Raw genomic sequence first — 72,089 nt, 5'->3', positions numbered from 1 at the left:
CACAATACTTTACATTCCTTTAAAAGTTTCACGTTTTTAACAGAGACGTGTAACATTAGTTCCTGATTTTAAAACATTGGTTGGCTTCGTTTATTTCTGTTACTTGTTTTATGACCATCGGATCCTTGCATCCATGACGTAACGTTTTTCTATCATTGCTGATAATCAATTCGCTAGAATTACTATTTTCCGTGTTTTAATACGTTTGTGCTTATGAGGTGTATAATATATGATTACCTAGTAAAGCACTCGATTGTTCATGTTCATTAATTGCATTTCATTCAGTGTAGATATGCGATTTTTTTCCTTTGCTCAATCGGATGTACCCTTCCAACTTATTTGCTCTTTATCCACTTGCTTTATAAACTGGGATAAATTATATTATTTAATCAGTGCTTATTCACATGAACTTAACTTATTTATTGTGCCATTAAGAACACTTCATATCGTACACCTTACATTCATATAATTTGAAATGTTAGAATAAAAGAGTAGACGATTGGCTTCGTTATAATATTTTAACCTTTATCATTTTATCATTTTCTTTTCGTTCTTCATTGCATTGTAATGTAATACTTGCACAATGTTAATATGGACAAACGTCTGACTGATTTTAAAACTTTTGTATTTTCTTAGACAAGCATGCTTTCTGGATTATTTCACTTTGATATCCTAAGCTTGATTTCGTTTCTGCAACTATAATTGTAAATTTATCATTAATTGATAATTTTGTAATGTATCTTCTTTTGACCGTTTAATATTTTGTTAGGTATATTTTAATAATTTTTTGATAAGGACCTTTCGGAGGGATGCGAATACTCTGATTCCAAACAATTAAGGTTTTATCCATTTATATTACAATTTAGGTTCATCATCATCTATGTTTGAGAAACTACATAATTTTAGATATTTTAAAACAATTAAATATGAAACTTATACATAATTAATAATTAGAAAATAAATTTTGGATTCACGTTAAGTCAAGCCTTGCTATTTGACAGAAGCGGTAGCCCCAAATTACAGTGAAAACTGGAACTAATTTGAATATGGGATATCAACAAATATAGAAGACGAATGAAAGCTTTGTAAATGCTCGAGCTTCTGAAAGTTATATATCATTGTCAGATTTAGAAACAATCATTTAGACATAAATTATATAATTATTAATAGATTCTAGGATTAAAGCTGTTTTAAAACTGGAAAAGAAGATGAAACTTTTACTCGATTGGAAGTTCATTCTTCACTAATGTTCTTTTTAATCTTAATTTCCACCTATCTATATTGAGTTCTTGTTTACTGCATGGTATTGAAATGTTCTTTACAAGGTCAACTAAATATAATAAAATTGATAATATCCTGAAAAGTGTACAAAGTAAATGAAGCATGTAGCAGATGCCTTTTCATTATGCAGTTGCTCACATAATTACTATATGTGTCCTTGAATAAATGTTGTTTTTGATGTCTGTAGTACAGCGTAACTGATCAACCATTAGTCAGTGAGGACGTTATCTCTCCCAAACAAATTTTACATTTATAATGGTCTTTTTTACCCCGTCTTTAAGATAGCTTGTAATCTACATAAATGTGTTGGATTTATATCAGTTATAGGTTTTGTGGTTGACCAGTAAAACCTTTCGACTTTCAATATGAAATAATACAATAATGAATACAGCATGACATGGTCAAAGATGAATTACGTAATTACTAATACTTCCATGTTTTATATAGTTTAGTCATTATGGTATATGGTAGGATATTATGTAACTTTCCTGGTTTGAGATTTACTCTCAGTACATATAACAATCTGCGTCTTTATGTAATAACTCAGTTTAACTTTTTATCATTGTATTACATTTATGTTAAATTATCGTTATGTTGACCACTATCTACACTGTTCTAATTTTGATAGTTTTCTTTACCTTTGTTATTCCATAGTATTTTATACTCGATGCTTTTTAACTCGTTTGTACTTTTAATTGTGCATCATTTCAAATAAATTTGAAATCCAAATTCTTTCTTTTTTTCAAAATGAATTACGATTAGGTTTCGCAGCTCAAATTGCGTCTTATATATCATCTTTTAGACCACTTCCCATTGTTCTAGATCAACATAAACGTTTCCAGGTCAAAACGTTCTACTTAAATCAATGTCAGCAAGGAAACAAAGGAGATACATTCACAGGAACCGAATAACCAACACAGAGATAAACATGGAAAACCTGTATTTACACAAAGTAATCTACAAGAATACAGTGCGTCAGAAAGGTGGTGTATACAAACATTACCTATCGATTTATCTACAGTATTTACATAAGTAATGATACATAGTTGCAGCAGCCTGTCGACAATATAACTCAAAATGATTTGTTACAATCGCACTTAATGTGATGTATTTAGTGCTTATTTGTTCTTGGTGGTGGTAATGGTGTTTCTAAAACATATTGTAAGGTTCTAGAAAAAGTCTAGCATCAATTAAATATGATAATATTCAAAGGAGGCATCTGTGTCATACGAGGATATTTCTTGAATTACGAAAAATGGTAAAGATTAAGTCTACCAACCAAAGGAAGAGAGAATGAGACAGAGACAGAGAGAAAGACAGAGATAAGTTTTCGGTTTGTAGGTGTCTTAATTAAAGAAGAATAATGACTTAGATCAACTGTAAATATATACAATATTTAATTTGTCTCTTATTGATTCGTTATTTAGCTATGTCTTAGGTCATAATTAGTTCGCCGAGTTGTGAATGGCTGTGCGTTCCGTGTTTGTAGTGCTCAACTTTCTTCATTAAATACATATTTAATATTTAAATAATAACTCTGCTTGATATTGATTCATTTTGCACAAACAGTTCACTGAAGTATGTTATTGCCAGATCATATATGTGTGCATGTGTTTGTGTGTGTGTGTGTGGTGTGTGTATGTGTGTTTTTTGTGTGTGTATGTGCGTTTGTGTGTGTGTGTGTGTGTGTGTGTGTGTGTGTGTGTATCGTCAATGTGGCCGAAACTAGTACATGAGCCGACATACATCAGAAACCCAAGGACCACAACACTTATGCCTGTATCCATTCTCATCGTATAGGTTGGATGATGTCTATGAAATATCAATTTTTCTTGCTATTAAGATATAAATCTAACTATTATGTAAGATTATACGCCAGTAAATTCAGGAGGTCTGGACATTTTGCTCTGGCCATATGTCGATTTGCTTTTTATTAAGTAATATAAAGCCCCTGTAGTAGGCGGCTGATAGACAGCTGATGTACTTAGAAAAGCTATTGATTTATCCGTCTGGACTATTACATTAGATTCTTTGTTCTTAAATGCTGGATTCAGGACACCTTGCCTTGGGAAAATGTCGTCGTCGTTTTCAATTAAATTATGTATATGCCCCATAAACAGTTCTATTCAGTGGCAGTCAAATATGGTTGAGTTGTTTGATATCAAGTACGTAATATAGCAATACATTAAATACGTATGCCTGCTCTTATTATGTAACTCTTTTATTCAAAATGCATGACACATTTCCTTTTGAGTTTCTACAGAGAATAGTCTTGGAAGACGTCAAATGTACAAAGCAATTCAACAATTGCTTGGCCGGGAGATACTTTTAAAGAAAATATTTCCAATGATTCTTTCGAATACGTTGTGTTTATTTTTATATATTGTTATTTTATATGGCTATTATTCCATCTCCCTTTTTCATCAGGTACAATTTCTCCAGTTTGTTACGACCCTATGGGCACAAACCTATTAACAAAATGAAGGGAAACAAAACAGCTTTGTAAAACGTAGCAAATAATTTATTTATCAATGTTATGACAGGAAAATTTTCAAGGTACTTACATTATTAGTAACTTAGTCCACAAAACCATAAATAAGTTCTAAAAGAATAATATGCTCCTTGTAAACTTCAGATCCAAAACTATAGCGGTCGGCCAGCAGTCATGGCATGTATATATGGCTCCGTAGAGAAAGCCTTTCAATAATTTGCAAGAGTTCCATACTAGCAATATTGTCAAATGAGCATTTTCTTTCCCACTGAATAATCCAAACGATTGTTTTCAATAAATGTGCATGTGTATGTATGTGTGTGTGATTTGGATTTTTAACGCAACTTTAAAAATTTGCAGTCATATCGCTAATATGTCTCCATAGAGGCAGTTTATAGCGATGTCTAAGACTTGGACATCATGCCGCAAACATGTAACATTATGTCCCACCCAGCCTCATTATCATGAGACCAGGCCGACCAGTCCTAACACTAACATCTTAATGCTGAATGACTAGCGAGACAATTATTAGTTCTAGTTTTGTAAGTATGTGGTATGAATCGGCCGATGATCGAACCCACAACATCCCGCATCCGAGGCGGATGCTCTAACCATTATGCCACACGAAAAGATGGTATACTAGATAGCTGAGATGCAACATGCACCAAAGTGTCTAGCTTTGAGCCCATCATTATTACAGGAGCAATACAAGATAGATGTCATGTTTAATAAACTTGTCCTGTAATTTCATATTAAACACTCAATATCAACTATGAGTTTAAGGTAGAATTATGTGTGAAATCTCATGGTTGGAATTTATTACCAAGTTTTGGTGATTGATAACAATGGCCAAGATATAAACAAAATATATATTAGACATCCATTTTAGCTTCATAATGTCTTCTGCTAAAATGTCAGGTGAAGGTGAAATATGTACCGTCTTAGACCTAATACATTTTAATCATCGATGACTGGACAAACATTGTATTCAGTATCGCCTATTTATGTTATGATTATCCACTAGTTATTCTGGCTAACTGATCATTTAGAATAATAATGTTTTGTTCTATGGTAATTTGTTTCAATAAAATCAGCTGTCTCATGGATGCATGCATAAAAGTAGGGTTCATACACGCTGCATATACATCTGAAAAATCACACAAATATGATTTTATAAAGATAATAGCGGCCCACATGGGTTTAATGTTGCTCATTTAGGCATCTGACGAAAGTTAAGACCTCTCACTCATCCCATCTCTTTAGGAAATGGAATACATGTTGGGCTTACTTGAATTTAAAGTGTGCAAACTATTTCTTCACACAATCATGTAATTTCGATATTGCCAAGTTATGTTCAGATGCATTTCCTGACATATGCGTTAAGTAACACTATATGGTCTGTTGTCATTTGATATCCAGACAGAAAGTAAACAAGAAAGTAAATCAAAACGATGAGTGCACATGCTGTGGGAGCAAACAATAATATCCACGAGTCGCGTTTGAAACTTCAGTTTTATTTTAACCGCCGCATTTACCGTATGTATTTGGACACGATCAAATAATTATTCATGTCCTGTTGCAGAACTTAAGTTGAAACATATTCACCTAGGTAATGTGTTCCAAAAATTAAGAAACGAAATAAATTTATATAGAATTAGTGCCCCCATCAAGAAGGAACATTGCATTGTCATTTTTTAATCATAAGCTTTCAAGAATTTCCATATATAACGTAGGTCATTTCGAGAATTTGTATATGTAACGTTGGCCATTATACCGTTGCCTATATTGCTTATATTCACTAACACACGACACCTTGTTCATTGACACGAACAATGAGAAACCAATCGTATTTGGTTGTGTTCAAAGGTTTTGATATAATTCTAGTGTATTTTGATATCATTCCTGGACGGAGTGACGATAAGATGGGGGTAAAAAGCATGATAATTAGCATGACCTGTGCAGATTTGAATACAAATATGGTTTTAATTCTTCCAGTTTCCTAATCAGGCGATAATGTATGATGGTATGGGAAAGCTGAAACATTGCACCGAAAGAATGGATCGCTCGTGTGCAGTGGAAGGATTGTGTTCATGAGGCATTGGATTAAAGAGTTTTATTGCAGATACACATTTTTATAATTTTGAAAACAAAATGTCAGTTGGAGTTCATTTTCTGACATGTAATTCATGAATGATTTAAAAGGAGACCGACATCTCTCTCAGAAAATACATTGCACAAGCAAAATTAATTTATGGTTTCCCAACACATTATGGAAATTGCTTCATTCAAAACAAACGAAAGTTGTAAAATTACATATGAAAATAGACTAATGAAATAAGTGTTTGCTAAAGTATATGTGCCACAAAATGTACATGTAGCTCGAGTGGCAGACCACTGGCAGGCTTAAACAAGGGCAACACAACAAGGGAGGCCAGAGAGAACAATAGAAAGACACGCTGAATATATCACTGAACAACTTTGCCATTACCTGTGACACCTGGGAGCAGAGGTGGTAGTAGAATGCCCTGGACAAGTTTGTTTGCCACTCCTGCAGCCGTACAGATGCTGCAGTGTGCAAATGCAGGCAAGGAGGATTACCGTATTATAATAAAGGAGGCAGGCCAGAAATCCCTAGTCAATAACCCCAAGACCAACACAATGTCACAAAACATTCAGGGCGCACATCGGTCTCATTAGTCACCTATGCATACACAAACTATTCGTTCCAGCTTCCACAATGAATGAATAAAGAAGTCCTCATCGGCTTGATGGACTAACAAGCCACTAAGTTCAATATTATATCATTAATACCTAAATTGTACAGTACATACGACCAACAATGCTTTGATGTGTTTGGAATTTACCAAACTGTTTGTTTTTCTTTGACGATTGACTGGATGTAATTGCCAGGATAATGACATGGTCACCATTGGCTAGATGAGTTTGCTTTTTAATACCAGTTGAGAACTGTCTCCGTTCCATCACCCGACATCACTTTGTTCCCAATGACGAAAATGGAAAAACAGCTTATAGGAGCAATATATTTTTAAAAGATACCTCTTAATTTTATGACATCAAACTGTTTATCATTTTACCAAGTTAATAGATCCCAACAGTTTCTGAGTTACAGACATCAAACAAAATTAACATAAGGTACAACTAATTTTCATGGAAATATATAGCAGCTAAGCAATTACAGAAAAACAATAACCAAATCGAGAAAATTATACATATTCATCTTACTTTTAAAATCTAAGCTATATTTTATGAAGATAAAATAGTCTCTACAGGCAAAATTAGTGGGACTCCTTTTGGATGCCGCCCACTATCCCTACCCGCAGCCACCCACACTTTGCGGGCCTTGACAATGACGAGTTTGTGTTCAAAAGTACCCCTCAGTAAAAGCCACTCTTTAATGTTACCAGCGGACAGCATATTCGTGCAAAATATGTAAGAATAAGGTACATGTAATATAAGGTTAATACTATAGCACTAACACCGAGGTTTACAGGAAATGGGATCAACAATGATGGTATAGAGTTTTGAGTTCCACATAGTGGTGTAGTTGCTATTCTTTGATAATTACGACTGGATGTAATTTTGTACATCATAACATAGTCAGCAAGGGCTAAAAATAGAATCTGTCGAATAACATAGACAAATAACCTTGAATATAACAGCAATGGACGAAGACCAAAAAGTCAAAAAACAGTACAAGGATAAATTATGTTAAATACAACTCATTTTGTCGACTCTACAAAAGTAATGCCTGCATAATTAAGTTGCAGTCCTGAACAATTAGCAACGTAGTAATAAATCATTACACATTTTTAACATATTATTACAAAAATGGAGAATTAGTACTTCAGAACAAAAAGTAGATGTTGTTCAACTTGATGACAATTGGCAGAGTTCAAGGGTTCTTGCAGACAAATGTGTTGTTGAGAAGACTCAAAAATATATTTCGTAACAGAAATTGCTCATATTACGCTGAACTAGGTAAACTCAGTAAATGGAATAATAATCATTTAGAACGTCATACACTGTTTATATCGATATTTAATTGACGTTTATGAATGGTTGTCCTATGCGCGTTTCAACAACGATGATTTTAAGACAGAAAGAATCAATGAATTATTAATGCAACTATTAAAAGCTACTTTTAAAGAAAGATACTAAATTCTTAAAAGATATTTGTGGCTTTCTTACTACACAAAGATATTGGTCACAAATATAGTTCCCTTTGTAAAGTCCACCAATCTTTTCATGGCTAATTTCCTGGTGCAGAAGCGTTGACAGCATAAGTGGAGGACAACTGTTTAAATAATTTATATAAACGAAATTATGAAATGGTAGATACAATTTGGACATAATCTAGAAGTCATACAAATTGGCAAATGTGTTATGTGCCAATCAAAATGTTATCACATATACCTAAAGCTAGTGGCAAAAAAAAAATCTCTTTAAAGTCAACCCCTTCAGGTAACATAACGAAGTCTCTCAAGACAGCTGCTTGACCAGTTTTCAAAGAGGAAATTTACAAAGGAATAAAGACAATAATGGTACATGAAATTTTGTAATTTATTCTTGATGCAAAATTACATTAAAATATTTCATTCATCTTAGATAAATGTAGATATCAATATATGTATATATATATATATATATATATATATATATATATATATATATATATATATATATATATATATATATATATATATATATATATATCTGTGTGTTTAATATGACTAGATACGTCAGTAGTGTTTATCTGCTGTTTCTGGTTCATCATAGCAGTGTCTAAATGCATGTTTTCCCTTAAAATCACAGTTGTTGGTGATGACCTGGTAATGTTTCCTGAAAACAATTAAGTACACATATAATAATTTCAATCCATACATGACGATTGTAGGAATACAAACATTTTGTAGTCATGTACATTTATGAAAAGGCTGGCTTATTAAAGATAATCATACAACTAACATATTAATGAATTTATTTTCAATGTCAGATGCGTTTGCTTTCATACGTCAGCCTGAAAAAATAAAGAAAGGTAACAGGCCCAACACCTGCCTGGGCCAGCCCAAATTAGCTGCATTTGGCATCCACGTCCTAATTATGAGATAGACAATTTGAAGCTGTTTTTTTTTTCTTCATGGTTTTGTGATATCACATTCGAAAATGTGAATCTCACACACGGCTAGAAAAAGGAATTTGTTCTTAAACAAAACTGCTTCTTCAACTGGTTAAAATCTTAGATGACACAGTTAAATGAACATATACGAGCGTCATTAAAATCCAAACCATTCGGTACAATTAAAGAATACATTTTCCGATCTTTGATTATGAGGCTTCTTCAGTTGAATAGTGTTGTTGATAGTTTTCATAAAGAATTTACAATTTTCACATCTAACATGGCATCACCAGGAAAAATAGAATTGAAAAGAACTGGTTGTACTGTACATTTCACATAATTACACAGAATCAGTTACTTATAAGGCTGATTAAGAATCGTTTGAACTATATTGTGTTCCAAATTGTGTTTGATTATCTTCCAATTTAAATAAATACCAAATCAAGATTTAAGTCATAGTTTCCTGGACACTGCAGATAATATCGAGCATAAACATGCATGTCCATACAATACGCGCAATTGCTGTTTGTTACGTTATTCACCTCAATTGTACAATACAGTTATTCTAATTGTTTATTTTAAATACAGAATCTTTACAAATGAAAATGCCAAACATCAATAAAACAGGCCAAATCTACATCTTAATTTTTCCTTGAAAGTTAACATGACAGCAACAAAATACAGCAGATTGATGCATGAAAGGATATGTAGTCTATCAGTTAGAGAAAACATCTTTTATTTTAATCCCTGCAATTGCACTTAAGTCAGTTTTCTTTGTTTATTAGCAGTAGAACAACATTATATTATCTAGGGATCGCGTAATATAATTGTTTTCATTCTCCATTATATCTTTACTATTTAGAACCTACTTGGAAGTAAACCATAATGTCCTGTTCCATCTTCTTTTATGAACGGTTTGAATATATGAATTAAAATCGAGGTACCCTTTGCGGTCCATAAGTGTGTGCTGGAAAGGAAAAATATAGGCGAATTTTAATCAGCCCTTAAAGCGCTATAAAGTTTTTAGAAGTGCTATACAGTTATCAATTACAATAGAAATAAGAAATTGAGCTGTCATAATACCAGTTTCATGTGAATGACCTATTTGTTCCAATCCAGACAATTCCTCAAATTTAACTGTTTAATTTCAACAGCAGAGAGGATGAACAGACCTTTCGCTACAAAGTCATTTTTGAAACAATAAAGCTTCCTAAGAATATGTAAAAATAGGTTCAATCACGCCACACCGAAGCCTCTAACTTGCTGAGATTTTCTCTAATTGGGTTAGTTTGTTTTGTTCCATTAGTTTTGTCGTTCGTGTTTTTCTACATGTGGATGTGTTTTCGTTTAAACGCCGGACGTTTTGTTGAGGTCGCACCTTCTCTGCTGATATAATTACATCCGTCTTTTATAAACCAAATATTTTATCAAGACTAATACAATATCGTGATAGTGGGATGTGTAAATGTATTGTTATAAATCCATGCGTGGTACCCTCCGCTCCCGAAAAGAAGTTAGAACTAAACTGAATCATATCCATATATAATCCACACCAGGTTTGATGAATATTTCTTAGAGTATGTTTATCATCTTCGTTAAACACAACTAAAATAGTACAATTATCTATGGTCATTTTTGGTATGTGTGAGTATCGCTGGGTAACATATATAACATCAGTGTTTCTATGTCTGCCGCGAGAAAATATTCGTGCTGGATTTGTTTGTTTGTCAATCATTACGTCGTCGACTACTACGAGATTATTAAAAACCCATCAAGGTCGTCTACGGACGGTTCCTCCTTAATATTATAAAATTAATAATGCCATCGCCATCATCATTTAAACATTCTGCATGTTCACTAAATGCTTTAAGCACATATAACTCCGCTGACAAACTACAGACGTTACTACAAAATATAACTTATTTCACTTGAGCAATCTCAATAACAAATAATATAATATTTGCATTTTACCAGACCCAGATGGACCTATTATTATCATTCCAATATAATTCGCTAATGCTGATATATGTTTTACTGGCTCTTGTTTTCGTGTCGCTATTAAATCAATGACATCAGTCTTATAAAAATATTTTAAAAAAATATAGATATATATTGCTTTCGATGCCGAGCAACCAGGCGCATGCATGAATTAGCAACAGTTATAACCAAAAAAATAAAATAAAATAAAACTCGTTCCCTTAGAGGTAAATGTGCTAAACCTTGTGCAAGTAAATATACATGTATCTCGCTTGACAAGTCAATGCAAATTGGTGGTGATATCGCTGCTACATTAGGAAAATTACCAGGAACTCCATTAGTTAAATATCCAGGAGAACAAAAAATCTTCCCGGAAATAAATATTGCGTCCTTGAACCCGACCTAATATTCGGATTGTTGAGCAAGACAAAGCAAAACCTGGCGAATATCCCTTAAACGCGAATGTTAAAGAATATCACGTTCATGATGTAGCTTATAAAAGTAAAGATTTAGAAAAAGGACATATTTCAGACGTAAAATTAATTAATGCATTCAATTCTATATAAACCAATTTTTCTGTGAATCCTTGGCTAATGGCTTGATAAGATCTACAAAGAAAGGTCTATTGTTATTTGGAGCCTGTTCTTAGTCATCCTTTGTCAATAACATCGCTATCACCAGTATTTTCTGTGAAGTGAATGACTATTACCTGCAGATGAGATATTCTTCTGACTCGAGACACTGCGAGATAAACTAAGTTTGATCATTCGATACGATCATTGACGATCCAAACATTTGCGTCGGAAATAATTATTCCTTATGATGAATAAATGGTCATTGCGTTTCATAGCGTCCATGGAGATTTTGGCCATGGGTAACACACCATTCACGTAATTAAAACAACATTTTTTATTGCAACATTTTGTTTCTCTGACGATCCTGGTATATCAACGTCGACATTATGTCGTCGTATATCAGAATGTATGTTTTAAAACTTGTATTTATCTATCTGAAATTATTGTTGTTGAAGTGTTATCACGAGCTATCTTTGTACTTGCAACTATCAACTCAGTTTGTGTCCATACATTCTAAAAATTGCTGAAAGCAGTTTCCATAATTATTTCACGCATTATTTTCAATGAATTGTATTGGGCTGTAGTCGGATTAATTTCTAAGTGTGATATGATTATTGGTTATTTCTTCATGATAATAAACAATCCAACAAACGGCACTGGTTGAACATGATCGCCATACATTATTACAGTACTATGTTTATTCAATAACCAATCAATAAATAGTTTTAACATTTCAAATGAAACTGTGCATATATCATCAAAAACAATAATCATTCCACTTTATTTCTCGCTTTTCGTTCAAGAGCCAGTTCTGGTGTGGTAAAGTCATCATGCGTACACCAATGCTTTACGATTGCATTTGACGTCCTTTTGAAGATTTAAAGATACATTGATAAAAAATTATATGCTTCTACACGCAACACATTTGTCGCTGCCTTATGAAATCATATATATTGAAATATTTATTTTTAATGTCAATGATATATGAAAACTTGTTTTCCTCATTTTTAAGATGAATTAAAAAGAATTTGCAAGAAAACCGATCGGTTTCTACAATTATTATGTTCCGTGGGCCTTTACAATATGTGTGATATGCTGTTCTTCCTAATGACCTGTCAATCATTGTGGTCATTGTGGTCTTCGTGAAACATTTAATTGGCTTAATGTTTCTTTAACATTTCGTAACATTTTAATGTATGACTAAAATACCAAATTCCAATGGTTAAGAGTTTTATGTAACATACTTAACTAGAACGGTATGTTAATTATGCCTCTCTTTTTTATATCAGTGAAACCTATCAAACGTCTACAAACGATACTGCAAATCTCCTAAAATTATGTAACTTTTTTATTACGGGGCTCGAACGGGTCTGGTTTCATCAACTATTTTACTTTCATGGTCTGTCTGAAAAATGGATTCCAATAATCCGTAAGGTTGAAAGCAAACATATTTCATCCAGTTCTTTCATTCTTTACGTATGCTTAAAATTAACCAGGTGAATAAATAGCTTGTTTAAAGAAGTATTCATTTACCTTGCAGTTTAATTATTGTTTTCCATACAAATTGTTGCAAGTTCATTGATGCATATCTTTTTGGTGGTCAATAATTGTATAACATTAACTAAAAGCATATGTTAATCCGAAAGAATAACAACACATTCGCCGATGAATAAAAGATCTGGATGACATATGTCAAAAACACATTCTGATTATACTTTTATTGTACTCTGATGGTCAAAGTAGACGGTTACGGCAATGTCTGCTGACCTAGTTTATCATTGTAACTGGCAAACCTATTATACAGTACTTAAGGTTTACAGGTTTGATCAGAATTGAATCATAATGCCACAGTAGAAACGTTTAATCTACGTAAAAGCTAACCCATGCGTATATCATTGATTAACCCATATTGTTACAGTAAAACACCAACAAATACATATTATATCAGTTTGGAAGACAAAAAATACTTACTTTCAATTATTCGCACGCAACATGAAAGACTGACAAAGATTAGAAAATGAGTGCCGAATTTCTTTGTTAAAGGGAACGGTGATATATGATCGATGTACTTTCCACTGTGTTTTCAAGTGCAGATAGGCACATCAGTCGTATATGTCGTTAATACAATTAGGTTAGAATCATGCACCACGCTGTGTGCCCTAGTGTTCTTAAACCCAAGACTGTGATGCCATAATTGCTATTACTGAAAGATTATCTACGATCTTACCTGCAAGCAATAAACGAAAAACCAATTATCTGAGTGTAATGAATCGTTACAGACTGAATTTCGATCGTCATTCCCACAACAATATATAAGGAGTGATGTAATTCTTTGTGAAGCAGGACATTCAAAGTATCACGATGGGATTAATTTGGAATTAGCCAGGGATTTGGCATCCGACATTTCTGACCTTTAATGCTGATTACAACAAATCGCAAGATATATAAACGAGGGTTTTCGAAGCTTCTCTTTAGTAGCTTAAAACAGGATCGAATATACTTTCTCATGATGAAGGTCCCTGTCGCTTGGTTGATGTTTGTTATTTTGCTTGGTATTGACTGTCTAAAAGGTAAGTATTCAATCATTTTGTGAGGTTACATTCAATTTTATATACGATATAAAGGTACTTTACTTGTTGTTTATTATTCGAAATCACATAACCACCATTTCATAATTTCTTATCTTGTTGGTCTACCTTTGTTTTATAAAGTATCGTATAAAGGGTTAATTAGATTTTTTGTTAATAGCGATAATGTGAATGATGTTCGGTAAGTTTTGAAAGTTAAAATTTCGGAGATGAAGATAAGTTGGCCTTTCAAAGGGTTTACTATGTCTTTAATTTGTCAAAAATTTTTTTTCATTTTAATCAGGGTGGAATAATTATGATTGAGTAATGCGTCAGTTATGAAACCTAACGAAATATAACTGATTTACAGGGTGTGTTGCATTCAATCGAAATGAATTCTTTGTCTGGTTAAATAGGAAAAGGGCTTGTACATTGTATTATTAAGTAAATTTTGTTTGATTGAAAACTGTGAGACTGATTTGTACATTGTATTACTAAGTATATTTTGGTTGATTGAAAATTGTGAGACTGATTTAGCATATTGTTGATTTATATATCTGCCTACCAAGAATATAATGGCCACTACAATAAATATTATAAACAAATATAGGCACACAATGCGCAGTAATCATGAGTGAGAGAGAAACAAACTGGGTTGGATGGAAACCTTGAAACTGAACGTACACCAAGTAACCTAAAAGTATGTTTCATCGTAAAGGTATATTTACACTTCCCTTGGGATTTATACACTTTCTGGTCGTAATGCTATTGATGCGAAGTTTTAATAGCCTGTCGACACTATTCGTTATATATCTAGGTTAAGGGGCACGCATACATAAAGGTATATATTACAGTATTATTGTTGATTCCTAACCCTACTATAATGTTTTAAAATCGATTGTTATTGATTGAATCTAGAAATATCAAAACAGATATCTCTATCTCTCTCACTTTCTTTCTTTCTCTGTCTCTCTCTCTCTCTCTCTCTCTCGTAAGTTTAGGTAAAGCAAAAAACAAGCACTTAGATCAACTGTAATATATTTTAATTACCTCCAATCCATGCTACATTCCAGTTCGTAAATTGCAAAGGTGATTGTGATCAGCAATAAAATTCAAAGAACAACATTTTATGGAGGTCTCATCCGGCAGGAATGAGACTTGTTCATTCACTTTTCAAAACACAGAATTGTATCCTATCAATGGACAAATATACGCATTTGTAGGCGATATAAATATAGGTCATACAAGGTATGTACGCTGTATCAATTATATACCACTATTTGAATAAATTTAAATGTTTAATTGAACGCAAACTAGGCAAGCATCGGCTCATTTTAATTACATATGTATACACAGCAACTTCTCATGATTAGCGTAACACTAGTTTAAGCATCCAAATCACTATGCCACGGTAATGTATTGTCTTGCTAACGTTTGACATCCATGTTATTTTCCAGGCATAGACGGGGCCTACCTCTTCAAGCGGACAAGTGTATCTAGTACAGATGCCGAAGAAGAAGAGCTGAATGTAATACGTGAAGAGTTTGAACTTTATGACACAGACAAAGACGGGTATTTGAGTTTGGAAGAATTCAGGTTCGTGCTAAGCTAAATATATCATCAACATTACGAACGTTAATATATAGTATCCCTTCGATGTGATGACTACTTCATTTGTCATACTTTTTATCTATCAACTCGGTTTTCTCATAGATGCAAACCACTATTTAAAGTCAATCTGGATCAAAACGGACACGTGAGTCGTCGCATTAAGATGCTGGAGATTTATATCAAATATTATAATGAAAGAACCATAGAGTTTATGATATTTTCTTTTATATAGATACATGTCACGATAGGTTATTGCAATGAGTACCATTTGGATAGTAGTTCGTCCAACAAGTCGATGAGGACTACTTGAGTGTTTTGTGTGAACAAACGGTCTAGGGGTGATTAGGTGGTCGATGAGGCCAATGTACTCCCTGAATGTTATGTGGCATTGTGGACATGGGATGGAAGCAACGGTGATCGTGGGGTTACCGGCTTGAAATTTCCTGGCCTGCCTAAGTTGTTCTGCCGCGGATGTCCTTTCGGCTTTGCAAGATGAAGCACATTTAGTAATGAAAAGCGTCCTACGACCTGGTAATACGACCTTGTAATGGTCAGTCTGCTCCCCCGTGTCGTTACTAATGAGTAATTTCTTCAATGATTTATTCATGGTGTCCTTGTATCATTTTATCTAACCTCCATTGTCGCGTTTTCCTTGTTCAAGATAGCCATACAATATATATTTTATGAGCCGGTGGTCAGCCATGCGAGCGACAATGCCTGCCATCGCAACATTGATTGCACCAAGATGATGCAGCTACTGGGAAGGCAAACTCGGGCACAGACCTCGGGATTCAGTCTTTCTCATGTAATTTCGAATGATTCCAAAATTAAGGTGTGCAATAGAAGTGTTTTTATAGACAACAACACTATATAACAGTTGCACTTTCTGAATCAATTCCTTCGTTTGGGGTCTATAGGTTGCAGAGGTCATATGGAGTTTTTAGTTTCATGCTTAAGAAAGGCACCTATAACCATCATGCAAATATATTATATTCATTGTTCACGTACTCATCATAGCTTAGGTCAATATTTTGTCTGATATTACTGCTTGTAACTTGATGTTCTGCTCAGACCTTTCTTAGCTAATTAAGTTGCAATTATTAAAATTTGTCGTTTTGACACAGCCCTCTACGTTTCCGCGGTGTTTACATTTGATTTGACCATGACATTACTTGTCAAAAGTTGTTGTCATTGCTAAATCAAACCCCACACTGTTGTCTATATGATTCGTAATTTCCTTATATGGATTTAAGTATTTGTAATCTTCTACATGTAAACATGATTTTATAATTCAAAGTTTAACTGCCGGTCGGTAAATATAATTATTTATATGGAGAGAGATTGAAAGAGAGTTAGAATAAAGAGAGAGAGAGAGAGAGAATTACCAATATAAATCAAACATAATTTGTCATAACTAGATTATATAGAAGAATGCTTGATACTACTAGGCATTAATATTATTTAATATAAACAACACCATCATGCAATATATATATATCTATATATATATATATATATATATATATATATATATATATATATATATATATATATATATATATATATATATATATATATAGTGCAAGCATTGCTTAATTCACCTGGAAGCGTACCTATTGTCAGCATAATTCATACTAAACTACACGTTAATCATCTTTACGGCATACACAGATGATATTACCTAGCGAAAGCGTCAGCAGTATTTTATATTCCTCAACCCAATCCAAATATTATATTCTTGTGTCAATTTTATTTTTAAGTGCTCCTCTGGTGGGATATGAAGATCCGAGTCCAGAACTATTGTTTGACTTTACGGACCTTGATGGAAATAATCTAATAAGTTTTGAAGGTAATATCATAATAGCTGCAAGTTTTTGAAGCACGTCTTCTACTGCAACTACTACTACGTTTGGTTTTGTTTAGAATGGCAGTGTATTGTGAGATAACAATTTAAATGCATCCTCTAATCCGTTTCAGCTTTCACCAAACAAAATATCCGAATCAAGCCAAGGTTGTGGTTATACAGTATTACATTAAGCGAGTTTTCCAAAAAATATTTCATATCTCTTTACCCTAAAACTTAAATATTCCCTCATTAATTATGCTTAATACGCATCGAACTGATTCTTATAATAATTCATATATTTGAAATGGATTTTAAATTCCATATAGAGTCTTTGTAATCAGCTAGTACCATTATGAACTAAAATGTGTCGGCCACGAACCCATACAATTAGGATGTAAATATTTAAAAAAAACAACATACTTTAATGATAGTTCTCCTTATGCCATTTCTGATAGCTGACAAAGAACAATGAAGCAGTTCCTAGTTTTTAGGGTGAAGAAGAACTAGACAGATCCAACTTTGTTTCAGTACAGTTCCTTACGTGATTCCCGAAGAGGAAAGTTTGTCTCGGACTACTGTGCAAGTGGAATTAATTTGTTCTTTGTACATGAATAACTTATAAATGTCCTTCTGAATATATCATACCAGATAGCTAGCTTATGTCCTTGGTTGTGCATGAAATGTTGCTATACTATTTGTTACATTTAGTTTACTTTCTGTTCAGAACATTGGATTTTACTTTGTACATGTTGTTGTCTTCCTGAAGTTTGTCATGCTGATGTGATGCAAAATATATACAAATTTTACATGAGGTACTTGGAAGCTGCTTGTGTTTTTTTCCACGGCCGTCGCACATTTTTTCATCAGACCCAGCTTGATACCCAAGATTGATATCAAAATATTCCTTGATTCAAGAAGTGGTTGATGCTGAACACGTTTCCTCCAGGCTCAAACGACTGTATTAGTGGCCAATCTGTCATGATATAGTGTAAACGAATCACACGACCATCCCATTCGCAGAATAAACAGCACAACTTTCTGTACCCACTCCGCAGACCAAACAGGAGAGCAAGAACTTTCAACCAGCCACAACGGTGTCGCTGATGTTGGTTATGGTTTAAACACCTCAAAGTGTGTTTCATCGTTTGATGGGTCTCCGTTATGTGGATTGCATAGCCAACTGGAATGCATAGCACATTGCGATTGTGAAAGAAAACAAATTTAAGAATCGTCTTTGATAAATCAATCAACAGTATCCATTCATCTGGATCATGAACATTGTTCAGGGCTGCCATACCAACATTGATGTTAATGTAGTCTACAGTATCAACTTCCATGAAAACAATGGGACAAGATCCTATGGATGCTAACTTCAAACGGTGGCACTATTTGTGACGACAAAATAACATCTTAGCCTTATCTTTGGCTAGTTCCAAATCCCTGACAAGGTTATTCAGTTCACCTTGTGTTATGATGTGTTATGAGGCGTGGTTCAGATGAGGAGGATTGGCGATAATATGGGTCATGTAAAATTGAATGTTCAGGACTAGAAGTTTCATCCTTTTCCTCGTCTGACTCAAATCAAATGGTACTGGTGCATCATGAACCGATAGTCTTCCATGGGGTAATGGGCATACAGCTGACGGAATGTTTCGATAATTAATCGTCCACTTTTTCTTCCTTGACACACCGCTTCCTACTGGAGGCACCATGCAAAAGCAACAATTACTGATATGTTATGTTTGCTTTCGGGAATCAATGGCAATGCAAAGACATATATTTCTTTTTCCTGTTCAACCACTGCCAAAGATGTGTTGCACACGTGTTTCAGCATATGTGTGGCGCCCACCTCTTGTCCTGACCTCCAAGTTTGAAACCAACATAAATGTGATACACATTCTTAACCACAGTGATTTTCCTAACTTGTGTTATGCATATGTCATTTAACTACAATCATAGCAAATGTTTTCTTTATTGTTCACACAAGTACGTGTCATCTCTGCTCACACTGACTATACAGAAATGTATCCCTTTGCAAAACTGAAAACAGACAAGTAGCAGGGCACGACTCTGTATGATTTCCGAGCTGATATAGTGCAATTGTTCAGCCTAGTGATGTACACGTAATTACGATTGAATTATCCTTGACTTATATGTATAACACGATGCTCTTCATATTTATGACGCAATATCAGCTTGAGATTGCATCATTCATTGATCAGCCTAAAACACAACAACTGTCGAATCCCAGTCATAGATTTAATGATAGATACACGTTGATATAAATTAATTTCTGTTTTATTCAGAGATACGCAGAGTGCTTGAAACGGCAAAACAATTAACCTCATATATGGGCATCAAAGCTGAATGACCATACGAGCAAGTAAGTATAGACAAACTAACGATGACTTAAATGACTATTTTGTTTTCTCATACCTCTAACTTTATTAATTTATGAAAGGCGTATTTCAAAGAATCTTTACTGATGATCTATGAGCGACTTTGCTGGAATGAATTGACAGTCAAACTTATTCAACTTTGCAGATTCTATCAAATTATTTTATTCAGTCAAACTTATTCAACTTTGCAGATTCTATCAAATTATTTTATTCACCCAAAATAGACAGGGGACAATAAACGCTTGCAAGGCTTTTCGCGTCCCTGTCACGATATAGAAGGAATATAATTTGCCAAGGATACATTTAATCTCTTGAATATATCGCTGAATAAAATTACTCTCGGTTGCGTTTTTCCATCAAAATCGATATAATAATCTCGAGCGGTTGATTTGTTGCTCAAAATGTCATACCATCAAGATTCTCGATGACACACTTTAAAAAGTTCAAACGAAGTTGACCGTTGATAGAGAATCGTTCCATAACATTTCTGACTTGCTTATAACTCAATCGATAGGACGAACCCATAGATACCGTCTCAAAACCATGTGCAGGAACGACTTTATTTTGCCTTGAGAGTAAAGTCATGACTGTTAATATTTTTCACTAATTCTCACTTTGCCCTCAATCGAAAGTGCTAAGGATATACAAACAACAGTAGAGAACAGTAAAATCGCGGAACCAGCTAACTGGAACGAATGACAACCCGGGACCAATTGGTAAAATAGCAAAACTCACCAAGAATAGTATGAATATAACGCAGGCAACCCTAACGTCCTCTACACGCTACATGGTGGCGACCAAGAAAGTCAGATAATTAAATTAGGAAGACCACAAAAAGGATTTCCATCCAATCAATGCGCCAAATGCATACACCACTCCTGTACCAGTCTATAAGGCAACTATCCAAACACCATTACATTGAAAAAGTGTGTTAGTGGTTCTCTGAAGCTTCGATATAATCCCATATTTATATACAAATTTTTCAGACCAACGGACCAACACAATGTATGCAAAATTATGAAGTGATTATATAGGGCAGGGTTTGTGTTTAAGCAGGCTTCTAGGGCTTTGTTTCATTTTGCAGTGTAATACTAGCCATCGCTTGACCTAGATAAGTTACCTAATCGGACAAAATATTTTAAAAAAACTAACGCACTCAACAAAACATCCAGTTACACCCGGGTACTCAAACTATTTCTAAGAATGCGAACGGGAATAATAATGACTATAAAAGTATGCATCATATCCAACGGTAATTGTAAATGCTGTATAATAAATCATGGTATATGAACGCCTACCTAGACCGGTATAACTTCTTCACGCATAGAGAAAAATATCCTGTTCCACACAAACGAAGATCAGTTCATAAAGAGCAGAAAACGTATCAGAAGAAAATGAAGACAAATACATCCCTCCATCATATGAAGACGCATCTAAGTGATCACGAGAACGCGTATTGTAGCAACGGGACAGTGAGAGAGACAGAGTGATAGAAAGAGACGAATGTACACACTCACACACAAAGAGAAAGAAAGAGAGTCTCCCATTTCACAACATTGATTAGGGTGCAAATTCTCTTTAACGTTTACGGTATAGCTGTGAACAATTTTGATAACACTGTTTTTTGCTGTATGGTGAAAATATGTACCTACAAGCGACACTAACATAAATTGATATCTCTGTTTCAGGTATTATCCAAGATCAATGGATCACAATAACATGGCAAGAATCCTGATCCACAATGCACATCTCAAGTTTACTGTCCATGATGACATTACAGTTAAATAAAGTTAAGAATAACAAGAACATGTAATGGATTGTTTGGAGTTGTGATTTGAAATTTGTGATATGTATCATCAAAATCATTGAATAGATTCGGTAATTAGTTCAATGTCTTAATATATCGCTGGGTTATCTTACTAGATCATATAGCATTCTCGTTATCAATTATTTTGACACTGTTTTAAATCAAGAGCTGATCCATCGGAAGCAGAAAAGTTTATTTTTATAGTGACTTCATTTATTAATATAATTAGTGACATGTAAAATGTTGAATAAATTCTTAAAATAAGTGTATCTATCTGTTAACCTGTAGACACAACATTTACTCGAACTGCACAATATGGGCACAATGTTCTACCAAGACGTTAGTGCAAATACACGCCAACAGACTGTGGACACACCGTGATAGGGAAAAGTCCCTGTTTTGTAATGTAAGATGAATGGAATGCCAAGGCCTTATTTAATGATAGCATCCTTAAAATAAGCACATCAGTGCATATCCCTATTTATTGATATTTTGTAATAATTCGAACTTGTTATAAATATTATATCACAGTCAGAAAAATCCGTTAAATTGAAAATGACTAATTCTTCGACACGTTATCTACATAGGTCAAGTTTTTGAGATACATGGCACTCAGAATCATAAATATAAGGTGATACATTTTACGTTGACCGACAAAGAAATCAATGATTTTAAGGTAACAGTTTAGCAACACTACCAACACGTGTGCGGGATACAAATACACCTGGTACATGAACTTCAGGTACTGGACTGAACATTTACTAACACGGGTTCCTGAAGCGAGATCGGTGTTGAGGAAAAGCAATATTGAAGGAAACTAATCATTCCAAGTGGCAAACTAACTTGCAATTAAAAATATGACTCGTTTTCAGATAAATATGTTTGTCATACTATAAGTGTTATATCAGACAAACCTAGACACAGTAATAATTTCCGCTAACATTACCAATTGACACGCTAGCTTATGGTTTCAAATTGATTTTATGAAGAAACTAAGACTGATAATAATATAATAATACAAAATCTTCACGGAAGTTTTCACTTAGTTTCACCATTGAATATATTCCTAAAATACAAATTGTGTACGCGAAATACTGTTTTTAACATGAAATATGCTTAAAAGGCAATTATCTCAAATATAAGATTATTTTGTCAAAGATGTACAAAGCATTACTTAAATATTGCAAGAGTAGAATACTCAAGGATGCTTTTATGGTTTTAGTAAATATGAAAATAAAGTAACAAAGTATCAAAACCAAATGACAGATACACAGTGCTATTATAGCTATAAAACTGTTTGGTGTATGATCTAAGACTTTGGCCATAAATCAGGTAACAAAAGGAAACGAAACCAACAAGTGTTCTAAAACTTAACATATAACGAAATTATTAAAGTTAACGCAAAATATGTAATTGTAAGAGGAAACTACAGTATTATGAACTGAATGAAAAATATTTCTGACAAACGTTTGAATAATGTCCAGAGGAAGGAATATTCCATATAAATTTCAAATCCATGAATGCATAGGTCTGCCAACAGTATCACGTGTTAAACTTGTATGACTGTGAACTCCTTTATATAATTCACAATTGTTCCAAACATTACTAGTATAGTCCAATGAGTATGTTGCATTTCCACATACAAATGCAAACAATTGTTTTCTCTCCAGTAATATATCAACACAACATACATTATGTTAGAATACTTGATTGTACGACAAGAACAAAATCAATAAGAATGATAATATAGCTATAAGCAGACATAAAACTATTTGAGTGCATCGTTGTTACTACTGTTACCTTACGATATACCATGCTCCAACACCATAGAAGAACCAACTTGACTTAACCATCCAATGGGGAACTTAATTTTCTTCACACAGATTATACATTTTGACATATGGCAACAGTATGGATATTCACATATCACACTATGGACTCAATATTGACTTTCAGATGTATGGGCAAAATATCTGATTTCAGATTTATTGTCGTACTATGGCCTTTGAGCCATATGGACATACTGCGCAGTAAATGCTTCTTCTGATGTGGACCATTTATGTGTCCTATATATGGGAGTAGCTCCATTACAGTTTATGCAAAATGTGTGATTCTACTTGACCAACGGAGATGTAATATTACAAAGCTTATTTTGTGAGATTTGCTGACATGTGGTTAGAGAGTTGCAAGGTGGTAAGCCCTAAACTGGCAGAAGGGACACAATAATGCAAAAAAGTAAAATTTCAAAGGAATATAAACATGTAGTCCTCGATGACGTAGGTGGAATGTACATCAGATTTCGCATTGCTGTCAACCTCGTCAACGTAAGTCGACTCAGGCCTGCACCAAGATCTTTGAACATCTGATTAGAGAACGTCTCTCTGCAGATGATACGGAGCTTGCTGCTCACACTGTATGCGCCTTAAAGAGCGTAACATCCTGGTTTGCAGAAGCTCGCCAGCTCTTTGTACTTTAGGTCAGCCTTACGAAAACTGACGTACTTTACCAGCCTGCTCCCAAGTAATAGTTCCGGCTACCAATCATCATCATTGACTTGCTGAATTTAGTTCAGCAGTTCACCTGGACTCTTTAATATCCTGTGATGCCACGATCGACAGAACATACAACAGACTGACGAAGACAAACAGCGTGTATAGACGGGTTTGGTACAACCATAGCCTAAATGGAGTAAAGCGTCTACAGAACAGCCGTACTGATCATCCACCTACATGGGGCAGAATTTTGGATATCCTACAGTCGCGGCTTTCACTGGAGTGACTTCATCACAAACACGGAAGTCTTCAAACAATCAGGGATCACATGTGTTGAGGCCACGCAAATCAATATACAGATAAGCTGGGAAGAGCACCTGTACAGAATGGGAGATAATCGCCTGCAACAGATTGCTCTGTATGTTGAGCTGTCAACTTGCTGCCGTGATAGAGGGACACAACGAAATGGATATAAAGGCTCCTTGAAAAAGTCCTTCACCACCTGTAGCATCGATCACCACTAATGGACATCACAATCTGCTGATCGTGAAAGCTGGCGATGACAATTTCACTAGGCCACTGCCACTTTTGAACAAACAGAGGGACAAACGTTTAGAGAAAAACGAATGCGAAGACATAACCAGTAACCATCGACAGCACCCACCACAAGCCATATATTTCCATGCAGACTCTGAGGACGGACGTGCCTATTACATATTGGGCTCGTCAGCCACCCGCGCGCGTTAAATATATATGGACTACCCTTTCCTAAATTCCTAAATATTCACAAGCGAAGTGAAGTCAGCAAATTCTTGATCATTATTGCCAATATCGCGCCATACAGTAGAACGAATTAATTGGACAGTGGGTGCCCTTATATACATCCACGAGAAATATTAAACCTTGAACTTAAAGCAGATATATGTGGGGGATTATTTTAGATTAATAAATTACAGTTAGTGATCTGAAAACTCGTATAGGTCAAGTATACTATCACAGTTGCCTGTCCAAAGGAATGGAATTCTTTAATACTTTATACAAATCTTTGCGTTATAAGAATGATTGGTTGTGTGACATTCCCTATACCTACACAATTCTATACAATAGTCATTATCTCACTCTACGTGGACGAAACATCAGAAAATTACAATATTTTAACAGATGATCTAATTTGGCACATGTGTTCACGAACGAAAGATGCACACTATCAAAAGTACGCGAATGCGCAAAGGCAATCTTAGCCCACAAAACTGATTAATAGAAAAGATATAAAATCAGTTGGGATGACAAGGGTTGGCATACTTGTATTGCTTATCGTTTTGTAGCGGAGGTTCTCCTATGGCAAGATACAATAAATATGTGTGTATATATGCATATATATATATATATATATATATATATATATATATATATATATATATATATATATATATATATATTATGATATCGATATCAACATATACAAAAAGATTTAGGACCGTTTATGGTTTGATTCACAATACTTTACATTCCTTGAAAAGTTTCACGTTTTTAACAGAGACGTGTAACATTAGTTCCTGATTTTAAAACATTGGATGGTCTGGTTTATTTCTCTTACTTGGTTGATGACCATCGGATCCTTGCATCCATGACGTAACGTCTTTCTATCATTGCTGATAATCAATTCACTACAACTAATATTTTCCGTGCTTTAATAAGTTTGTGCTTATGAGGTGTATAACATATGATTAGCTAGTAAAGCACTCGATTGTTCGTGTTCATTAATTGCATTTCATTCAGTGTAGATATGCGATTTTTTTTTCCTTTGCTCAATCGGATGTACCCTTCCAACTTATTTGCTCTTTATCCACTTGCTTTATAAACTGGGATAAATTATGTTATTTAATCAGTACTTATTCACATGAACTTAACTTATTTATTGTGCCATTAAGAACACTTCATATAGTACACCTTACATTCACATAATGTTCAATGCTAGAATAAAAGAGTAGACGATTGGCTTCGTTATAATATTTTAACCTTTATCATTTTTTCATTTTCTTTTCGTTCTTCATTCCATTGTAATGTAATACTTGCACAGTGTTGATATGGATAAACGTCCGACTGATTTTAAAACTTTTGTATTTTATTAGACAAGCATGCTTTCTGGATTATTTCACTTTGATATTCTAAGCTTGATTTCGTTTCTACAACCACAATTATAAATTTATCATTAATTGATAGTTTTGTAATGTATCTGCTTTTAACTGTTTAATATTTTCTTAGGTATATTTTAATAATTTATATATAAGGACCTTTTGGAGGGATGCGAATACTCTGATTCCAAACAATTAAGGTGTTATCCATTTATATTTCAATTTAGGTTCATCATCATCTATGTTTGAGAAACTACATAATTTTAGATATTTTAACACAATTAAATATGAAACTTATACATAATTAACAATTAGAAAATAAACTTTGGATTCACATTAAGTCAAGCCTTGCTATTTGACAGAAACGGTAGCTCCATTTCACAGTGAAAACTGGAACCAATTTGAATATGGAGTATTAACAAATGTAGAAGGCAAATTAAATCTTTGTAAATGCTCGAGCGTCTGAAATTTATATATCATTGTCAGATTTAGAAACAATAATTTAGACATAAATTATATAATTATTAATATATTCTAGGATTAAAACTCTTTTAAAACTGGAAAGGAAGATGAAACCTTTACTCGATTGGAAGTTCAATTCTTCACTAATGTTCTTTTTAATCTTAATTTCCACCTATCTATATTGAGTTCTTGTTTATTTCATGGTATTGAAATGTTCTTTACAAGGTCAACTAAATATAATGCAATTGATAATATCCTGAAAAGTATACATACTAAATTAAACGTGTAGCAGATGCCTTTTTAGTATGCAGTTGCTCACATAATTACTTTGTGTCCTTGCATAAATGTTGTATTTGATGTAGTAGAGCATAAGTGATCAAACATTAGTCAGTGAGGACGTTATCTCTCCCAAACAAATGTTACATTTATAATGGTCTTTTTTTACCTCGTCTTCATAATAGTTTGTAATCTACATAAATGTTTTCGATTTATATCCCATATAGTGTTTGTGGTTGACCAGTAACATCTTTTGACTTTCAATATGAGATAATAAAATAATGAATACAACATGACATCGTCAAAGTTGAATTACGTAATTAATAATACTTCCATGATTTATATAGTTTGGTCGTTATGGTATATGGTAGGATATTATGTCACTTTCCTGGTTTGAGATTTGCTTTCAGTACATATAACAATCTGCGTCTTTATGTAATAACTCAATTGAACTTTTTATCATTGTATTACATTTATGTTAAATTATCGTTATGTTGACCACTGTCGACCCTCTTCTAATTTTGAAAGTTTTCTTTACCTTTGTTATTCCATTGCATTTTATACTCGAGGCTTTTTAGCTCGTTTGTACATTTAATTGTGCAGCATTTAACAAAGTTTGAAATCCAAATTCTTTCTTTTTTTCAAAATGAATTACAATTAGGTTTCGCAGCTCCAATTGCGACTTATATATCATCTTTTATATACCTTCCCATTGCTCTAGATCAACATAAACGTTTCCAGGTCAAAACGTTGGATTTAAATCAATATCATCAAGGAAACAAAGCATGACCTGTGCAGATTTGAATACAAATATGGCTTTAATTCTTGCAGTTTCCTAATCAGGCGATAATGTATGATGGTATGGGAAAGCTGAAACATTGCACCGAAAGAATGGATCGCTCGTGTGCAGTGGAAGGATTGTGTTCATGAGGCATTGGATTAAAGAGTTTTATCGCAGATACACATTTTTATAATTTTGAAAACAAAATGTCAGTTGGAGTTCATTTTCTGACATGTAATTCATGAATGATTTAAAAGGAGACCGACATCTCTCTCAGAAAATACATTGCACAAGCAAAATTAATTTATGGTTTCCCAACAAATTATGGAAATTGCTTCATTCAAAACAAACGAAAGTTGTAAAATTACATATGAAAATAGACTAATGAAATAAGTGTTTGCTAAAGTATATGTGCCACAAAATGTACATGTAGCTCGAGTGGCAGACCACTGGCAGGCTTAAACAAGGGCAACACAGCAAGGGAGGCCAGAGAGAACAATAGAAAGACACGCTGAATATATCACTGAACAACTTTGCCATTACCTATGACACCTGGGAGCAGAGGTGGTAGTAGAATGCCCTGGACAAGTTTGTTTGCCACTCCTGCAGCCGTACAGATGCTGCAGTGTGCAAATGCAGGCAAGGAGGATTACCGTATTATAATAAAGGAGGCAGGCCAGAAATCCCTAGTCAATAACCCCAAGACCAACACAATGTCACAAATTATTCAGGGCGCACATCGGTCTCATTAGTCACCTATGCATACACAAACTATTCGTTCCAGCTTCCACAATGAATGAATAAAGAAGTCCTCATCGGCTTGATGGACTAACAAGCCACTAAGTTCAATATTATATCATTAATACCTAAATTGTACAGTACATACGACCAACAATGCTTTGATGTGTTTGGAATTTACCAAACTGTTTGTTTTTCTTTGACGATTGACTGGATGGTCACCATTGGCTAGATGAGTTTGCTTTTTAATACCAGTTGAGAACTGTCTCCGTTCCATCACCCGACATCACTTTGTTCCCAATGACGAAAATGGAAAAACAGCTTATAGGAGCAATATATTTTTAAAAGATACCTCTTAATTTTATGACATCAAACTGTTTATCAATTTACCAAGTCAATAGATCACAACAGTTTCTGAGTTACAGACATCAAACAAAATTAACATAAGGTACAACTAATTTTCATGGAAATATATAGCAGCTAAGCAATTACAGAAAAACAATAACCAAATCGAGAAAATTATACATATTCATCTTACTTTTAAAATCTAAGCTATATTTTATGAAGATAAAATAGTCTCTACAGGTAAAATTAGTGGGACTCCTTTTGGATGCCGCCCACTACCCCTACCCGCAGCCACCCACACTTTGCGGCCCTTGACACTGACGAGTTTGTGTTCAAACGTACCCCTCAGTAAAAGCCACTCTTTAATGTTAACAGCGGACAGCACATTCGTGCAAAATATGAAAGAATAAGGTACATGTAATATAAGGTTAATACTATAGCACTAACACCGAGGTTTACAGGAAATGGGATCAACAATGATGATATAGAGTTTTGAGTTCCACATAGTGGTGTAGTTGCTATTCTTTGATAATTACGACTGGATGTAATTTTGTACATCATAACATAGTCAGCAAGGGCTAAAATAGAATTTGTCGAATAACATAGACAAATAACCTTGAATATAACAGCAATGGACGAAGACCAAAAAGTCAAGAATCAGTACAAGGATAAATTATGTTAAATACAACTCATTTTGTCGACTCTACAAAAGTAATGCCTGCAGAATTAAGTTGCAGTCCTGAACAATTAGCAACGTAGGAATAAATCATTACACAATTTTAACATATTATTACAAAAATGGAGAATTAGTACTTCAGAACAAAAAGTAGATGTTGTTCAACTTGATGACAATTGGTAGAGTTCAAGGGTTCTTGCAGACAAATGTGTTGTTGAGAAGACTCAAAAATATATTTCGTAACAGAAATTGCTCATATTACGCTGAACTAGGTAAACTCAGTAAATGGAATAACTGTTTATATCGATATTTAATTGACGTTTATGAATGGTTGTCCTATGCGCGTTTCAACAACGATGATTTTAAGACAGAAAGAATCAATGAATTATTAATGCAACTATTAAAAGCTACTTTTAAAGAAAGATACTAAATTCTTAAAAGATATTTGTGGCTTTCTTACTACACAAAGATATTGGTCACAAATATAGTTCCCTTTGTAAAGTCTACCAATCTCTTCATGGCTACTTTCCTGGTGCAGAAGCGCTGACAGCATAAGTGGAGGACAACTGTTTAAATAATTTATATAAACGAAATTATGAAATGGTAGATACAATTTGGACATAATCTAGAAGTCATACAAATTGGCAAATGTGTTATGTGCCAATCAAAATATTATCACATATACCTAAAGCTAGTGGCAAAAAAAAAATCTCTTTAAAGTCAACCCCTTCAGGTAACATAACGAAGTCTCTCAAGACAGCTGCTTGACCAGTTTTCAAAGAGGAAATTTACAAAGGAATAAAGACAATAATGGTACATGAAATTTTGTAATTTATTCTTCATGCAAAATTACATTAAAATATTTCATTCATCTTAGATAAATGTAGATATCAATATATATATATATATCTGTGTGTTTAATATGACTAGATACGTCAGTAGTGTTTATCTGCTGTTTCTGGTTCATCATAGCAGTGTCTAAATGCATGTTTTCCCTTAAAATCACAGTTGTTGGTGATGACCTGGTAATGTTTCCTGAAAACAATTAAGTACACATATAATAATTTCAATCCATACATGACGATTGTAGGAATACAAACATTTTGTAGTCATGTACATTTATGAAAAGGCTGGCTTATTAAAGATAATCATACAACTAACATATTGTTGAATTTATTTTCAATGTCAGATGCGTTTGCTTTCATACGTCAGCCTGAAAAAATAAAGAAAGGTCACAGGCCCAACACCTGCCTGGGCCAGCCCAAATTAGCTGCATTTGGCATCCACGTCCTAATTATGAGATAGACAATTTGAAGCTGTTTTTTTTAATCTTCATGGTTTTGTGATATCACATTCGAAAATGTGAATCTCACACACGGCTAGAAAAAGGAATTTGTTCTTAAACAAAACTGCTTCTTCAACTGGTTAAAATCTTAGATGACACAGTTAAATGAACATATACGAGCGTCATTAAAATCCAAACCATTCGGTACAATTAAAGAATACATTTTCCGATCTTTGATTACGAGGCTTCTTCAGTTGAATAGTGTTGTTGATAGTTTTCATAAAGAATTTACAATTTTCACATCTAACATGGCATCACCAGGAAAAATAGAATTGAAAAGAACTGGTTGTACTGTACATTTCACATAATTACACAGAATCAGTTACTTATAAGGCTGATTAAGAATCGTTTGAACTATATTGTGTTCCAAATTGTGTTTGATTATCTTCCAATTTAAATAAATACCAAATCAAGATTTAAGTCATAGTTTCCTGGACACTGCAGATAATATCGAGCATAAACATGCATGTCCATACAATACGCGCAATTGCTGTTTGTTACGTTATTCACCTCAATTGTACAATACAGTTATTCTAATTGTTTATTTTAAATACAGAATCTTTACAAATGAAAATGCCAAACATCAATAAAAAAGGCCAAATCCACATCTTAATTTTTCCTTGAAAGTTAACATGACAGCAACAAAATACAGCAGATTGATGCATGAAAGGATATGTAGTCTATCAGTTAGAGAAAACATCTTTTATTTTAATCCCTGCAATTGCACTTAAGTCAGTTTTCTTTGTTTATTAGCAGTAGAACAACATTATATTATCTAGGGATCGCGTAATATAATTATTTTCATTCTCCATTATATCTTTACTATTTAGAACCTACTTGGAAGTAAACCATAATTTCCTGTTCCATCTTCTTTTATGAACGGTTTGAATATATGAATTAAAATCGAGGTACCCTTTGCGGTCCATAAGTGTGTGCTGGACAGGAAAAATATAGGCGAATTTTAATCAGCCCTTAAAGCGCTATAAAGTTTTTAGAAGTGCTATACAGTTATTAATTACAATGGAAATAGGAAATTGAGCTGTCATAATACGAGTTTCATGTGAATGACCTATTTGTTCCAATCCAGACAATTCCTCAAATTTAACTGTTTAATTTCAACAGCAGAGAGGATGAACAGACCTTTCGCTACAAAGTCATTTTTGAAACAATAAAGCTTCCTAAGAATATGTAAAAATATTTTCAATCACGCCACACCGAAGCCTCTAACTTGCTGAGATTTTCTCTAATTGGGTTAGTTTGTTTTGTTCCATTAGTTTTGTCGTTCGTGTTTTTCTACATGTGGATGTGTTTTCGTTTAAACGCCGGACGTTTTGTTGAGGTCGCACCTTCTCTGCTGATATAATTACATCCGTCTTTTATAAACCAAATATTTTATCAAGACTAATACAATATCGTGATAGTGGGATGTGTAAATGTATTGTTATAAATCCATGCGTGGTACCCTCCGCTCCCGAAAAGAAGTTAGAACAAAACTGAATCATATCCATATATAATCCACACCAGGTTTGATGAATATTTCTTAGAGTATGTTTATCATCTTCGTTAAACACAACTAAAATAGTACAATTATCTATGGTCATTTTTGGTATGTGTGAGTATCGCTGGGTAACATATATAACATCAGTGTTTCTATGTCTGCCGCGAGAAAATATTCGTGCTGGATTTGTTTGTTTGTCAATCATTACGTCGTCGACTACTACGAGATTATTAAAAACCCATCAAGGTCGTCTACGGACGGTTCCTCCTTAATATTATAAAATTAATAATGCCATCGCCATCATCATTTAAACATTCTGCATGTTCACTAAATGCTTTAAGCACATGTAACTCCGCTGACAAACTACAGACGTTACTACAAAATATAACTTATTTCACTTGAGCAATCTCAATAACAAATAATATAATATTTGCATTTTACCAGACCCAGATGGACCTATTATTATCATTCCAATATAATTCGCTAATGCTGATATATGTTTACTGGCTCTTGTTTTCGTGTCGCTATTAAATCAATGACGTCAGTTTTATAAAAAATATTTAAAAAAAATATAGATATATATTGCTTTCGATGCCGAGCAACCAGGCGCATGCATGAATTAGCAACAGTTATAACCAAAAAAAAAAAAAAAATAAAACTCGTTCCCTTAGAGGTAAATGTGCTAAACCTTGTGCAAGTAAATATACATGTATCTCGCTTGACAAGTCAATGCAAATTGGTGGTGATATCGCTGCTACATTAGGAAAATTACCAGGAACTCCATTAGTTAAATATCCAGGAGAACAAAAAATCTTCCCGGAAATAAATATTGCGTCCTTGAACCCGACCTAATATTCGGATTGTTGAGCAAGACAAAGCAAAACCTGGCGAATATCCCTTAAACGCGAATGTTAAAGAATATCACGTTCATGATGTAGCTTATAAAAGTAAAGATTTAGAAAAAGGACATATTTCAGACGTAAAATTAATTAATGCATTCAATTCTATATAAACCAATTTTTCTGTGAATCCTTGGCTAATGGCTTGATAAGATCTACAAAGAAAGGTCTATTGTTATTTGGAGCCTGTTCTTAATCATCCTTTGTCAATAACATCGCTATCACCAGTATTTTCTGTGAAGTCAATGACTATTACCTGCAGATGAGATATTCTTCTGACTCGAGACACTGCGAGATAAACTAAGTTTGATCATTCGATACGATCATTGACGATCCAAACATTTGCGTCGGGAAATAATTATTCCTTATGATGAAAAAATGGTCATTGCGTTTCATAGCGTCCATGGAGATTTTGGCCATGGGTAACACACCATTCACGTAATTAAAACAACATTTTTTATTGCAACGTTTTGTTTCTCTGACGATCCTGGTATATCAACGTCGACATTATGTCGTCGTATATCAGAATGTATGTTTTAAAACTTGTATTTATCTATCTGAAATTATTGTTGTTGAAGTGTTATCACGAGCTATCTTTGTACTTGCAACTATCAACTCAGTTTGTGTCCATACATTCTAAAAATTGCTGAAAGCAGTTTCCATAATTATTTCACGCATTATTTTCAATGAATTGTATTGGGCTGTAGTCGGATTAATTTCTAAGTGCGATATGATTATTGGTTATTTCTTCATAATAATAAACAATCCAACAAACGGCACTGGTTGAGCATGATCGCCATACATTATTACAGTACTATGTTTATTCAATAACCAATCAATAAATAGTTTTAACATTTCAAATGAAACTGTGCATATATCATCAAAAACAATAATCATTCCACTTTATTTCTCGCTTTTCGTTCAAGAGCCAGTTCTGGTGTGGTAAAGTCATCATGCGTACACCAATGCTTTACGATTGCATTTGACGTCCTTTTGAAGATTTAAAGATACATTGATAAAAAATTATATGCTTCTACACGCAACACATTTGTCGCTGCCTTATGAAATCATATATATTGAAATATTTATTTTTAATGTCAATGATATATGAAAACTTGTTTTCCTCATTTTTAAGATGAATTAAAAAGAATTTGCAAGAAAACCGATCGGTTTCTACAATTATTATGTTCCGTGGGCCTTTACAATATGTGTGATATGCTGTTCTTCCTAATGACCTGTCAATCATTGTGGTCATTGTGGTCTTCGTGAAACATTTAATTGGCTTAATGTTTCTTTAACATTTCGTAACATTTTAATGTATGACTAAAATACCAAATTCCAATGGTTAAGAGTTTTATGTAACATACTTAACTAGAACGGTATGTTAATTATGCCTCTCTTTTTTATATCAGTGAAACCTATCAAACGTCTACAAACGATACTGCAAATCTCCTAAAATTATGTAACTTTTTTATTACGGGGCTCGAACGGGTCTGGTTTCATCAACTATTTTACTTTCATGGCCTGTCTGAAAAATGGATTCCAATAATCCGTAAGGTTGAAAGCAAACATATTTCATCCAGTTCTTTCATTCTTTACGTATGCTTAAAATTAACCAGGTGAATAAATAGCTTGTTTAAAGAAGTATTCATTTACCTTGCAGTTTAATTATTGTTTTCCATACAAATTGTTGCAAGTTCATTGATGCATATCTTTTTGGTGGTCAATAATTGTATAACATTAACTAAAAGCATATGTTAATCCGAAAGAATAACAACACATTCGCCGATGAATACAAGATCTGGATGACATATGTCAAAAACACATTCTGATTATACTTTTATTGTACTCTGATGGTCAAAGTAGACGGTTACGGCAATGTCTGCTGACCTAGTTTATCATTGTAACTGGCAAACCTATTATACAGTACTTAAGGTTTACAGGTTTGATCAGAATTGAATCATAATGCCACAGTAGAAACGTTTAATCTACGTAAAAGCTAACCCATGCGTATATCATTGATTAACCCATATTGTTACAGTAAAACACCAACAAATACATATTATATCAGTTTGGAAGACAAAAAATACTTACTTTCAATTATTCGCACGCAACATGAAAGACTGACAAAGATTAGAAAATGAGTGCCGAATTTCTTTGTTAAAGGGAACGGTGATATATGATCGATGTACTTTCCACTGTGTTTTCAAGTGCAGATAGGCACATCAGTCGTATATGTCGTTAATACAATTAGGTTAGAATCATGCACCACTCTGTGTGCCCTAGTGTTCTTAAACCCAAGACTGTGATGCCATAATTGCTATTACTGAAAGATTATCTACGATCTTACCTGCAAGCAATAAACGAAAAACCAATTATCTAACTGAGTGTAATGTATCGTTACAGACTGAATTTCGATCGTCATTCCCACAACAATATATAAGGAGTGATGTAGTTCTTTGTGAAGCAGGACATTCAAAGTATCACGATGGGATTAATTTGGAATTAGCCAGGGGTTTGGCATCCGACATTTCTGACCTTTAATGCTGATTACAACAAATCGCAAGATATATAAACGAGGGTTTTCGAAGCTTCTCTTTAGTAGCTTAAAACAGGATCGAATATACTTTCTCATGATGAAGGTCCCTGTCGCTTGGTTGATGTTTGTTATTTTGCTTGGTATCGACTTTCTAAGAGGTAAGTATTCAATCATTTTGTGAGGTTACATTCAATTTTATATACGATATAAAGGTACTTTACTTGTTGTTTATTATTCGAAATCACATAACCACCATTTCATAATTTCTTATCTTGTTGGTCTACCTTTGTTTTATAAAGTATCGTATAAAGGGTTAATTAGATTTTTTGTTAATAGCGATAATGTGAATGATGTTCGGTAAGTTTTGAAAGTTAAAATTTCGGAGATGAAGATAAGTTGGCCTTTCAAAGGGTTTACTATGTCTTTAATTTGTCAAATTTTTTTTTTCATTTTAATCAGGGTGGAATAATTATGATTGAGTAATGCGTCAGTTATGAACCCTAACGAAATATAACTGATTTACAGGATGTGTTGCATTCAATCGAAATGAATTCTTTGTCTGGTTAAATAGGAAAAGGGCTTGTACATTGTATTATTAAGTAAATTTTGTTTGATTGAAAACTGTGAGACTGATTTGTACATTGTATTACTAAGTATATTTTGGTTGATTGAAAATTGTGAGACTGATTTAGCATATTGTTGATTTATATATCTGCCTACCAAGAATATAATGGCCACTACAATAAATATTATAAACAAATATAGGGACACAATGCGCAGTAATCATGAGTGAGAGAGAAACAAACTGGGTTGGATGGAAACCTTGAAACTGAACGTACACCAAGTAACCTAAAAGTATGTTTCATCGTAAAGGTATATTTACACTTCCCTTGGGATTTATACACTTTCTGGTCGTAATGCCATTGATGCGAAGTTTTAATAGCCTGTCGACACTATTCGTTATATATCTAGGTTAAGGGGCACGCATACATAAAGGTATATATTAAAGTATTATTGTTGATTCCTAACCCTAGTATAATGTTTTAAAATCGATTGTTATTGATTGAATCTGGAAATATCAAAACAGATATCTCTATCTCTCTCACTTTCTTTCTTTCTCTGTCTCTCTCTCTCTCTCTCTCTCTCTCTCGTAAGTTTAGGTAAAGCAAAAAACAAGCACTTAGATCAACTGTAATGTATCTTAATTACCTCCAATTCATGCTACATTCCAGTTCGTAAATTGCAAAGGTGATTGTGATCAGCAATAAAATTCAAAGAACAACATTTTATGGAGGTCTCATCCGGCAGGAATGAGACTTGTTCATTCACTTTTCAAAACACAGAATTGTATCCTATCAATGGACAAATATGCGCATTTGTAGGCGATAAAAATATAGGTCATGCAAGGTATGTACGCTGTATCAATTATATACCACTATTTGAATAAATTTAAATGTTTAATTGAACGCAAACTAGGCAAGCATCGGCTCATTTTAATTACATATGTATACACAGCAACTTCTCATGATTAGCGTAACACTAGTTTAAGCATCCAAATCACTATGCCACGGTAATGTATTGTCTTGCTAACGTTTGACATCCATGTTATTTTCCAGGCATAGACGGGGCCTACCTCTTCAAGCGGACAAGTGTATCTAGTACAGATGCCGAAGAAGAAGAGCTGAATGTAATACGTGAAGAGTTTGAACTTTATGACACAGACAAAGACGGGTATTTGAGTTTGGAAGAATTCAGGTTCGTGCTAAGCTAAATATATCATCAACATTACGAACGTTAATATATAGTATCCCTTCGATGTGATGACTACTTCATTTGTCATACTTTTTATCTATCAACTCGGTTTTCTCATAGATGCAAACCACTATTTAAAGTCAATCTGGATCAAAACGGACACGTGAGTCGTCGCATTAAGATGCTGGAGATTTATATCAAATATTATAATAAAAGAACCATAGAGTTTATGATATTTTCTTTTATATAGATACATGTCACGATAGGTTATTGCAATGCGTACCATTTGGATAGTAGTTCGTCCAACAAGTCGATGAGGACCACTTGAGTGTTTTGTGTGAACAAACGGTCTAGGGGTGATTAGGTGGTCGATGAGGCCAATGTACTCCCTGAATGTTATGTGGCATTGTGGACATGGGATGGAAGCAACGGTGATCGTGGGGTTACCGGCTTGAAATTTCCTGGCCTGCCTAAGTTGTTCTGCCGCGGATGTCCTTTCGGCTTTGCAAGATGAAGCACATTTAGTAATGAAAAGCGTCCTACGACCTGGTAATACGACCTTGTAATGGTCAGTCTGCTCCCCCGTGTCGTTACTAATGAGTAATTTCTTCAATGATTTATTCATGGTGTCCTTGTATCATTTTATCTAACCTCCATTGTCGCGTTTTCCTTGTTCAAGATAGCCATACAATATATATATTTTGGGAGCCGGTGGTCAGCCATGCGAGCGACAATGCCTGCCATCGCAACATTGATTGCACCAAGATGATGCAGCTACTGGGAAGGCAAACTCGGGCACAGACCTCGGGATTCAGTCTTTCTCATGTAATTTCGAATGATTCCAAAATTAAGGTGTGCAATAGAAGTGTTTTTATAGACAACAACACTATATAACAGTTGCACTTTCTGAATCAATTCCTTCGTTTGGGGTGTATAGGTTGCAGAGCTCATATGGAGTTTTTAGTTTCATGCTTAAGAAAGGCACCTATAACCATCATGTAAATATATTATATTCATTGTTCACGTACTCATCATAGCTTAGGTCAATATTTTGTCTGATATTACTGCTTGTAACTTGATGTTCTGCTCAGACCTTTCTTAGCTAATTAAGTTGCAATTATTAAAATTTGTCGTTTTGACAAAGCCCTCTACGTTTCCGCGGTGTTTACATTTGATTTGACCATGACATTACTTGTCAAAAGTTATTGTCATTGCTAAATCAAACCCCACACTGTTGTCTATATGATTCGTAATTTCCTTATATGGATTTAAGTATTTGTAATCTTCTACATGTAAACATGATTTTATAATTCAAAGTTTAACTGCCGGTCGGTAAATATAATTATTTATATGGAGAGAGATTGAAAGAGAGTTAGAATAAAGAGAGAGAGAGAGAGAGAATTACCAATATAAATCAAACATAATTTGTCATAACTAGATTATATAGAAGAATGCTTGATACTACTAGGCATTAATATTATTTAATATAAACAACACCATCATGCAATATATATATATCTATATATATATATATATATATATATATATATATATATATATATATATATATATATATATATATATATATAGTGCAAGCATTGCTTAATTCACCTGGAAGCGTACCTATTGTCAGCATAATTCATACTAAACTACACGTTAATCATCTTTACGGCATACACAGATGATATTACCTAGCGAAAGCGTCAGCAGTATTTTATATTCCTCAACCCAATCCAAATATTATATTCTTGTGTCACTTTTATTTTTAAGTGCTCCTCTGGTGGGATATGAAGATCCGAGTCCAGAACTATTGTTTCACTTTACGGACCTTGATGGAAATAATCTAATAAGTTTTGAAGGTAATATCATAATAGCTGCAAGTTTTTGAAGCACGTCTTCTACTGCAACTACTACTACGTTTGATTTTGTTTAGAATGGCAGTGTATTGTGAGATAACAATTTAAATGCATCCTCTAATCCGTTTCAGCTTTCACCAAACAAAATATCCGAATCAAGCCAAGGTTGTGGTTATGCAGTATTACATTAAGCGAGTTTTCCAAAAAAATATTTAATATCTCTTTACCCTAAAACTTAAATATTCCCTCATTAATTATGCTTAATACGCATCGAACTGATTCTTATAATAATTCATATATTTGAAATGGATTTTAAATTCCATATAGAGTCTTTGTAATCAGCAAGTACCATTATGAACTAAAATGTGTCGGCCACGAACCCATACAATTAGGATGGAAATATTAAAAAAAAAACAACATACTTTAATGATAGTTCTCCTTATGCCATTTCTGATAGCTGACAAAGAACAATGAAGCAGTTCCTAGTTTTTAGGGTGAAGAAGAACTAGACATATCCAGCTTTGTTTCAGTACAGTTCCTTACGTGATTCCCGAAGAGGAAAGTTTGTCTCGGACTACTGTGCAAGTGGAATTAATTTGTTCTTTGTACATGAATAACTTATAAATGTCCTTCTGAATATATCATACCAGATAGCTAGCTTATGTCCTTGGTTGTGCATGAAATGTTGCTATACTATTTGTTACATTTAGTTTACTCTCAGTTCAGAACATTGGATTTTACTTTGTACATGTTGTTGTCTTCCTGAAGTTTGTCATGCTGATGTGATGCAAAATATATACAAATTTTGCATGAGGTACTTGGAAGCTGCTTGTGTTTTTTTCCACGGCCGTCGCACATTTTTTCATCAGACCCAGCTTGATACCCAAGACTGATATCAAAATATTCCTTGATTCAAGAAGTGGTTGATGCTGAACACGTTTCCTCCAGGCTCAAACGACTGTATTAGTGGCCAATCTGTCATGATATAGTGTAAACGAATCACACGACCATCCCATTCGCAGAATAAACAGCACAACTTTCTGTACCCACTCCGCAGACCAAACAGGAGAGCAAGAACTTTCAACCAGCCACAACGGTGTCGCTGATGTTGGTTATGGTTTAAACACCTCAAAGTGTGTTTCATCGTTTGATGGGTCTCCGTTATGTGGATTGCATAGCCAACTGGAATGCATAGCACATTGCGATTGTGAAAGAAAACAAATTTAAGAATCGTCTTTGATAAATTAATCAACAGTATCCATTCATCTGGATCATGAACATTGTTCAGGGCTGCCATACCAACATTGATGTTAATGTAGTCTACAGTATCAACTTCCATGAAAACAATGGGACAAGATCCTATGGATGCTAACTACAAACGGTGGCACTATTTGTGACGACAAAATAACATCTTAGCCTTATCTTTGGCTAGTTCCAAATCCCTGACAAGGTTATTCAGTTCACCTTGTGTTATGATGTGTTATGAGGCGTGGTTCAGATGAGGAGGATTGGCGATAATATGGGTCATGTGAAATTGAATGTTCAGGACTAGAAGTTTCATCCTTTTCCTCGTCTGACTCAAATCAAATGGTACTGGTGCATCATGAACCGATAGTCTTCCATGGGGTAATGGGCATACAGCTGACGGAATGTTTCGATAATTAATCGTCCACTTTTTCTTCCTTGACACACCGCTTCCTACTGGAGGCACCATGCAAAAGCAACAATTACTGATATGTTATGTTTGCTTTCGGGAATCAATGGCAATGCAAAGACATATATTTCTTTTTCCTGTTCAACCACTGCCAAAGATGTGTTGCACACGTGTTTCAGCATATGTGTGGCGCCCACCTCTTGTCCTGACCTCCAAGTTTGAAACCAACATAAATGTGATACACATTCTTAACCACAGTGATTTTCCTAACTTGTGTTATGCATATGTCATTTAACTACAATCATAGCAAATGTTTTCTTTATTGTTCACACAAGTACGTGTCATCTCTGCTCACACCGACTATACAGAAATGTATCCCTTTGCAAAACTGAAAACAGACAAGTAGCAGGGCACGACTCTGTATGATTTCCGAGCTGATATAGTGCAATTTGTTCAGCCTAGTGATGTACACGTAATTACGATTGAATTATCCTTGACTTACATGTATAACACGATGCTCTTCATATTTATGACGCAATATCAGCTTGAGATTGCATCATTCATTGATCAGCCTAAAACACAACAACTGTCGAATCCCAGTCATAGATTTAATGATAGATACACGTTGATATCAATTAATTTCTGTTTTATTCAGAGATACGCAGAGTGCTTGAAACGGCAAAACAATTAACCACATATAAGGGCATCAAAGCTGAATGACCATACGAGCAAGTAAGTATAGACAAACTAACGATGACTTAAATGACTATTTTGTTTTCTCATACCTCTAACTTTATTAATTTATGAAAGGCGTATTTCAAAGAATCTTTACTGATGATCTATGAGCGACTTTGCTGGAATGAATTGACAGTCAAACTTAGTCAACTTTGCAGATTCTATCAAATTATTTTATTCAGTCAAACTTATTCAACTTTGCAGATTCTATCAAATTATTTTATTCACCCAAAATAGACAGGGGACAATAAACGCTTGCAAGGCTTTTCGCGTCCCTGTCACGATATAGAAGGAATATAATTTGCCAAGGATACATTTAATCTCTTGAATATATCGCTGAATAAAATTACTCTCGGTTGCGTTTTTCCATCAAAATCGATATAATAATCTCGAGCGGTTGATTTGTTGCTCAAAATGTCATACCATCAAGATCCTCGATGACACACTTTAAAAAGTTCAAACGAAATTGACCGTTGATAGAGAATCGTTCCATAACATTTCTGACTTGCTTATAACTCAATCGATAGGACGAACCCATAGATACCGTCTCAAAACCATGTGCAGGAACGACTTTATTTTGCCTTGAGAGTAAAGTCATGACTGTTAATATTTTTCACTAATTCTCACTTTGCCCTCAATCGAAAGTGCTAAGGATATACAAACAACAGTAGAGAACAGTAAAATCGCGGAACCAGCTAACTGTAACGAATGACAACCCGGGACCAATTGGTAAAATAGCAAAACTCACCAAGAATAGTATGAATATAACGCAGGCAACCCTAACGTCCTCTACACGCTACATGGTGGCGACCAAGAAAGTCAGATAATTAAATTAGGAAGACCGCAAAAAGGATTTCCATCCAATCAATGCGCCAAATGCATACACCACTCCTGTACCAGTCTATAAGGCAACTATCCAAACACCATTACATTGAAAAAGTGTGTTAGTGGGTCTCTGAAGCTTCGATATAATCCCATATTTATATACAATTTTTTCAGACCAACGGACCAACACAATGTATGCAAAATTATGAAGTGATTATATAGGGCAGTGTTTGTGTTTAAGCAGGCTTCTAGGGCTTTGTTTCATTTTGCAGTGTAATACTAGCCATCGCTTGACCTAGATAAGTTACCTAATCGGACAAAATATTTTAAAAAAACTAACGCACTCAACAAAACATCCAGTTACACCCGGGTACTCAAACTATTTCTAAGAATGCGAACGGGAATAATAATAACTATAAAATTATGCATCATATCCAACGGTAATTGTAAATGCTGTATAATAAATCATGGTATATGAACGCCTACCTAGACCGGTATAACTTCTTCACGCATAGAGAAAAATATCCTGTTCCACACAAACGAAGATCAGTTCATAAAGAGCAGAAAACGTATCAGAAGAAAATGAAGACAAATACATCCCTCCATCATATGAAGACGCATCTAAGTGATCACGAGAACGCGTATTGTAGCAAGGGGACAGTGAGAGAGACAGAGTGATAGAAAGAGACGAATGTACACACTCACACACAAAGAGAAAGAAAGAGAGTCTCCCATTTCACAATATTGATTAGGGTGCAAATTCTCTTTAACGTTTACGGTATAGCTGTGAACAATTTTGATAACACTGTTTTTGGCTGTATGGTGAAAATATGTACCTACAAGCGACACTAACATAAATTGATATCTCTGTTTCAGGTATTATCCAAGATCAATGGATCACAATAACATGGCAAGAATCCTGATCCACAATGCACATCTCAAGTTTACTGTCCATGATGACATTACAGTTAAATAAAGTTAAGAATAACAAGAACATGTAATGGATTGTTTGGAGTTGTGATTTGAAATTTGTGATATGTATCATCAAAATCATTGAATAGATTCGGTAATTAGTTCAATGTCTTAATATATCGCTGGGTTATCTTACTAGATCATATAACATTCTCGTTATCAATTATTTTGACACTGTTTTAAATCAAGAGCTGATCCATCGGAAGCAGAAAAGTTTATTTTTATAGTGACTTCATTTATTAATATAATTAGTGACATGTAAAATGTTGAATAAATTCTTAAAATAAGTGTATCTATCTGTTAACCTGTAGACACAACATTTACTCGAACTGCACAGTATGGGCACAATGTTCTACCAAGACGTTAGTGCAAATACACGCCAACAGACTGTGGACACACCGTGATAGGGAAAAGTCCCTGTTTTGTAATGTAAGATGAATGGAATGCCAAGGCCTTATTTAATGATAGCATCCTTAAAATAAGCACATCAGTGCATATCCCTATTTATTGATATTTTGTAATAATTCGAACTTGTTATAAATATTATATCACAGTCAGAAAAATCCGTTAAATTGAAAATGACTAATTCTTCGACACGTTGTCTACATAGGTCAAGTTTTTGAGATACATATCACTCAGAATCATACATATAAGGTGATACATTTTACGTTGACCGACAAAGATATCAATGATTTTAAGGTAACAGTTTAGCAACACTACCAACACGTGTGCGGGATACAAATACACTTGGTACATGAACTTCAGGTACTGGACTGAACATTTACTAACACGGATTCCTGAAGCGAGTTCGGTGTTGAGGAAAAGCAATATTGAAGGAAACTAATCATTCCAAGTGGCAAACTAACTTGCAATTAAAAATATGACTCGTTTTCAGATAAATATGTTTGTCATACTATAAGTGTTATAACAGACAAACCTAGACACAGTAATAATTTCTGCTAACATTACCAATTGACACGCTAGCTTATGGTTTCAAATTGATTTTATGAAGAAACTAAGACTGATAATAATATAATAATACAAAATCTTCACGGAAGTTTTCACTTAGTTTCACCATTGAATATATTCCTAAAATACAAATTGTGTACGCGAAATACTGTTTTTAACATGAAATATGCTTAAAAGGCAATTATCTCAAATATAAGATTATTTTGTCAAAGATGTACAAAGCATTACTTAAATATTGCAAGAGTAGAATAATCAAGGATGCTTTTATGGTTTTAGTAAATATGAAAATAAAGTAACAAAGTATCAAAACCAAATGACAGATACACAGTGCTATTATAGCTATAAAACTGTTTGGTGTATGATCTAAGACTTTGGTCATAAATCAGGTAACAAAAGGAAACGAAACCAACAAGTGTTCTAAAACTTAACATATAACGAAATTATTAAAGTTAACGCAAAATATGTAATTGTAAGAGGAAACTACAGTATTATGAACTGAATGAAAAATATTTCTGACAAACGTTTGAATAATGTCCAGAGGAAGGAATATTCCATATAAATTTCAAATCCATGAATGCATAGGTCTGCCAACAGTATCACGTGTCAAACTTGTATGACTGTGAACTCCTTTATATAATTCACAATTGTTCCAAACATTACTAGTATAGTCCAATGAGTATGTTGCATTTCCACATACAAATGCAAACAATTGTTTTCTCTCCAGTAATATATCAACACAACATATATTATGTTAGAATACTTGATTGTACGACAAGAACAAAATCAATAAGAATGATAATATAGCTATAAGCAGACATAAAACTATTTGAGTGCATCGTTGTTACTACTGTTACCTTACGATATACCATGCTCCAACACCATAGAAGAACCAACTTGACTTAACCATCCAATGGGGAACTTAATTTTCTTCACACAGATTATACATTTTGACATATGGCAACAGTATGGATATTCACATATCACACTATGGACTCAATATTGACTTTCAGATGTATGGGCAAAATATCTGATTTCAGATTTATTGTCGTACTATGGCCTTTGAGCCATATGGACATACTGCGCAGTAAATGCTTCTTCTGATGTGGACCATTTATGTGTCCTATATATGGGAGTAGCTCCATTACAGTTTATGCAAAATGTGTGATTCTACTTGACCAACGGAGATGTAATATTACAAAGCTTATTTTGTGAGATTTGCTGACATGTGGTTAGAGAGTTGCAAGGTGGTAAGCCCTAAACTGGCAGGAGGGACACAATAATGCAAAAAAGTAAAATTTCAAAGGAATATAAACATGTAGTCCTCGATGACGTAGGTGGAATGTACATCAGATTTCGCATTGCTGTCAACCTCGTCAACGTAAGTCGACTCAGGCCTGCACCAAGATCTTTGAACATCTGATTAGAGAACGTCTCTCTGCAGATGATACGGAGCTTGCTGCTCACACTGTATGCGCCTTAAAGAGCGTAACATCCTGGTTTGCAGAAGCTCGCCAGCTCTTTGTACTTTAGGTCAGCCTTACGAAAACTGACGTACTTTACCAGCCTGCTCCCAAGTAAGAGTTCCGGCTACCAATCATCATCATTGACTTGCTGAATTTAGTTCAGCAGTTCACCTGGACTCTTTAATATCCTGTGATGCCACGATCGACAGAACATACAACAGACTGACGAAGACAAACAGCGCGTATAGACGGGTTTGGTACAACCATAGCCTAAATAGAGTAAAGCGTCTACAGAACAGCCGTACTGATCATCCACCTACATGGGGCAGAATTTTGGATATCCTACAGTCGCGGCTTTCACTGGAGTGACTTCATCACAAACACGGAAGTCTTCAAACAATCAGGGATCACATTTGTTGAGGCCACGCAAATCAATATGCAGATAAGCTGGGAAGAGCACCTGTACAGAATGGGAGATAATCGCCTGCAACAGATTGCTCTGTATGTTGAGCTGTCAACTTGCTGCCGTGATAGAGGGACACAACGAAAGGGATATAAAGGCTCCTTGAAAAAGTCCTTCACCACCTGTAGCATCGATCACCACTAATGGACATCACAATCTGCTGATCGTGAAAGCTGGCGATGACAATTTCACTAGGCCACTGCCACTTTTGAACAAACAGAGGGACAAACGTTTAGAGAAAAACGAATGCGAAGACATAACCAGTAACCATCGACAGCACCCACCACAAGCCATATATTTCCATGCAGACTCTGAGGACGGACGTGCCTATTACATATTGGGCTCGTCAGCCACCCGCGCGCGTTAAATATATATGGACTACCCTTTCCTAAATTCCTAAACATTCACAAGCGAAGTGAAGTCAGCAAATTCTTGATCATTATTGCCAATATCGCGCCATACAGTAGAACGAATTAATTGGACAGTGGGTGCCCTTATATACATCCACGAGAAATATTAAACCTTGAACTTAACGCAGATATATGTGGGGGATTATTTTAGATTAATAAATTACAGTTAGTGATCTGAAAACTCGTATAGGTCAAGTATACTATCACAGTTGCCTGTCCAAAGGAATGGAATTCTTTAATACTTTATACAAATCTTTGCGTTATAAGAATGATTGGTTGTGTGACATTCCCTATACCTACACAATTCTATACAATAGTCATTATCTCACTCTACGTGGACGAAACATCAGAAAATTACAATATTTTAACAGATGATCTAATTTGGCACATGTGTTCACGAACGAAAGATGCACACTATCAAAAGTACGCGAATGCGCAAAGGCAATCTTAGCCCACAAAACTGATTAATAGAAAAGATATAAAATCAGTTGGGATGACAAGGGTTGGCATACTTGTATTGCTTATCGTTTTGTAGCGGAGGTTCTCCTATGGCAAGATACAATACATATGTGTGTATATATGCATATATATATATATATATATATATATATATATATATATATATATATATATATATATATATATATATATATATATATATATATATATATATATATATATATATATATATATATATATATATATATATATATATATATATATATATATATATATATATATATATATATATATATATATATATATATATATATATATATATATATATTATGATATCGATATCAACATATACAAAATGATTTAGGACCGTTTATGGTTTGATTCACAATACTTTACATTCCTTGAAAAGTTTCACGTTTTTAACAGAGACGTGTAACATTAGTTCCTGATTGTAAAACATTGGATGGTTTGGTTTATTTCTCTTACTTGGTTTATGACCATCGGATCCTTGCATCCATGACGTAACGTCTTTCTATCATTGCTGATAATCAATTCACTACAACTAATATTTTCCGTGCTTTAATAAGTTTGTGCTTATGAGGTGTATAACATATGATTAGCTAGTAAAGCACTCGATTGTTCGTGTTCATTAATTGCATTTCATTCAGTGTAGATATGCGATTTTTTTTCCTTTGCTCAATCGGATGTACCCTTCCAACTTATTTGCTCTTTATCCACTTGCTTTATAAACTGGGATAAATTATGTTATTTAATCAGTACTTATTCACATGAACTTAACTTATTTATTGTGCCATTAAGAACACTTCATATCGTACACCTTACATTCACATAATGTTCAATGCTAGAATAAAAGAGTAGACGATTGGCTTCGTTATAATATTTTAACCTTTATCATTTTTTCATTTTCTTTTCGTTCTTCATTCCATTGTAATGTAATACTTGCACAGTGTTGATATGGATAAACGTCCGACTGATTTTAAAACTTTTGTATTTTCTTAGACAAGCATGCTTTCTGGATTATTTCACTTTGATATTCTAAGCTTGATTTCGTTTCTACAACCATAATTATAAATTTATCATTAATTGATAGTTTTGTAATGTATCTGCTTTTAACTGTTTAATATTTTCTTAGGTATATCTTAATAATTTATATATAAGGACCTTTTGGAGGGATGCGAATACTCTGATTCCAAACAATTAATGTGTTATCCATTTATATTTCAATTTAGGTTCATCATCATCTATGTTTGAGAAACTACATACTTTTAGATATTTTAACACAATTAAATATGAAACTTATACATAATTAACAATTAGAAAATAAACTTTGGATTCACATTAAGTCAAGCCTTGCTATTTGACAGAAACGGTAGCTCCATTTCACAGTGAAAACTGGAACCAATTTGAATATGGAGTATTAACAAATGTAGAAGGCAAATTAAATCTTTGTAAATGCTCGAGCGTCTGAAATTTATATATCATTGTCAGATTTAGAAACAATAATTTAGACATAAATTATATAATTATTAATATATTCTAGGATTAAAACTCTTTTAAAACTGGAAAGGAACATGAAACCTTTACTCGATTGGAAGTTCAATTCTTCACTAATGTTCTTTTTAATCTTAATTTCCACCTATCTATATTGAGTTCTTGTTTATTTCATGGTATTGTAATGTTCTTTACAAGGTCAACTAAATATAATACAATTGATAATATCCTGAAAAGTATACATACTAAATTAAACGTGTAGCAGATGCCTTTTTATTATGCAGTTGCTCACATAATTACTTTGTGTCCTTGCATAAATGTTGTATTTGATGTAGTAGAGCATAAGTGATCAAACATTAGTCAGTGAGGACGTTATCTCTCCCAAACAAATGTTACATTTATAATGGTCTTTTTTTTACCTCGTCTTCATAATAGTTTGTAATCTACATAAATGTTTTCGATTTATATCCCCTATAGTGTTTGTGGTTGACCAGTAACATCTTTTGACTTTCAATATGAGATAATAAAATAATGAATACAGCATGACATCGTCAAAGTTGAATTACGTAATTAATAATACTTCCATGATTTATATAGTTTGGTCGTTATGGTATATGGTAGGATATTATGTCACTTTCCTGGTTTGAGATTTGCTTTCAGTACATATAACAATCTGCGTCTTTATGTAATAACTCAATTGAACTTTTTATCATTGTATTACATTTATGTTAAATTATCGTTATCTTGACCACTGTCTACCCTCTTCTAATTTTGAAAGTTTTCTTTACCTTTGTTATTCCATTGCATTTTATACTCGAGGCTTTTTAGCTCGTTTGTACATTTAATTGTGCAGCATTTAAAAAAGTTTGAAATCCAAATTCTTTCTTTTTTTCAAAATGAATTACAATTAGGTTTCGCAGCTCCAATTGCGACTTATATATCATCTTTTATATACCTTCCCATTGTTCTAGATCAACATAAACGTTTCCAGGTCAAAACGTTGGATTTAAATCAATATCATCAAGGAAACAAAGCATGACCTGTGCAGATTTGAATACAAATATGGCTTTAATTCTTGCAGTTTCCTAATCAGGCGATAATGTATGATGGTATGGGAAAGCTGAAACATTGCACCGAAAGAATGGATCGCTCGTGTGCAGTGGAAGGATTGTGTTCATGAGGCATTGGATTAAAGAGTTTTATCGCAGATACACATTTTTATAATTTTGAAAACAAAATGTCAGTTGGAGTTCATTTTCTGACATGTAATTCATGAATGATTTAAAAGGAGACCGACATCTCTCTCAGAAAATACATTGCACAAGCAAAATTAATTTATGGTTTCCCAACAAATTATGGAAATTGCTTCATTCAAAACAAACGAAAGTTGTAAAATTACATATGAAAAGAGACTAATGAAATAAGTGTTTTCTAAAGTATATGTGCCACAAAATGTACATGTAGCTCGAGTGGCAGACCACTGGCAGGCTTAAAAAAGGGCAACACAACAAGGGAGGCCAGAGAGAACAATAGAAAGACACGCTGAATATATCACTGAACAACTTTGCCATTACCTAAGACACCTGGGAGCAGAGGTGGTAGTAGAATGCCCTGGACAAGTTTGTTTGGCACTCCTGCAGCCGTACAGATGCTGCAGTGTGCAAATGCAGGCAAGGAGGATTACCGTATTATAATAAAGGAGGCAGGCCAGAAATCCCTAGTCAATAACCCCAAGACCAACACAATGTCACAAAACATTCAGGGCGCACATCGGTCTCATTAGTCACCTATGCATACACAAAGTATTCGTTCCAACTTCCACAATGAATGAATAAAGAAGTCCTCATCGGCTTGATGAACTAACAAGCCACTAAGTTCAATATTATATCATTAATACCTAAATTGTACAGTACATACGACCAACAATGCTTTGATGTGTTTGGAATTTACCAAACTGTTTGTTTTTCTTTGACGATTGACTGGATGTAATTGCCAGGATAATGACATGGTCACCATTAGCTAGATGAGTTTGCTTTTTAATACCAGTTGAGAACTGTCTCCGTTCCATCACCCGACATCACTTTGTTCCCAATGACGAAAATGGAAAAACAGCTTATAGGAGCAATATATTTTTAAAAGATACCTCTTAATTTTATGACATCAAACTGTTTATCAATTTACCAAGTCAATAGATCACAACAGTTTCTGAGTTACAGACATCAAACAAAATTAACATAAGGTACAACTAATTTTCATGGAAATATATAGCAGCTAAGCAATTACAGAAAAACAATAACCAAATCGAGAAAATTATACATATTCATCTTACTTTTAAAATCTAAGCTATATTTTATGAAGATAAAATAGTCTCTACAGGTAAAATTAGTGGGACTCCTTTTGGATGCCGCCCACTATCCCTACCCGCAGCCACCCACACTTTGCGGCCCTTGACACTGACGAGTTTGTGTTCAAAAGTACCCCTCAGTAAAAGCCACTCTTTAATGTTACCAGCGGACAGCATATTCGTGCAAAATATGTAAGAATAAGGTACATGTAATATAAGGTTAATACTATAGCACTAACACCGAGGTTTACAGGAAATGGGATCAACAATGATGATATAGAGTTTTGAGTTCCACATAGTGGTGTAGTTGCTATTCTTTGATAATTACGACTGGATGTAATTTTGTACATCATAACATAGTCAGCAAGGGCTAAAAATGGAATTTGTCGAATAACATAGACAAATAACCTTGAATATAACAGCAATGGACGAAGACCAAAAAGTCAAGAATCAGTACAAGGATAAATTATGTTAAATACAACTCATTTTGTCGACTCTACAAAAGTAATGCCTGCAGAATTAAGTTGCAGTCCTGAACAATTAGCAACGTAGGAATAAATCATTACACAATTTTAACATATTATTACAAAAATGGAGAATTAGTACTTCAGAACAAAAAGTAGATGTTGTTCAACTTGATGACAATTGGTAGAGTTCAAGGGTTCTTGCAGACAAATGTGTTGTTGAGAAGACTCAAAAATATATTTCGTAACAGAAATTGCTCATATTACGCTGAACTAGGTAAACTCAGTAAATGGAATAATAATCATTTAGAACGTCATACACTGTCTATATCGATATTTAATTGACGTTTATGAATGGTTGTCCTATGCGCGTTTCAACAACGATGATTTTAAGACAGAAAGAATCAATGAATTATTAATGCAACTATTAAAAGCTACTTTTAAAGAAAGATACTAAATTCTTAAAAGATATTTGTGGCTTTCTTACTACACAAAGATATTGGTCACAAATATAGTTCCCTTTGTAAAGTCCACCAATCTTTTCATGGCTACTTTCCTGGTGCAGAAGCGCTGACAGCATAAGTGGAGGACAACTGTTTAAATAATTTATATAAACGAAATTATGAAATGGTAGATACAATTTGGACATAATCTAGAAGTCATACAAATTGGCAAATGTGTTATGTGCCAATCAAAATATTATCACATATACCTAAAGCTAGTGGCAATAAAAAATCTCTTTAAAGTCAACCCCTTCAGGTAACATAACGAAGTCTCTCAAGACAGCTGCTTGACCAGTTTTCAAAGAGGAAATTTACAAAGGAATAAAGACAATAATGGTACATGAAATTTTGTAATTTATTCTTCATGCAAAATTACATTAAAATATTTCATTCATCTTAGATAAATGTAGATATCAATATATATATATATATATCTGTGTGTTTAATATGACTAGATACGTCAGTAGTGTTTATCTGCTGTTTCTGGTTCATCATAGCAGTGTCTAAATGCATGTTTTCCCTTAAAATCACAGTTGTTGGTGATGACCTGGTAATGTTTCCTGAAAACAATTAAGTACACATATAATAATTTCAATCCATACATGACGATTGTAGGAATACAAACATTTTGTAGTCATGTACATTTATGAAAAGGCTGGCTTATTAAAGATAATCATACAACTAACATATTGTTGAATTTATTTTCAATGTCAGATGCGTTTGCTTTCATACGTCAGCCTGAAAAAATAAAGAAAGGTCACAGGCCCAACACCTGCCTGGGCCAGCCCAAATTAGCTGCATTTGGCATCCACGTCCTAATTATGAGATAGACAATTTGAAGCTGTTTTTTTTTTCTTCATGGTTTTGTGATATCACATTCGAAAATGTGAATCTCACACACGGCTAGAAAAAGGAATTTGTTCTTAAACAAAACTGCTTCTTCAACTGGTTAAAATCTTAGATGACACAGTTAAATGAACATATACGAGCGTCATTAAAATCCAAACCATTCGGTACAATTAAAGAATACATTTTCCGATCTTTGATTACGAGGCTTCTTCAGTTGAATAGTGTTGTTGATAGTTTTCATAAAGAATTTACAATTTTCACATCTAACATGGCATCACCAGGAAGAATAGAATTGAAAAGAACTGGTTGTACTGTACATTTCACATAATTACACAGAATCAGTTACTTATAAGGCTGATTAAGAATCGTTTGAACTATATTGTGTTCCAAATTGTGTTTGATTATCTTCCAATTTAAATAAATACCAAATCAAGATTTAAGTCATAGTTTCCTGGACACTGCAGATAATATCGAGCATAAACATGCATGTCCATACAATACGCGCAATTGCTGTTTGTTACGTTATTCACCTCAATTGTACAATACAGTTATTCTAATTGTTTATTTTAAATACAGAATCTTTACAAATGAAAATGCCAAACATCAATAAAAAAGGCCAAATCCACATCTTAATTTTTCCTTGAAAGTTAACATGACAGCAACAAAATACAGCAGATTGATGCATGAAAGGATATGTAGTCTATCAGTTAGAGAAAACATCTTTTATTTTAATCCCTGCAATTGCACTTAAGTCAGTTTTCTTTGTTTATTAGCAGTAGAACAACATTATATTATCTAGGGATCGCGTAATATAATTGTTTTCATTCTCCATTCTATCTTTGCTATTTAGAACCTACTTGGAAGTAAACCATAATTTCCTGTTCCATCTTCTTTTATGAACGGTTTGAATATATGAATTAAAATCGAGGTACCCTTTGCGGTCCATAAGTGTGTGCTGGACAGGAAACATATAGGCGAATTTTAATCAGCCCTTAAAGCGCTATAAAGTTTTTAGAAGTGCTATACAGTTATTAATTACAATGGAAATAGGAAATTGAGCTGTCATAATACGAGTTTCATGTGAATGACCTATTTGTTCCAATCCAGACAATTCCTCAAATTTAACTGTTTAATTTCAACAGCAGAGAGGATGAACAGACCTTTCGCTACAAAGTCATTTTTGAAACAATAAAGCTTCCTAAGAATATGTAAAAATATTTTCAATCACGCCACACCGAAGCCTCTAACTTGCTGAGATTTTCTCTAATTGGGTTAGTTTGTTTTGTTCCATTAGTTTTGTCGTTAGTGTTTTTCTACATGTGGATGTGTTTTCGTTTAAACGCCGGACGTTTTGTTGAGGTCGCACCTTCTCTGCTGATATAATTGCATCCGTCTTTTATAAACCAAATATTTTATCAAGACTAATACAATATCGTGATAGTGGGATGTGTAAATGTATTGTTATAAATCCATGCGTGGTACCCTCCGCTCCCGAAAAGAAGTTAGAACAAAACTGAATCATATCCATATATAATCCACACCAGGTTTGATGAATATTTCTTAGAGTATGTTTATCATCTTCGTTAAACACAACTAAAATAGTACAATTATCTATGGTCATTTTTGGTATGTGTGAGTATCGCTGGGTAACATATATAACATCAGTGTTTCTATGTCTGCCGCGAGAAAATATTCGTGCCGGATTTGTTTGTTTGTCAATCATTACGTCGTCGACTACTACGAGATTATTAAAAACCCATCAAGGTCGTCTACGGACGGTTCCTCCTTAATATTATAAAATTAATAATGCCATCGCCATCATCATTTAAACATTCTGCATGTTCACTAAATGCTTTAAGCACATATAACTCCGCTGACAAACTACAGACGTTACTACAAAATATAACTTATTTCACTTGAGCAATCTCAATAACAAATAATATAATATTTGCATTTTACCAGACCCAGATGGACCTATTATTATCATTCCAATATAATTCGCTAATGCTGATATATGTTTTACTGATTCTTGTTTTCGTGTCGCTATTAAATCAATGGCATCAGTTTTATAAAAATATTTAAAAAAAATATAGATATATATTGCTTTCGATGCCGAGCAACCAGGCGCATGCATGAATTAGCAACAGTTATAACCAAAAAAAATAAATAAAATAAAACTCGTTCCCTTAGAGGTAAATGTGCTAAACCTTGTGCAAGTAAATATACATGTATCTCGCTTGACAAGTCAATGCAAATTGGTGGTGATATCGCTGCTACATTAGGAAAATTACCAGGAACTCCATTAGTTAAATATCCAGGAGAACAAAAAATCTTCCCGGAAATAAATATTGCGTCATTGAACCCGACCTAATATTCGGATTGTTGAGCAAGACAAAGCAAAACCTGGCGAATATCCCTTAAACGCGAATGTTAAAGAATATCACGTTCATGATGTAGCTTATAAAAGTAAAGATTTAGAAAAAGGACATATTTCAGACGTAAAATTAATTAATGCATTCAATTCTATATAAACCAATTTTTCTGTGAATCCTTGGCTAATGGCTTGATAAGATCTACAAAGAAAGGTCTATTGTTATTTGGAGCCTGTTCTTAATCATCCTTTGTCAATAACATCGCTATCACCTGTATGTTCTGTGAAGTCAATGACTATTACCTGCAGATGAGATATTCTTCTGACTCGAGACACTGCGAGATAAACTAAGTTTGATCATTCGATACGATCATTGACGATCCAAACATTTGCGTCGGGAAATAATTATTCCTTATGATGAATAAATGGTCATTGCGTTTCATAGCGTCCATGGAGATTTTGGCCATGGGTAACACACCATTCACGTAATTAAAACAACATTTTTTATTGCAACATTTTGTTTCTCTGACGATCCTGGTATATCAACGTCGACATTATGTCGTCGTATATCAGAATGTATGTTTTAAAACTTGTATTTATCTATCTGAAATTATTGTTGTTTAAGTGTTATCACGAGCTATCTTTGTACTTGCAACTATCAACTCAGTTTGTGTCCATACATTCTAAAAATTGCTGAAAGCAGTTTCCATAATTATTTCACGCATTATTTTCAATGAATTGTATTGGGCTGTAGTCGGATTAATTTCTAAGTGCGATATGATTATTGGTTATTTCTTCATAATAATAAACAATCCAACAAACGGCACTGGTTGAACATGATCGCCATACATTATTACAGTACTATGTTTATTCAATAACCAATCAATAAATAGTTTTAACATTTCAAATGAAACTGTGCATATATCATCAAAAACAATAATCATTCCACTTTATTTCTCGCTTTTCGTTCAAGAGCCAGTTCTGGTGTGGTAAAGTCATCATGCGTACACCAATGCTTTACGATTGCATTTGACGTCCTTTTGAAGATTTAAAGATACATTGATAAAAAATTATATGCTTCTACACGCAACACATTTGTCGCTGCCTTACGAAATCATATATATTGAAATATTTATTGTTCATGTCAATGATATATGAAAACTTGTTTTCCTCATTTTTAAGATGAATTAAAAAGAATTTGCAAGAAAACCGATCGGTTTCTACAATTATTATGTTCCGTGGGCCTTTACAATATGTGTGATATGCTGTTCTTCCTAATGACCTGTCAATCATTGTGGTCATTGTGGTCTTCGTGAAACATTTAATTGGCTTAATGTTTCTTTAACATTTCGTAACATTTTAATGTATGACTAAAATACCAAATTCCAATGGTTAAGAGTTTTATGTAGCATACTTAACTAGAACGGTATGTTAATTATGCCTCTCTTTTTTATATCAGTGAAACCTATCAAACGTCTACAAGCGATACTGCAAATCTCCTAAAATTATGTAACTTTTTTATTACGGGGCTCGAACGGGTCTGGTTTCATCAACTATTTTACTTTCATGGTCTGTCTGAAAAATGGATTCCAATAATCCGTAAGGTTGAAAGCAAACATATTTCATCCAGTTCTTTCATTCTTTACGTATGCTTAAAATTAACCAGGTGAATAAATAGCTTGTTTAAAGAAGTATTCATTTACCTTGCAGTTTAATTATTGTTTTCCATACAAATTGTTGCAAGTTCATTGATGCATATCTTTTTGGTGGTCAATAATTGTATAACATTAACTAAAAGCATATGTTAATCCGAAAGAATAACAACACATTCGCCGATGAATAAAAGATCTGGATGACATATGTCAAAAACACATTCTGATTATACTTTTATTGTACTCTGATGGTCAAAGTAGACGGTTACGGCAATGTCTGCTGACCTAGTTTATCATTGTAACTGGCAAACCTATTATACAGTACTTAAGGTTTACAGGTTTGATCAGAATTGAATCATAATGCCACAGTAGAAACGTTTAATCTACGTAAAAGCTAACCCATGCGTATATCATTGATTAACCCATATTGTTACAGTAAAACACCAACAAATACATATTATATCAGTTTGGAAGACAAAAAATACTTACTTTCAATTATTCGCACGCAACATGAAAGACTGACAAAGATTAGAAAATGAGTGCCGAATTTCTTTGTTAAAGGGAACGGTGATATATGATCGATGTACTTTCCACTGTGTTTTCAAGTGCAGATAGGCACATCAGTCGTATATGTCGTTAATACAATTAGGTTAGAATCATGCACCACGCTGTGTGCCCTAGTGTTCTTAAACCCAAGACTGTGATGCCATAATTGCTATTACTGAAAGATTATCTACGATCTTACCTGCAAGCAATAAACGAAACACCAATTATCTAACTGAGTGTAATGTATCGTTACAGACTGAATTTCGATCGTCATTACCACAACAATATATAAGGAGTGATGTAATTCTTTGTGAAGCAGGACATTCAAAGTATCACGATGGGATTAATTTGGAATTAGCCAGGGGTTTGGCATCCGACATTTCTGACCTTTAATGCTGATTACAACAAATCGCAAGATATATAAACGAGGGTTTTCGAAGCTTCTCTTTAGTAGCTTAAAACAGGATCGAATATACTTTCTCATGATGAAGGTCCCTGTCGCTTGGTTGATGTTTGTTATTTTGCTTGGTATTGACTGTCTAAGAGGTAAGTATTCAATCATTTTGTGAGGTTACATTCAATTTTATATACGATATAAAGGTACTTTACTTGTTGTTTATTATTCGAAATCACATAACCACCATTTCATAATTTCTTATCTTGTTGGTCTACCTTTGTTTTATAAAGTATCGTATAAAGGGTTAATTAGATTTTTTGTTAATAGCGATAATGTGAATGATGTTCGGTAAGTTTTGAAAGTTAAAATTTCGGAGATGAAGATAAGTTGGCCTTTCAAAGGGTTTACTATGTCTTTAATTTGTCAAAAATTTTTTTTCATTTTAATCAGGGTGGAATAATTATGATTGAGTAATGCGTCAGTTATGAACCCTAACGAAATATAACTGATTTACAGGATGTGTTGCATTCAATCGAAATGAATTCTTTGTCTGGTTAAATAGGAAAAGGGCTTGTACATTGTATTATTAAGTAAATTTTGTTTGATTGAAAACTGTGAGACTGATTTGTACATTGTATTACTAAGTATATTTTGGTTGATTGAAAATTGTGAGACTGATTTAGCATATTGTTGATTTATATATCTGCCTACCAAGAATATAATGGCCACTACAATAAATATTATAAACAAATATAGGGACACAATGCGCAGTAATAATGAGTGAGAGAGAAACAAACTGGGTTGGATGGAAACCTTGAAACTGAACGTACACCAAGTAACCTAAAAGTATGTTTCATCGTAAAGGTATATTTACACTTCCCTTGGGATTTATACACTTTCTGGTCGTAATGCTATTGATGCGAAGTTTTAATAGCCTGTCGACACTATTCGTTATATATCTAGGTTAAGGGGCACGCATACATAAAGGTATATATTACAGTATTATTGTTGATTCCTAACCCTACTATAATGTTTTAAAATCGATTGTTATTGATTGAATCTGGAAATATCAAAACAGATATCTCTATCTCTCTCACTTTCTTTCTTTCTCTGTCTCTCTCTCTCTCTCTCTCTCTCTCTCTCGTAAGTTTAGGTAAAGCAAAAAACAAGCACTTAGATCAACTGTAATATATTTTAATTACCTCCAATCCATGCTACATTCCAGTTCGTAAATTGCAAAGGTGATTGTGATCAGCAATAAAATTCAAAGAACAACATTTTATGGAGGTCTCATCCGGCAGGAATGAGACTTGTTCATTCACTTTTCAAAACACAGAATTGTATCCTATCAATGGACAAATATGCGCATTTGTAGGCGATAAAAATATAGGTCATGCAAGGTATGTACGCTGTATCAATTATATACCACTATTTGAATAAATTTAAATGTTTAATTGAACGCAAACTAGGCAAGCATCGGCTCATTTTAATTACATATGTATACACAGCAACTTCTCATGATTAGCGTAACACTAGTTTAAGCATCCAAATCACTATGCCACGGTAATGTATTGTCTTGCTAACGTTTGACATCCATGTTATTTTCCAGGCATAGACGGGGCCTACCTCTTCAAGCGGAGAAGTGTATCTAGTACAGATACCGAAGAAGAAGAGCTGAATGTAATACGTGAAGAGTTTGAACTTTATGACACAGACAAAGACGGGTATTTGAGTTTGGAAGAATTCAGGTTCGTGCTAAGCTAAATATATCATCAACATTACGAACGCTAATATATAGTATCCCTTCGATGTGATGACTACTTCATGTGTCATACTTTTTATCTATCAACTCGGTTTTCTCATAGATGCAAACCACTATTTAAAGTCAATCTGGATCAAAACGGACACGTGAGTCGTCGCATTAAGATGCTGGAGATTTATATCAAATATTATAATGAAAGAACCATAGAGTTTATGATATTTTCTTTTATATAGATACATGTCACGATAGGTTATTGCAATGAGTACCATTTGGATAGTAGTTCGTCCAACAAGTCGATGAGGACCACTTGAGTGTTTTGTGTGAACAAACGGTCTAGGGGTGATTAGGTGGTCGATGAGGCCAATGTACTCCCTGAATGTTATGTGGCATTGTGGACATGGGATGGAAGCAACGGTGATCGTGGGGTTACCGGCTTGAAATGTTCTGGCCTGCCTAAGTTGTTCTGCCGCGGATGTCCTTTCGGCTTTGCAAGATGAAGCACATTTAGTAATGAAAAGCGTCCTACGACCTGGTAATACGACCTTGTAATGGTCAGTCTGCTCCCCCGTGTCGTTACTAATGAGTAATTTCTTCAATGATTTATTCATGGTGTCCTTGTATCATTTTATCTAACCTCCATTGTCGCGTTTTCCTTGTTCAAGCTAGCCATACAATATATATTTTGGGAGCCGGTGGTCAGCCATGCGAGCGACAATGCCTGCCATCGCAACATTGATTGCACCAAGATGATGCAGCTACTGGGAAGGCAAACTCGATCACAGACCTCGGGATTCAGTCTTTCTCATGTAATTTCGAATGATTCCAAAATTAAGGTGTGCAATAGAAGTGTTTTTATAGACAACAACACTATATAACAGTTGCACTTTCTGAATCAATTCCTTCGTTTGGCGTGTATAGGTTGCAGAGGTCATATGGAGTTTTTAGTTTCATGCTTAAGAAAGGCACCTATAACCATCATGCAAATATATTATATTCATTGTTCACGTACTCATGATAGCTTAGGTCAATATTTTGTCTGATATTACTGCTTGTAACTTGATGTTCTGCTCAGACCTTTCTTAGCTAATTAAGTTGCAATTATTAAAATTTGTCGTTTTGACACAGCCCTCTACGTTTCCGCGGTGTTTACATTTGATTTGACCATGACATTACTTGTCAAAAGTTGTTGTCATTGCTAAATCAAACCCCAAATTGTTGTCTATATGATTCGTAATTTCCTTATATGAATTTAAGTATTTGTAATCTTCTACATGTAAACATGATTTTATAATTCAAAGTTTAACTGCCGGTCGGTAAATATAATTATTTATATGGAGAGAGATTGAAAGAGAGTTAGAATAAAGAGAGAGAGAGAGAATTACCAATATAAATCAAACATAATTTGTCATAACTAGATTATATAGAAGAATGCTTGATACTACTAGGCATTAATATTATTTAATATAAACAACACCATCATGCAAAAAAAAAATATATATATATATATATATATATATATATATATATATATATATATATATATATATATATATATATATATAGTGCAAGTATTGCTTAATTCACCTGGAAGCGTACCTATTGTCAGCATAATTCATACTAAACTACACGTTAATCATCTTTACGGCATACACAGATGATATTACCTAGCGAAAGCGTCAGCAGTATTTTATATTCCTCAACCCAATCCAAATATTATATTCTTGTGTCAATTTTATTTTTAAGTGCTCCTCTGGTGGGATATGAAGATCCGAGTCCAGAACTATTGTTTGACTTTACGGACCTTGATGGAAATAATCTAATAAGTTTTGAAGGTAATATCATAATAGCTGCAAGTTTTTGAAGCACGTCTTCTACTGCAACTACTACTACGTTTGGTTTTGTTTAGAATGGCAGTGTATTGTGAGATAACAATTTAAATGCATCCTCTAATCCGTTTCAGCTTTCACCAAACAAAATATCCGAATCAAGCCAAGGTTGTGGTTATGCAGTATTACATTAAGCGAGTTTTCCAAAAAATATTTCATATCTCTTTACCCTAAAACTTAAATATTCCCTCATTAATTATGCTTAATACGCATCGAACTGATTCTTATAATAATTCATATATTTGAAATGGATTTTAAATTCCATATAGAGTCTTTGTAATCAGCAAGTACCATTATGAACTAAAATGTGTCGGCCACGAACCCATACAATTAGGATGTAAATATTTAAAAAAAACAACATACTTTAATGATAGTTCTCCTTATGCCATTTCTGATAGCTGACAAAGAACAATGAAGCAGTTCCTAGTTTTTAGGGTGAAGAAGAACTAGACAGATCCAGCTTTGTTTCAGTACAGTTCCTTACGTGATTCCCGAAGAGGAAAGTTTGTCTCGGACTACTGTGCAAGTGGAATTAATTTGTTCTTTGTACATGAATAACTTATAAATGTCCTTCTGAATATATCATACCAGATAGCTAGCTTATGTCCTTGGTTGTGCATGAAATGTTGCTATACTATTTGTTACATTTAGTTTACTCTCAGTTCAGAACATTGGATTTTACTTTGTACATGTTGTTGTCTTCCTGAAGTTTGTCATGCTGATGTGATGCAAAATATATACAAATTTTACATGAGGTACTTGGAAGCTGCTTGTGTTTTTTTCCACGGCCGTCGCACATTTTTTCATCAGACCCAGCTTGATACCCAAGATTGATATCAAAATATTCCTTGATTCAAGAAGTGGTTGATGCTGAACACGTTTCCTCCAGGCTCAAACGACTGTATTAGTGGCCAATCTGTCATGATATAGTGTAAACGAATCACACGACCATCCCATTCGCAGAATACACAGCACAACTTTCTGTACCCACTCCGCAGACCAAACAGGAGAGCAAGAACTTTCAACCAGCCACAACGGTGTCGCTGATGTTGGTTATGGTTTAAACACCTCAAAGTGTGTTTCATCGTTTGATGGGTCTCCGTTATGTGGATTGCATAGCCAACTGGAATGCATAGCACATTGCGATTGTGAAAGAAAACAAATTTAAGAATCGTCTTTGATAAATCAATCAACAGTATCCATTCATCTGGATCATGAACATTGTTCAGGGCTGCCATACCAACATTGATGTTAATGTAGTCTACAGTATCAACTTCCATGAAAACAATGGGACAAGATCCTATGGATGCTAACTACAAACGGTGGCACTATTTGTGACGACAAAATAACATCTTAGCCTTATCTTTGGCTAGTTCCAAATGCCTGACAAGGTTATTCAGTTCACCTTGTGTTATGATGTGTTATGAGGCGTGGTTCAGATGAGGAGGATTGGCGATAATATGGGTCATGTGAAATTGAATGTTCAGGACTAGAAGTTTCATCCTTTTCCTCGTCTGACTCAAATCAAATGGTACTGGTGCATCATGAACCGATAGTCTTCCATGGGGTAATGGGCATACAGCTGACGGAATGTTTCGATAATTAATCGTCCACTTTTTCTTCCTTGACACACCGCTTCCTACTGGAGGCACCATGCAAAAGCAACAATTACTGATATGTTATGTTTGCTTTCGGGAATCAATGGCAATGCAAAGACATATATTTCTTTTTCCTGTTCAACCACTGCCAAAGATGTGTTGCACACGTGTTTCAGCATATGTGTGGCGCCCACCTCTTGTCCTGACCTCCAAGTTTGAAACCAACATAAATGTGATACACATTCTTAACCACAGTGATTTTCCTAACTTGTGTTATGCATATGTCATTTAACTACAATCATAGCAAATGTTTTCTTTATTGTTCACACAAGTACGTGTCATCTCTGCTCACACTGACTATACAGAAATGTATCCCTTTGCAAAACTGAAAACAGACAAGTAGCAGGGCACGACTCTGTATGATTTCCGAGCTGATATAGTGCAATTGTTCAGCCTAGTGATGTACACGTAATTACGATTGAATTATCCTTGACTTATATGTATAACACGATGTTCTTCATATTTATGACGCAATATCAGCTTGAGATTGCATCATTCATTGATCAGCCTAAAACACAACAACTGTCGAATCCCAGTCATAGATTTAATGATAGATACACGTTGATATAAATTAATTTCTGTTTTATTCAGAGATACGCAGAGTGCTTGAAACGGCAAAACAATTAACCCCATATATGGGCATCAAAGCTGAATGACCATACGAGCAAGTAAGTATAGACAAACTAACGATGACTTAAATGACTATTTTGTTTTCTCATACCACTAACTTTATTAATTTATGAAAGGCGTATTTCAAAGAATCTTTACTGATGATCTATGAGCGACTTTGCTGGAATGAATTGACAGTCAAACTTATTCAACTTTGCAGATTCTATCAAATTATTTTATTCAGTCAAACTTATTCAACTTTGCAGATTCTATCAAATTATTTTATTCACCCAAAATAGACAGGGGACAATAAACGCTTGCAAGGCTTTTCGCGTCCCTGTCACGATATAGAAGGAATATAATTTGCCAAGGATACATTTAATCTCTTGAATATATCGCTGAATAAAATTACTCTCGGTTGCGTTTTTCCATCAAAATCGATATAATAATCTCGAGCGGTTGATTTGTTGCTCAAAATGTCATACCATCAAGATCCTCGATGACACACTTTAAAAAGTTCAAACGAAATTGACCGTTGATAGAGAATCGTTCCATAACATTTCTGATTTGCTTATAACTCAATCGATAGGACGAACCCATAGATACCGTCTCAAAACCATGTGCAGGAACGACTTTATTTTGCCTTGAGAGTAAAGTCATGACTGTTAATATTTTTCACTAATTCTCACTTTGCCCTCAATCGAAAGTGCTAAGGATATACAAACAACAGTAGAGAACAGTAAAATCGCGGAACCAGCTAAATGGAACGAATGACAACCCGGGACCAATTGGTAAAATAGCAAAACTCACCAAGAATAGTATGAATATAACGCAGGCAACCCTAACGTCCTCTACACGCTACATGGTGGCGACCAAGAAAGTCAGATAATTAAATTAGGAAGACCGCAAAAAGGATTTCCATCCAATCAATGCGCCAAATGCATACACCACTCCTGTACCAGTCTATAAGGCAACTATCCAAACACCATTACATTGAAAAAGTGTGTTAGTGGTTCTCTGAAGCTTCGATATAATCCCATATTTATATACAAATTTTTCAGACCAACGGACCAACACAATGTATGCAAAATTATGAAGTGATTATATAGGGCAGTGTTTGTGTTTAAGCAGGCTTCTAGGGCTTTGTTTCATTTTGCAGTGTAATACTAGCCATGGCTTGACCTAGATAAGTTACCTAATCGGACAAAATATTTTAAAAAAACTAACGCACTCAACAAAACATCCAGTTACACCCGGGTACTCAAACTATTTCTAAGAATGCGAACGGGAATAATAATAACTATAAAAGTATGCATCATATCCAACGGTAATTGTAAATGCTGTATAATAAATCATGGTATATGAACGCCTACCTAGACCGGTATAACTTCTTCACGCATAGAGAAAAATATCCTGTTCCACACAAACGAAGATCAGTTCATAAAGAGCAGAAAACGTATCAGAAGAAAATGAAGACAAATACATCCCTCCATCATATGAAGACGCATCTAAGTGATCACGAGAACGCGTATTGTAGCAACGGGACAGTGAGAGAGACAGAGTGATAGAAAGAGACGAATGTACACACTCACACACAAAGAGAAAGAAAGAGAGTCTCCCATTTCACAACATTGATTAGGGTGCAAATTCTCTTTAACGTTTACGGTATAGCTGTGAACAATTTTGATAACACTGTTTTTTGCTGTATGGTGAAAATATGCACCTACAAGCGACACTAACATAAACTGATATCTCTGTTTCAGGTATTATCCAAGATCAATGGATCACAATAACATGGCAAGAATCCTGATCCACAATGCACATCTCAAGTTTACTGTCCATGATGACATTACAGTTAAATAAAGTTAAGAATAACAAGTACATGTAATGGATTGTTTGGAGTTGTGATTTGAAATTTGTGATATGTATCATCAAAATCATTGAATAGATTCGGTAATTAGTACAGTATTTTAATATATCGTTTTGTTATCTTACTAGATCATATAACATTCTCGTTATCAATTATTTTGACACTGTTTTAAATCAAGAGCTCATTCATCGGAAGCAGAATTTTTTTTTTAATAGTGACTTCATTTATTAATATAATTAGTGACATGTAAAATGTTGAATAAATTCTTAAAATAAGTGTTTGTTTCTAATAGGCTGTTAACCTGTAGACATAAAATTTACTCGAACTGCACAACATGGGCACAATGTTCTACCAAGACGTTAGTGCAAATACACGCCAACAGACTGTGGACACACCGTGATAGGGAAAAGTCCCTGTTTTGTAATGTAAGATGAATGGAATGCCAAAGCCTTATTTAATGATAGCATCCTTAAAATAAGCACATCAGTGCATATCCCTATTTATTGATATTTTGTAATAATTCGAACTTGTTATAAATATGATATCACAGTCAGAAAAATCCGTTAAATTGAAAATGACTAATTCTTCGACACGTTGTCTACATAGGTCAAGTTTTTGAGATACATGGCACTCAGAATCATAAATATAAGGTGATACATTTTACGTTGACCGACAAAGAAATCAATGATTTTAAGGTAACAGTTTAGCAACACTACCAACACGTGTGCGGGATACAAAGACACCTGGTACATGAACTTCAGGTACTGGACTGAACATTTACTAACACGGGTTCCTGAAGCGAGATCGGTGTTGAGGAAAAGCAATATTGAAGGAAACTAATCATTCCAAGTGGCAAACTAACTTGCAATTAAAAATATGACTCGTTTTCAGATAAATATGTTTGTCATACTATAAGTGTTATAACAGACAAACCTAGACACAGTAATAAGTTCCGCTAACATTACCAATTGACACGCTAGCTTATGGTTTCAAATTGATTTTATGAAGAAACTAAGACTGATAATAATATAATAATACAAAATCTTCACGGAAGTTTTCACTTAGTTTCACCATTGAATATATTCCTAAAATACAAATTGTGTACGCGAAATACTGTTTTTAACATGAAATATGCTTAAAAGGCAATTATCTCAAATATAAGATTATTTTGTCAAAGATGTACAAAGCATTACTTAAATATTGCAAGACTAGAATAATCAAGGATGCTTTTATGGTTTTAGTAAATATGAAAATAAAGTAACAAAGTATCAAAACCAAATGACAGATACACAGTGCTATTATAGCTATAAAACTGTTTGGTGTATGATCTAAGACTTTGGTCATAAATCAGGTAACAAAAGGAAACGAAACCAACAAGTGTTCTAAAACTTAACATATAACGAAATTATTAAAGTTAACGCAAAATATGTAATTGTAAGAGGAAACTACAGTATTATGAACTGAATGAAAAATATTTCTGACAAACGTTTGAATAATGTCCAGAGGAAGGAATATTCCATATAAATTTCAAATCCATGAATGCATAGGTCTCCCAACAGTATCACGTGTCAAACTTGTATGACTGTGAACTCCTTTATATAATTCACAATTGTTCCAAACATTACTGGTATAGTCCAATGAGTATGTTGCATTTCCACATACAAATGCAAACAATTGTTTTCTCTCCAGTAATATATCAACACAACATAAATTATGTTAGAATACTTGATTGTACGACAAGAACAAAATCAATAAGAATGATAATATAGCTATAAGCAGACATAAAACTATTTCAGTGCATGGTTGTTACTACTGTTACCTTACGATATACCATGCTCCAACACCATAGAAGAACCAACTTGACTTAACCATCCAATGGGGAACTTAATTTTCTTCACACAGAATATACATTTTGACATATGGCAACAGTATGGATATTCACATATCACACTATGGACTCAATATTGACTTTCAGATGTATGGGCAAAATATCTAATTTCAGATTTATTGTCGTACTATGGCCTTTGAGCCATATGGACATACTGCGCAGTAAATGCTTCTTCTGATGTGGACCATTTATGTGTCCTATATATGGGAGTAGCTCCATTACAGTTTATGCAAAATGTGTGATTCTACTTGACCAACGGAGATGTAATATTACAAAGCTTATTTTGTGAGATTTGCTGACATGTGGTTAGAGAGTTGCAAGGTGGTAAGCCCTAAACTGGCAGGAGGGACACAATAATGCAAAAAAGTAAAATTTCAAAGGAATATAAACATGTAGTCCTCGATGACGTAGGTGGAATGTACATCAGATTTCGCATTGCTGTCAACCTCGTCAACGTAAGTCGACTCAGGCCTGCACCAAGATCTTTGAACATCTGATTAGAGAACGTCTCTCTGCAGATGATACGGAGCTTGCTGCTCACACTGTATGCGCCTTAAAGAGCGTAACATCCTGGTTTGCAGAAGCTCGCCAGCTCTTTGTACTTTAGGTCAGCCTTACGAAGACTGACGTACTTTACCAGCCTGCTCCCAAGTAATAGTTCCGGCTACCAATCATCATCATTGACTTGCTGAATTTAGTTCAGCAGTTCACCTGGACTCTTTAATATCATGTGATGCCACGATCGACAGAACATACAACAGACTGACGAAGACAAACAGCGCGTATAGACGGGTTTGGTACAACCATAGCCTAAATAGAGTAAAGCGTCTACAGAACAGCCGTACTGATCATCCACCTACATGGGGAAGAATTTTGGATATCCTACAGTCGCGGCTTTCACTGGAGTGACTTCATCACAAACACGGAAGTCTTCAAACAATCAGGGATCACATTTGTTGAGGCCACGCAAGTCAATACACAGATAAGCTGGGAAGAGCACCTGTACAGAATGGAAGATAATCGCCTGCAACAGATTGCTCTGTATGTTGAGCTGTCAACTTGCTGCCGTGATAGAGGGACACAACGAAAGGGATATAAAGACTCCTTGAAAAAGTCCTTCACCACCTGTAGCATCGATCACCACTAATGGACATCACAATCTGCTGATCGTGAAAGCTGGCGATGACAATTTCACTAGGCCACTGCCACTTTTGAACAAACAGAGGGACAAACGTTTAGAGAAAAACGAATGCGAAGACATAACCAGTAACCATCGACAGCACCCACCACAAGCCATATATTTCCATGCAGACTCTGAGGACGGACGTGCCTATTACATATTGGGCTCGTCAGCCACCCGCGCGCGTTAAATATATATGGACTACCCTTTCCTAAATTCCTAAATATTCACAAGCGAAGTGAAGTCAGCAAATTCTTGATCATTATTGCCAATATCGCGCCATACAGTAGAACGAATTAATTGGACAGTGGGTGCCCTTATATACATCCACGAGAAATATTAAACCTTGAACTTAAAGCAGATATATGTGGGGGATTATTTTAGATTAATAAATTACAGTTAGTGATCTGAAAACTCGTATAGGTCAAGTATACTATCACAGTTGCCTGTCCAAAGGAATGGAATTCTTTAATACTTTATACAAATCTTTGCGTTATAAGAATGATTGGTTGTGTGACATTCCCTATACCTACACAATTCTATACAATAGTCATTATCTCACTCTACGTGGACGAAACATCAGAAAATTACAATATTTTAACAGATGATCTAATTTGGCACATGTGTTCACGAACGAAAGATGCACACTATCAAAGGTACGCGAATGCGCAAAGACAATCTTAGCCCACAAAACTGATTAATAGAAAAGATATAAAATCAGTTGGGATGACAAGGGTTGGCATACTTGTATTGCTTATCGTTTTGTAGCGGAGGTTCTCCTATGGCAAGATACAATAAATATGTGTGTATATATGCATATATATATATATATATATATATATATATATATATATATATATATATATATATATATATATATATATATATTATGATATCGATATCAACATATACAAAATGATTTAGGACCGTTTATGGTTTGATTCACAATACTTTACATTCCTTGAAAAGTTTCACGTTTTTAACAGAGACGTGTAACATTAGTTCCTGATTTTAAAACATTGGATGGTTTGGTTTATTTCTCTTACTTGGTTTATGACCATCGGATCCTTGCATCCATGACGTAACGTCTTTCTATCATTGCTGATAATCAATTCACTACAACTAATATTTTCCGTGCTTTAATACGTTTGTGCTTATGAGGTGTATAACATATGATTAGCTAGTAAAGCACTCGATTGTTCGTGTTCATTAATTGCATTTCATTCAGTGTAGATATGCGATTTTGTTTCCTTTGCTCAATCGGATGTACCCTTCCAACTTATTTGCTCTTTACCCACTTGTTTTATTTATAAAGCAATAAATTATGGGATAAATTATGTTATTTAATCAGTACTTATTCACATGAACTTAACTTATTTATTGTGCCATTAAGAACACTTCATATCGTACACCTTACATTCACATAATGTTCAATGCTAGAATAAAAGGGTAGACGATTGGCTTCGTTATAATATTTTAACCTTTATCATTTTTTTCATTTTCTTTTCGTTCTTCATTCCATTGTAATGTAATACTTGCACAGTGTTGATATGGATAAACGTCCGACTGATTTTAAAACTTTTGTATTTTCTTAGACAAGCATGCTTTCTGGATTATTTCACTTTGATATTCTAAGCTTGATTTCGTTTCTACAACCATAATTATAAATTTATCATTAATTGATAGTTTTGTAATGTATCTGCTTTTAACTGTTTAATATTTTCTTAGGTATATTTTAATAATTTATATATAAGGACCTTTTGGAGGGATGCGAATACTCTGATTCCAAACAATTAATGTGTTATCCATTTATATTTCAATTTAGGTTCATCATCATCTATGTTTGAGAAACTACATAATTTTAGATATTTTAACACAATTAAATATGAAACTTATACATAATTAACAATTAGAAAATAAACTTTGGATTCACATTAAGTCAAGCCTTGCTATTTGACAGAAACGGTAGCCCCAATTCACAGTGAAAACTGGAACCAATTTGAATATGGAGTATTAACAAATGTAGAAGGCAAATTAAATCTTTGTAAATGCTCGAGCGTCTGAAATTTATATATCATTGTCAGATTTAGAAACAGTAATTTAGACATAAATTATATAATTATTAATAGATTCTAGGATTAAAACTCTTTTAAAACTGGAAAGGAAGATGAAACCTTTACTCGATTGGAAGTTCAATTCTTCACTAATGTTCTTTTTAATCTTAATTTCCACCTATCTATATTGAGTTCTTGTTTATTTCATGGTATTGAAATGTTCTTTACAAGGTCAACTAAATATAATACAATTGATAATATCCTGAAAAGTATACATACTAAATTAAACGTGTAGCAGATGCCTTTTTATTATGCAGTTGCTCACATAATTACTTTGTGTCCTTGCATAAATGTTATATTTGATGTAGTAGAGCATAAGTGATCAAACATTAGTCAGTGAGGACGTTATCTCTCCCAAACAAATGTTACATTTATAATGGTCTTTTTTTACCTCGTCTTCATAATAGTTTGTAATCTACATAAATGTTTTCGATTTATATCCCCTATAGTGTTTGTGGTTGACCAGTAACATCTTTTGACTTTCAATATGAGATAATAAAATAATGAATACAGCATGACATCGTCAAAGTTGAATCACGTAATTAATAATACTTCCATGATTTATATAGTTTGGTCGTTATGGTATATGGTAGGATATTATGTCACTTTCCTGGTTTGAGATTTGCTTTCAGTACATATAACAATCTGCGTCTTTATGTAATAACTCAATTGAACTTTTTATCATTGTATTACATTTATGTTAAATTATCGTTATGTTGACCACTGTCGACCCTCTTCTAATTTTGAAAGTTTTCTTTACCTTTGTTATTCCATTGCATTTTATACTCGAGGCTTTTTAGCTCGTTTGTACATTTAATTGTGCAGCATTTAAAAAAGTTTGAAATCCAAATTCTTTCTTTTTTTCAAAAGGAATTACAATTAGGTTTCGCAGCTCCAATTGCGACTTATATATCATCTTTTATATACATTCCCATTGTTCTAGATCAACATAAACGTTTCCAGGTCAAAACGTTGGATTTAAATCAATATCATCAAGGAAACAAAGCATGACCTGTGCAGATTTAAATACAAATATGGCTTTAATTCTT

At 34.0% G+C, this 72,089-nt stretch overlaps 3 protein-coding genes across 3 annotated transcripts; all 3 read left to right on the top strand.

Annotated features, from left to right (window-relative positions):
* Positions 1-13,948: 13,948 nt before the first annotated feature.
* LOC149771227 (uncharacterized) lies at positions 13,949-21,955 on the top strand. The gene is made up of 5 exons (XM_089948707.1): positions 13,949-14,031; positions 15,486-15,624; positions 17,400-17,488; positions 19,792-19,868; positions 21,573-21,955. The coding sequence occupies exons 1-4, from the start codon at positions 13,968-13,970 to the stop codon at positions 19,854-19,856; spliced, it is 357 nt and encodes a 118-aa protein (XP_089804833.1). The 5' UTR covers positions 13,949-13,967; the 3' UTR covers positions 19,857-19,868; positions 21,573-21,955.
* A 13,998-nt stretch (positions 21,956-35,953) lies between these two features.
* LOC149771226 (uncharacterized) lies at positions 35,954-43,700 on the top strand. Its single transcript, XM_089948708.1, has 5 exons — positions 35,954-36,035; positions 37,494-37,632; positions 39,400-39,488; positions 41,795-41,871; positions 43,576-43,700. The coding sequence occupies exons 1-4, from the start codon at positions 35,972-35,974 to the stop codon at positions 41,857-41,859; spliced, it is 357 nt and encodes a 118-aa protein (XP_089804834.1). The 5' UTR covers positions 35,954-35,971; the 3' UTR covers positions 41,860-41,871; positions 43,576-43,700.
* Positions 43,701-58,087: 14,387 nt separating this feature from the next.
* LOC149771225 (uncharacterized) lies at positions 58,088-65,876 on the top strand. Its single transcript, XM_089948697.1, has 5 exons — positions 58,088-58,222; positions 59,683-59,821; positions 61,579-61,667; positions 63,971-64,047; positions 65,752-65,876. Exons 1-4 carry the CDS (start codon positions 58,159-58,161, stop codon positions 64,033-64,035), a joined length of 357 nt encoding a protein of 118 aa, XP_089804823.1. The 5' UTR covers positions 58,088-58,158; the 3' UTR covers positions 64,036-64,047; positions 65,752-65,876.
* Positions 65,877-72,089: the final 6,213 nt, after the last annotated feature.

This window comes from Sinohyriopsis cumingii, unplaced genomic scaffold (assembly GCF_028554795.1).
Source record: "Sinohyriopsis cumingii isolate HCF-2022 unplaced genomic scaffold, ASM2855479v2 utg002023l, whole genome shotgun sequence".
NCBI classification, from domain to species: Eukaryota; Metazoa; Mollusca; class Bivalvia; order Unionida; family Unionidae; genus Sinohyriopsis; species Sinohyriopsis cumingii.
This window is presented reverse-complemented; position numbering and strand designations above follow the sequence as displayed.

Coding starts and splice junctions, on each gene's coding strand:
- LOC149771227 (XM_089948707.1), top strand. CDS start 13,968: ATGATGAAGGTCCCTGTCGCTTGGTTGATGTTTGTTATTTTGCTTGGT. Junction 15,625..17,399: donor TTGAGTTTGGAAGAATTCAG/GTTCGTGCTAAG, acceptor TTTATTTTTAAG/TGCTCCTCTGGTGGGATATG. Junction 17,489..19,791: donor TAATCTAATAAGTTTTGAAG/GTAATATCATAA, acceptor TGTTTTATTCAG/AGATACGCAGAGTGCTTGAA.
- LOC149771226 (XM_089948708.1), top strand. CDS start 35,972: ATGATGAAGGTCCCTGTCGCTTGGTTGATGTTTGTTATTTTGCTTGGT. Junction 36,036..37,493: donor TGGTATCGACTTTCTAAGAG/GTAAGTATTCAA, acceptor GTTATTTTCCAG/GCATAGACGGGGCCTACCTC. Junction 39,489..41,794: donor TAATCTAATAAGTTTTGAAG/GTAATATCATAA, acceptor TGTTTTATTCAG/AGATACGCAGAGTGCTTGAA.
- LOC149771225 (XM_089948697.1), top strand. CDS start 58,159: ATGATGAAGGTCCCTGTCGCTTGGTTGATGTTTGTTATTTTGCTTGGT. Junction 59,822..61,578: donor TTGAGTTTGGAAGAATTCAG/GTTCGTGCTAAG, acceptor TTTATTTTTAAG/TGCTCCTCTGGTGGGATATG. Junction 61,668..63,970: donor TAATCTAATAAGTTTTGAAG/GTAATATCATAA, acceptor TGTTTTATTCAG/AGATACGCAGAGTGCTTGAA.